This window comes from Canis lupus, chromosome 38 (genome assembly GCF_048164855.1).
Source record: "Canis lupus baileyi chromosome 38, mCanLup2.hap1, whole genome shotgun sequence".
Lineage (NCBI taxonomy): Eukaryota > Metazoa > Chordata > Mammalia > Carnivora > Canidae > Canis > Canis lupus.
The window spans coordinates 21,627,680-21,688,627 of NC_132875.1; the positions used below are offsets into that span (position 1 = coordinate 21,627,680).

Genomic DNA, 60,948 nt, shown 5'->3' on the forward strand with positions numbered 1-60,948 from the left:
AGTGAGGATGGGGCTGGGCCCCCAGAGCCCCTGCCTGAACCCAGAGTGTCACAGCCGAATCTTGGCCCTGGAGGAGTCACAGTCCCCTCACTGGCTCCAGCCTTCCTGCTCCCCCCGCCCCCAAACACACTCCTGCTCCAGAATGCACATCTCACAGGCGGACAGGCCGGAGTCTGGACTCTGGAGTCCTACTGTCCTCTCCTGTGTACAGGTGGGCCTTCCTTGCCCATGCCACCACACACCTGCAAAGCCACAGCACAGCTGGGACAAGGGCACAGCTCAGGCTATCTTGGTGACTAGGCCAGGAAGTGAGGGCCTAGGTCTCATGTGAGGGCCTGCCTCAACCCCTGGTGGCCACTCTTCAGGCCTGGAACACTGCTCTGCTCCCTCCAGGACATAGGAAAATGCCCAGGAAAAGGCACCAAGGACCGGTTCATTCATCTCTGCTAGACACTCAGACAACTCCTCTAAATCTCTCTGAGCCTTGGCTTGCTCGTCTGTCAAATGGGGGTGGTGCGTGCCCTGCCCACATCAGACTCTATGATTCTGAGGACCAGAAGCTCCGCTTAAATCTCAGTTGCTCTTGTTGATACGCATTTATTTATTCCTTCAGCAAGTATGGTTGAGGATCTACTCTGTACCATGCATTGAGGTCCGGGGACAAATGAAACCAACAAGGACCTGCTCTCCTGGACCTGACATTCTGATAAGGTAGAGAAGCAGTACACACAGAATTTAAACAGATATTTTCCAAGAGTAGATAAGTGCTTGAACAAAGCAAGCAAGGTATTGGAATAGAAAAGGACAGGAACTGAGGTTGGTGCTATTTCAGACAAAATGGTCCTGGAGGGCTTCCCTGAGGAGGTATCCTTCGGCCCAGGACTAGAGAATGAACAGCTGACTGCCACTGGAGACAGAGCATTCCAGGGAGACGGCACAGCAGGAGCCAAGGCCCTGAGGTGAGGACAAGCTTGATGTGTTCCAAGAGCAGCGAAAGGACATTCACTGACCTGAAGACTCAAAGCTGGTGTCCCCAAGACGAGCAAAGGAGACTCCGCCCCCGGGTGGCTCCTTGATCTTCTGGTGATTGGCCTCCAGAGGGCAGCAGTGTCCTTCCCTTGCAGGCTGAGTGGCCAGTGGCCGCTGCAGGACACCTGAAAGGGAGGCTTTTCTCTCTGTGCTCATCCTCAAAGCTTGTTCTCAGGCTGTGGGATTGCTTAAGCCGGTGAGATTCGTGGGGCAGGAGAATACCAATTTCTTAAACCTAGTAAGAAATGGGCAAAAAACTGAAACATTAATGATTCAGGCAAGAAATCCTTATCAGTGACAAATACTAGAATGAGAGACCTGGGAAACTCATGGGCTCCCTGTCCATGCAGACTCTTCTGGCATAGACAGCATGGACAGGGCCCAGCCTGAAGGGGGTGGACGAGATGACCACTCAGAGGCTACCAGGCCGCATCATGCCCACCATGGAAGTCTCCTGTCTACACAGAGGTATCCTGCCCTGAGCTCCAAGCAGAGCTGGAATGTTAGGGTAGGACTTCTGATGTCATCTGACTCTGAAGATCCTCCCAGAGGTAGGGAATCCTGGGAGGGGAGGGGTCAGCAGGAGAGTTTGGGGAGCCTCATCTCCCCCACCCAGCTGTGGAGGAAGGACAGGCTTGTCCTGGGCAGCGGCATGGATCTGGCATATGAGCAGGTGGCGGGGAGCAAGCCACTGTCTCTGTGTCCATGGAGTGGCATTCTGCATGTCACACAGGCTCTCCTGGGAGTTCGTCAGACTGTGGATGGGATGTGTGGTGTCAGGTGTGTATCCACAGCAGCTCGTGCACCGCAGTGGACATATGAATGTTTCTAAGTGCATGCAACAAATAATAAATGTGTCCTTCTTTATTTTTTTCCTTTTTGGTATTTTGTTATTAGGTTTAAAAAGCAAACAGAGGCACCTGGGTGGCTCAGTCAGTGAACTGTCAGCCTTTAGCTCAGGTCATAATCCTGGGGTCCTGGGATGGAGCCCCACGTTATGCTCCTGGCTTAGCAGGCAACCTGCTTCTCCTTCTCCCTCTGCCTGCAGCTCCTCCTGGCTTGTACACTCTCTCTCTCTCTCAAATAAATAAATGAAATCTTTAAAAAAAAACAATAAAATAAAGCAAAAAACAGACATGTTTCCGTAGTTCGGAATTCAAAAGATACTAAAGAGAAGACAACAAAAAAGTAAAATAGGACTGGCTTACATAACTGACGGGGCCCAGGGCAAAAATGAAAATGTCCCGTCACTTGTTAAAAAATGATTAAAAACGTCAAGACAGTGACAAAGGATCTTTAAACCGAGCACGCGGTCCTTGGAGAGTAGGTTACACACACCCGAAGCTGTCTCTGAGGAGGCAACTATGTTGTCAGGATCCTCCAGAACGACAGAGTCCCTGGCTGGGCCCACCCGGGCGGCTTGAGGATGAAGGGTCCTGTCTTTGCGACAGCCACGTGGAGATTGGACCCCAAGCCTAAACTGAGCATTTTGAGCTCCATCCAGAGTCAGGAGCAGAACAGAACTTTCCACGTGGGAGGGCAGAGCACCCCCACTCCTGAGACTGAGACTGGCCCTCGGTACAAACCCAGTCAGACCCAGTCAGGGCGGGTGTTGGCAGTGGGAAGCCACATGTGGGGGCTGTGACCTGGGCTAAGTGCAACCACCGGAGCGCAGAGGGTGGTGGGCAGCAGTTCCTGGGACCCTCGGTCACCATCCCTTCAGAGAAGAGGACTCCAATTCCTAAGACTGCTCTGACCCAGGCCACCCTGTACCACCACAGCCCTGCTCCAAGGGGCAACTCCAGGCTGCTAATGATCCAGGTCAGAGCTCTGGGTGGCACATGCCCCTGGGGCTCGCGGGGGGCGTGGGTGGGGGTAGCAAATCTTATCACCAAATAATCCTGGGCTGGGCCTGCCTGGCGGCCACACTGCCCAAAAAGATTTAGTGAAATGCTGATTTTTCGTTTGCTCCCACTCGTCAGAGTCCCCCTCACTGCCCTGCCACCAGCCACAGGCAACTCCCAGCAAGGTCAGATGTGTGGCCAGCACCCACAATGCTGTCTTGTGGCAACACAAAGGCCAGTGGCAGCCACGGAATAGCCGTGCCAGCAGGGACACCCAAAACTAGCAGCCATGCATGGCTGGCCCAGCCCTGACAGTGGGCTGAGGACATGAGGACTTGCCTGCGGTGTGCACACCTGGAGGCTGCCTCTAGGACGTGTGCTGGTGGGGAGAAACGTGTGTATGTATCTGCGTGGTGTGTATGGTGTGTGTGTGGCGTGTGCATGGAGCAGCGTGTACATCCATGTCTGTGGGGGGGGTGCTAAAGGCTGTTTTGATTCATCATTTGAACCCCAGCACTGAGCATAGAGATTGGCCACAGTAGATGACACATAAATATTGTGCAATGCAACAATGTACCACAGTCATTAAAAAGAACCATGGAACGTTCTGTATAATGACATGGAATACAACATCCAAGCAGCATCGTTACATGAAAAGACAATGGTGGAATCACATGTATAAAATGCTACCTTTTTGGTAAAAAGAGGCCTCAATAAGACTTTATATTCATTTTTTGCTTGTACAGAGAGAAAACTCTAGAAGGATGCATAAGAAACTAATAAAAGTGACTACCTTTCAGAGGGGGAACTGGGCAAGTTGGAGTCGGATATAGGAGTAAGACTCTGCTTATATAATCTTATACTTTGAATTTTTAACTCTTTGTATTACATAATTAAACATTTTTAAAAAGGAAGGGGGGCACCTGGGTGGCTCAGTCGGTTAAGCATCTGCCTTCTGCTCAGGTCATGATCCCAGGGTCCTGGGATGAAGCCCCACATTGTGCTCCCTGCTCAGCAGAGAGCCTGCTCTCCCTCTCTCTCCGTACCCCACCCCCAGTTTGTGCTCTCTCTCTCTCTCTCTCTCTAAAATAAATAAATAAAATCCCTTAAAAGGGAGGAGGGATGAATACTGGTAGGAGAAAGAAGGTGCAGAAGAACGAGCCGGGAGAGAGGTGGAACTCCAACCAGGACCTAGCTGCCTTCCGCCAGTTACAACACACAGCCTTGAATCCGAGGCTGACATAACTGGACTCTGTCATAAAAGAAGGACACACGTCTAAGAAATTCCCCAAGCCCACATGCTCTGGCCAACATGCCAAGTGTCCCATGTGAGACAAGATCAGCTGGGACTTTTCGGTTGCCTGGGATGTTGGTCAATAACTGAACAGGTGTTTCCAACCCCAGAGGCTCAGCCCTAGAGATAAAGTATCCAGTTTGCTCACTGCTCTGTGCATTACCTTGTGAATGACTACATTCAGGGGTAGGTATTCCCCAAGGTTAGAATCAAGACTTACCAGATAGTCAACCCTCTGGAGCCCACTTTCCTAAGCCAGACAGTGACCCGAGAAATGATCCTCTTCCAAGGATGGGCTCCAAGATAAACTGGTACAGCTACTTTGGGGCTTTATTGAATAAAAGCACCACATCCAGACTCTACGATCCTGTAATTCCATCCCTGCACATATATAACCCTTGCAGGTGGACACTAGAGACAAAAATTTTCTTTGTAGCATTGTTTGTAATAGAAAAAAGAAAAAGGCAAGGAAAAGCAAGAAAACAAAACAAAACTGGAAACGACCCAGATGTTCTTCAACAGAAAAGTAGATGAATAAAATGTGATATATTCAAATAATGGAATTTCACAGTAGTGGAAATGAATAAACTAAAGCCACATACATCAACTGGGTGAATCTCAAAAGCATAGGGAAGATAACAAGGCACAGAAGGAGACGTAAGTTACCATTTACGTAAAGTTCAAAAGCAAGCAACACTATACGGTTTATCTTCACACATGTTTATCACCAACACATCTGGTAAAATAACATAGAACAAAAAACAAAAACAAAAAACATGCAAACAAAGAGATGAGGAGCCCAAAACTTGGGAAGCAGTTACCTTGCATGGAGGTCAAGGTTGTGGAGAAGCAAGGGAACGCAGTTGACACCAGACACACAAGGTGACTGAACAATGTTTGGACTATCCAGTCCTCCAGTTGAGTGGTGGGGCCACAGGCAATCATTTTATCATTACACTTTGCATCTTAGATGGTTGTTACACATATTTTTTAAAAAATTTTAAGGGATCCCTGGGTGGCGCAGCGGTTTGGCGCCTGCCTTTGGCCCAGGGCGTGATCCTGGAGACCCGGGATCGAATCCCACGTCGGGCTCCCAGTGCATGGAGCCTGCTTCTCCCTCTGCCTGTGTCTCTGCCTCTCTCTCTCTCTCTGTGACTATCATAAAAAAAAAAAAAATTTTTTTTTTAAATTTAAAACAACCACAGCCTGGGCTTTGGAGTCAAACTCACTTGAGTTTGAACCCTATTTTTCCCATAGCTGTTTGACCTTAGGTGTATTACCTGACCTCTCAGAGCTTCCCTTGTCTCACCTGTACAGTGAGAATAATGATGCTTACCTCAAGGGTTAGAGTTAGGTACAGTAGTCCCCCCTTTGTCCACAAGGAACATATTCCAGGACCCCTGGTGGATGTCTGAAATCACAGTACTGAACCCTATGTATTATGCCATTTCTTGCTATACATATCTACCTATGATAAAGCTCAGTATACATATTTATAAATGAGGCACAGCAAGAGATTAACAGCAATAAAAAATAATGAAATGGAACAATTGTAACAATACTCTATAATAAATGTTATGTGAATGTGGTCTCTCTCTCTCTCTCTCTCTCTCTCTCGGAATATCTTTTTTTTTTTTTTTTCTCTCGGAATATCTTATTGTACCTACTTACTCTTCTTGTGATGATGTGATACGATAAAATGTCAACGTGATGAGACAAAGCGAGGGGAGTGACATAGACCTTGTAATGTAGCATTGGGCTACTGACCTTCTGAGATTTGTCAGGAAGATCATCTGCTTCCGGCCACAGTTGACCATGAGTAACTGAAACCACGGATAAGAAGAGACTGCTGTATGTCCCATGCCTAACTCGTGGTCAATACTCAATACATGGTGGTTTGCTTTGGGTCGGGAACAGTCGCAGGGGAATTTGTTTCAAATCTACTTGTGAACATAGACCTAGGTTCTGGCATCCCCATTGCAGGCTCAGGGTGAAATAAATGGGAACTAAATGAATGAATGAGCAAACAAATGAGCTCCTCCATTCGATCCCAATCTCTATGTGTCCTCCCCTGAGTGAGCTCTGGGACCCAAATGGTCTGGTTAGCCTTGTGGTCACTTCAAACAAAATCCAAAATACGATTCTCACACCCACCCAGAGTCTCTAGAAGCAGGCAGCTGCCAGGCCCAGCCCCAGGAAGATCCGGCCTCCGCTCTGCAAACTGAACCAAAGATCCCTGCGGGAGAACCTCATTATGTCCTCCCTGCCCCCACATCTCCTGGCACAGGTCTTGGCCCACGCAGCTGCTCGGCCAAGACAACTGCTCTGAGGGAAGACAGGCCCTTGGTCTGCAGGGAGATTTCCCAGACCTTCTTCACAGCCTTGGACTGTCACTCTTAAATCCCTAAGTTCCCCCAGAACTTTAAGCCTCAGCAACATTTGTCTTACAATGACAGCCCAAGATTAGAGGAAATGTAAGCGGATTTCCAAACCCTGACAATAGGAGACTGATATGTGTAGGCCTCCTGAGAATACCTGCCAGTCTCTGATTTGATTCCCCCCTCCCCCAATTTCAGTACATCTGGGGGAGGGAATTACCTGTGAGATCATGGCCAGAGTTGTATATTTGAAGTCCGGTCATCTTAAGCCTTTGTGTGATCTGGAGCCAGTATCCTTTCTGATATCATCTTAGTTTGCTCCTCTGTAAAATGGGACAATAATTATTTCTTGCCAACTAAAAGAAAACTATGACTATAATTGGTGATTTGGAAACTATACAGCTCTATATTATATGTTGTAGAGGAAGAACACCGCATTTGGGGTCAAGATACCTTGGTTGGTTGGTTGTTTTTAAGCTGCCAATTATGTATTGAGGCTTATTATGTATCGTGCCTGTTCCGCACTTTACAAATATCAACTCATGGAGTCCTCACCAAGGTCCTACCAACTAGGGGGTGTATTACCACCCCCATCAGACAGCTTGGGGGGGGGGGCGGGGAGGTGGTGTGGGGAAGGAGCACAGGGAAGGGTAAGTAACTTGCACACTAGTTAGTATGTTGCAAAGCCGAGATCCGAACCCAGGCAGTCAGGCTCCAGAAGCTGGCCCTGCACCAGCTCTTCTGCCTCCTGCTTGAGAGTTTCAAATCCTACCTCTGCCATTTACTAACTCTCCTATCCTCCATTCCCTCATTCCACATATATTTACTGAGCCCTTACTCTGTGCCAGGAGCTGCTCCAGGAACTGAGACTTGCATGCAATGCGGGGCTTGCATTCCAGTGTGACAAATGGATCACACACCGGGAATCCCATAAGGTGTCCAGAGGGATAAGTGCAGTGGAAGAAAAACAAAACAGGTGTCTTAGTCTGTTCGAGTTGCTATAACAAAATACCACAGACTGGGTATGGATAATCACAAGAAACAACAGACATTCACTTCTCGCAGCTTTGGAGGCTGGAAGTCTGAGATCAGGGCACCAGCACGGTCAGGTTCTGGTAAGAACTCTCTTCCGTGGTGCAGACTGTCGACTTCTTGCTATGTCTCCATGTGGTAGAAGAAGTGAGCTGACTCCCTGAGATCTCTTTTATTAGGGCACTAATGCGGGAGACCTGGGTGGTTCAGTTGGTTAAGCATCTGCCTTTGGCTCAGGTCATGACCCCAGGGTCCTAGGATGAGGCCCCTACTCAGCTTCTTCCTGGGTTTGTGCACACTCTTGCCTGCTCTGTCACTCACTCTCTCAAATAGATAAATAAAATCCTTTAAAAAGGAACATCTTGGGGATCCCTGGGTGGCTCAGTGGTTTACCACCTGCCTTCGGCCCAGGGCGTGACCCTGGAGACCCGGGATCGAACCCCACATCGGGCTCCCTGCATGAAGCCTGCTTCTCCCTCTGCTGGTGTCTCTGCCTCTCTCTGTCTCTTTCATGAATAAATAAAAATCTTTAAAAAAAAGAAACTTCTTAAAAATATAGATATAGATAGATATAGATATAGATATAGATATAGATATAGATATAGATATAGATATAGATATATTAGAGCACTCCACTCATGAAGGTTTCACTCTCATGACTTATGGCACCACCTCCTAACATCATCACTTTGGGGATTAGAATTCAACATACGGGGACACCTGGCTAACTCAGCTAGGAGAGTGTGTGACTCTTGATCTTGGGGTCATGAGTTTGAGCCACTCGATGGGTGTAAGATTATCTTTTCAAAAAATAAGCTTTAGGGGCACCTGGGTGGCTCAGTAGTTGAGCGTCTGCCTTTGGCTCAGGACATGATCCTGGGGTCCTGGGATCGAGTCCCATATTGAATTCCCTGCAGGGAGCCTGCTTCTCCCTCTGCCTATGTCTCTACCTCTCTCTGTGTGTCTCTCATGAATAAATAAATAATATCTTTAAAAATTATAAAAAAATAAAAATAATAAGCTTTAGAATTGAACGTATCAATTTTGGGGTACACACAGCAGGGCAAGGGGACTTCGGGTGACCAGAGGCCAATGTTGTCATCTATTCAGGCCTCTATTCTCTTACTGTAAAGTGGGCATTCTGAGACCTGCTTTGCCTTGTCTACCTGGTATACAAACCGTGAAATGCTATTCCAGCACAGGGATTATAGCATTTGTTGTTTTTGCCTCTTTGTTTCTGTACCACTTGATGCATGTCTCTACTTAGTACGTTCCCCATTGTTTCATAGTCGGCCATCCAGCCTTCTGGGTCTCTTGGCAAACTGAATTTTTGAGGGCAGGACCAGATCCTGGTACATAATGAGTATGAAACAGAGGTATAATTATTCATGCTAGTAATCACTCTTTAGTAAGCTCCTACTAGTAGCGGTAGACACTGCTGAATTTAACCTTCAGTGTAGAAGTTACTATGATCCCTATTCCCAGAGGAGGAACAGAGGCTCAGAGGGGTGAGCAGCTTGCCCATGGCCAAATATTCACCAGGGGGTGACAGAACCAGGTAGGAACTTGCATCTCTCTGACTCCAAAATCCACGTTCCGTCACCAACCCCAAGCCGTTGTTGAGTATCATTATTCACACTTACTCATTCACGCAACAAATATTTCATGAGCACGTTCCAGGAGCTTTAACATGGAAACGGATGAGGCAGATGAGGCCTCTCCATACAGAGGACAAAATGAATAATTTAACAAATGAATTAGCTTGGTGCTGCTGTGATACATCCAGGAATCCTGTCCAGGTGGGGAGGCGAAGGAGGGTCTGTCTGAGAAGGAGCCCTGAATGATGAGAAGAAACTGTCTCCAGCAGACCTTGGAGCAAGAGCCAGCAAGACAAAGAAGCTGAGGTAGGAATGAAGTGGGAATGTTCTCCAAGCCACAGGGCGGCCTGTGAGCCTAAAGAGTGGTGAGAGGTGTGCCTGGGTGGCTCAGTTGGTTAAGCATCCAACTCTGGACTACAGCTCAGGTCATGATCTCAACATTGTGAGATTGAGCCCCCATGTTGGGCTCCGAACTCAGCATAGAGTCTGCTGGGGCTTCTTCCTCCGTCTCCCTCCCCCTCTACTCCTCCCCCTCCCCCAAACCTCTCTCTCTCTCTCTCAAATAAATGAATGACATCTTTTAAAAAATTAAAAATAAATAGTCATAAGAAAGACATACAGCAGTAAGGAGTAAAGTAAGAAAAGCTGGACCCACACCATGCAGGTCCTTAGAGACTGCAAAAAGGAGGGCCAGGGAAGCATCCAAGGTTTCCAGGCAGAAAGAGATGTGATCTGATCTGTGTTTTAAAAGACATATTGTTATTGTTTAAGTAGTATTGGAGGGGTGCCTGGCTGGCTCAATTGGAAGAGCGTGCAGCTCTTGATCTCGGGGTCGTGGTTTGAGCCCCATATTGGGTGTAAATAAATAAACTTTCAAAAAATATAAATGAATAGCATTAGGATTTGCTAGTAGTAATTATAACAATATATTTTTAATGTGTTTAGAAGAGAGAAAGTGAACAAAAGAGGGCAGAAAAGGTGGAGGTAGAATGGGAGTGGAGAAAGTCATTCAGCTAACAAAGGACTTTTGCAGGTGTTTTCCTTTGGCTCAGCTTCAACTGAATTAAGCCTCATTCATCTTATATATAATAATAATAGGCTGCAGATGGAAATAACTAAATCAATGTCCAGGGTTCCATTACAAGAGGGATCAGATTTCTTCTCCCTTCTCTTTTTTTTTTTTAAGATTTTTTTTATTTATTCATGAGAGACACAGAGAGAGAGGCAGAGACACAGGCAGAGGGAGATGCAGATTCCCTGCGGGGAGCCCGATGCAGAACTCGGTCCCAGGACCCCGGGATCACGACCTGAGCCAAAGGCAGATGCTCAACCACTGAGCCACCCAGGCATCCCCCCTCCCCTTTTTTTTTAAGATTTTATTTATTCATGAGAGACAGAGAGAGGCAGAGACACAGGCAGAGGGAGAAGCAGGCTCCCTTATCTTTTACTCCAAGGAAAGAAGTGGCTCATAACCCATCTCCTGCTGCCTGGAAGAGGTATCTCTTGAGCCATTTGGAAGATGCTTCTTCTTAAGACCCCCAGGAGCAAGGCTCTCGATTTCTCCATCAGTTCAGTCTCTGTGCAAGATGGCCTGAGAGTCAGGCTTTCTCGTGGCTCCTCTCCTGTACCCTTGGCTGCCCAGTGGGAAGTGGACAGACAAACCCAGCCTCATCTCAGCTCCACTTCCACGAATTTATGAGTGGAAACAAGATCCCACAGAGCCATGGCAAAGGGAGGGCATTCCACACACCTCAGGATCCTTGAGTGTCCCGGGTCCTGGCAGGACCCTGCCTCTCCTCTCCAAGTTGGGTGTCTAACTGCTTGGCTTCTCTTCCCTGTCCCCTTCACCATGCTCCTGTCCAGTCCTTTTCTCCCTCCTAGAGAGGAAGCACAGCTGAATCACAGGAAGCTGACAAGAAGCAAAGGAAAAAAAAAAAAAACCCAAGAAAGAAACTTCTAAGAAGCCAAAAAGATTGTCTTTCAAAATTTCTAGAAAACAGAATAATCCCACCCACGCAAATTACAAAGAATTATGCAAATTGTAATGCCAATCAGTGCACAGTCACATTTCCTCCTCATTATTCCCAGCCCTAGCTTTTTGTACCTCTGACGTTGTTGGAGGTGAGGGGACTCTGGCAGCACCCCCTGTGCTAACAATGCCAGGCTTGCAGAGTTGAATTTTCCAACCTCTCGCTCCCAGGACTGCAGATTTCTTGCTGGGGCTATTTCGCTCCCCTCTGGCCACAGCGCAAAACCCCTTTCCGAACACCACCCCCAAGATTTCCCTTTGTCCTAGCGACTGGATAGGACATTTATGTACCAAACTTAGAGAGGATGAGGCAGGTTTGGAGGAGGGAGGAGCTGAAAATACACTCATGCTAATACAGTTTCTTTATGCTAATAATATGCAAATACAGCTGTTGGGGTTTTTTTTTTTTTCATTCCTTGGCCCCCTGGAGCCAAGAAATGACTTGTCTATGTGCAGTGGACCGAAAAGAGGCCCCAGAGAGAGAGAGCTAGAGAGAGGGAACGGGAAGAAAGAGAGGCCAAGAGCCCTGGCGGACTCCCCACCCCCAGACTCAACTGACCCCCCCGGGGGCAAAGGACAGCTGACAGGGCAGTCCAGGCCGCCTGGAGGGAGCTGCAGATTCCAGGCACCGAGCTGGAGCCAGAGTGGGCCCTGAGTGGGGATGAGTGGGGGTGGGGAGTCGCCCGTTCCTGGGCTTTCAGGACAGGTGCTCTCCCCCTTCCCCCGCCCTCCCCTGTGTAGAGCTTGTCCAGTCTGTGCTATTATCTCCCACAATTGCTCATAAATGACAACAGCCCCCAGCGGCCCGCCCAGCACTTGAACCCCTCCTGGCCGAGGTGGCTTGCCTGAGGATTAGCTCCTCTTTGGAGAGCCCACAATAGCCCTCCACATCTTTTGTGCCTCTGTTTGCTGCAAATATTAAAGCTCTCTCCTGAAACCCATTACAGGCAGTGGGGACAAAGGCTTTCCACAGGTCTCCAGGACAGAGCCAGCGCAGGATGTTCCGGGCTACTGTACCTGCCGCCTCACCTGCCGCTGCCTGTCCAGTTACCCCCTGAGGGAAATAATCCACTTTCATGCCAGACAGCTCTATGCCAGGGCAGTGGACAGCCGGATGCAATGGTGCCCACACCCTACTTGCCCATCAGAGAGAGGAAGTGGGGGGCTGGGCACCCAGGGGTGGGTGATGGTAGGGGGAGAGGGAAAGATCTGGGCTGAGGGAGCTTCAGGCGGAGCTGAGGACACAACAGCAGGTGCACCACATGCTCCTTTGCCATCAGGCCTTCGCAAATGCTGCTACTTCTGCCTGGAACATTCCTGCCTTCCACTTATCAACCTAATTTTCCCAGGCTAGTTTTATCCATCCCTCCAGGCTCAGCTTAGACTTTGCCTCATCACTTCCTCCAGGAAGTCATCTTTGCTTCTCAAATTTAGGTGTCCCTCCTCAGTACTCGAACCTGGTAGTATACCTGTCTGCTCAGAGTCTGCTTCCCTGTCCCTCTGACACCCCAGCCTCTGAGCAACCTGGCTGGGGGCAATTCCCAATGGCACCCATGTGTGGCACAACTCCTAGAGCATGACAGAGAAGGTCCCTGCAGATGAATATGGTTGAGTAAATGAATGGTTGAATGAATTCAGCAGGTGTGGGCCATTCCTGGGTCTTGAGTCCTCAGAATTCTGACCAAAGAGATGTTGAGTCATGAAGAGATCTGGGGAAAGAAGAACCAGGAATCTCTCACAGCCTTCTCTGGAGACTCCTGTCTAATGAATATAACTGGGCTTAGAGTCTACCAACCATAGGATGTTGGGCAAGTCTTTGATCCCCACACTCCAAACCTCAGTCCCCTCTTCTGGCAAATGGGAAGAATAATATTGGGAAGATGGAAAGAATGCTCTGGAAATGGCCAAGAAGTTAATGCATGAGCTATTATGTGGGGAGATGTGAAGGAGCCTGGCTCGAGGAAAACGGACCACGTTAGGAGAGGAGATGTAGTTCTTCAGGCAGGGTGCAGAGGCCCCCGCGGGCACCCAGCTGCCACCTTGCCACAGGAGCTGGGTGGAGACCTGGGGTTCCTGCTTCCAGGTCTGAAGGCCAAGTCTGCGAGTCTGTGTCCCCAGGACTGGGAACCCCAGGAGACAACCCTCAAGCCTGAAACTAGACGGCCTGTTTCTTCTGTCCTTGCGCTCTCCTGGTTACTGGAGGCAATAAAGCCTGGGCAGATCGAATCCCATCACTCAGTGTGCAAGTTACTCATTTCTCTCTGCCTCGACTTCTTCTCCTATAAAACAGAAACAGTGGCAGTCCTGCTTCCTAGGGCTGCCAAGAAGCTTAAATGAGATGATTAAAAGATTTAGCAGGGCTGCCGGCACCCAAGTGCTCCACAAGCACAAGCCATAGTGCCAGTCTGTCCCAGGACTGAACCTCGCCTTGGTTTGGGGAAACACACAGATCATCCTCCCATTTTACAAAAGGAGGACCCAGAGAGGTACCGGAACTTACCACAGGTTACCAATGACTCAAGAAGGGGAGTTGGACAGATCCAGGGTGCCCCAGTTTCTACTCTCATTTCCTTGTGGTTTTGAACTTGAATCATTCTCTCATTACTTCATGCGTGCAAGTCCCAGCCACCCTAGCAGGCAGTGACAGAGGTTTCTCCTGTGTCCCTCTTAACCCCTTGGCAGTGCTGGGCTGTAGAAACCCTCAAAAACTAAATAGTGGAAAGGCGGACAAGCAGATGGCAAGGCAGAAGTAGTTCCCTGATTGCTCCAGGCTCCCAGAGAAACCTGAACTGAACTGAGGACGCCAGCACGGAACAGGGCTGCCCGGGTGGTCCAGATATCCAGCAGCGGGGAGCAGCACCCAGATGACGCCATGGGGGCTCGGGAAGCTACCTGGCAGGCCTGGCAAGTCAAGCTGGGGGCACTGGTTCGGAGGCAGGAGCCCAGGGAACAGTCAGAGGCCAGGACAGCCTGGGCTGCTCAGCTGGCCCACAGGCCTTGGAGTCAAATGGAAGGAAGCTCCTGTGGACATGCAGCCCCATGCTTGAAAGCTGGCAGCCAGTCCGACCCTCTAGATGTTTCCCTGAAGAATCATGATGCCAATGGTGGGAGAATGGGTATTTTGGTAGGGAGGAAAGAGACTCCACAGAAGGGCATTTCAGCTTTCTGGGCATCACTTTCCAGACCCACCCAGGATCCCCGCACATCCTCCCCTCTGCTCCGCTCCACTCCCACTTTGGGGATTCATACCATGCCAGTCTTTCTGGGCAGAAACCAGAGCCACCCAGGTGTCTGCCCTGGGCAGACGTAAGGACAAAGCCTTTCCAGGCAGAAGAGACTGTCCACCTGAACTTCAGCTGAAGAAGTCAGGAATCATGCCCTTGTCTGTAGTTCTCTTCCCTGTACTGAGCAAGTAGTGGGCACAGAGTGGACATTAAACCATGTCTCAGGGACCCCTGAATGAACCGTACTCAAGAAGCACTAGGCTAGGGACGCCTGGGTGGCTCAGCAGCTGAGCGTCTGTCCTCAGCTCAGGTCATGATCCTGGGGTCCTGGGAAAGAGTCCCGCATTGGGCTCCCTGTGAGGAGCCTGCTTCTCCCTCTGCCTGTGTCTCTGCCTCTCTCTGTGTCTCTCGTGAATAAATAAATAAAATCTTAAATTTAAAAAAAAAAAGCAACAGACTAGAAGCTCCCGTAGCCTTGATCCTGGACCCATGTCAGCACCTCACAGGTCCCTTCCTGCCATCTCACTTCGGTCCTTTCTTGTTTAATCTCTGATTGTTAGGTCAAGAGTCTAGTAAATAAGCCTCTCCAAGTTCTTGGATGGTGATAAGGTGCCCCCTCAGCCTTTGCTGGAAGAAGTAATCCCAAAAATATCTTTCATCACTTCCTCAGCTCTCCTCTTGGCCCATCTCCAAGCCCGTCCTCACATTTCCTCTTTGGACTGAAGCTGAGCATTCCTGGCCTGCTCTGCTGGGGAAGAGAGCTCTCCTCTGAAGAAGCCCTGGTGGGGTGGGGTGGGGGTGGGGACTGGGAGGTGAGAGCAATTTTCCACTTCAAGGGCCTCCAGCCAGGGGACTGCCTTCCTGCCTGGGTTTCTGAAACTCTGCTCATTCAACCAGTCTTATCTTACTGCCACCAACCCAGACTCCTTCCTGGCATCCTGGGAGATTAGTCCCTCCAGCAGGGTATGGGTGATGATCTCATGCCGGAGCTCTTGGCTCCTGACCTTCAGTTCCTCAGAACTCTTCGAGGGAGCCTGTCGGAATGCAGATTCCTGAGCCTTATCCTCAAAAACTCCAATCCCAAGGTTCTGGGGTAGGGCCCAACCAGCTTGGTCTCACAAGCTCCCCAGGTGCTGCGGGTCCCAAACGCTGTCCCCAGGCCACCTCTCCAGGAGACTGGAGGATGGGATGGGAGGTGGGCAGCTCCTTCAAGGAAGCAGAGACCTTGCTGCCCACAGCAGACAGGAGGCAGATGAAGAGGTGCAGCAGGGATCTAGCTGGGATCTGGGATCTAGCCACCATGGGAAAGTGAAACCCTCTCCCACCAGCCTGTGACTCAGGGCCCAGAGTAACAAGAAGCTAGAGAGGGAGAAACAGACGAGCCCCAGAGAGGAGAAGAAATGACATGGCCTGGCCAGGCAGCTTCTGTAGCAACAAACATTTCACTGGGTCCCGGGGCACCAAACAGGCACAGACTGGCTGTCCGATTGACGGGGACATCTGATTGCTGGGTGAGGGGGCAAGGGCAGGGCAATGGCCCACCTCCACCTGGGGTGATTGGTCCCTCAGTGACCTGTAAGGCTGTTCAGTTGTCCCTCTAGTCTGTGCCTCTGTCCTGAGTGTCCCCCAGCCTAAAGACGAACAGAAAACACTCCCCCATTGCCCCTTCACTCCATCCAGCCCTGGGAGCCCTTCAGTGCAGTCCCGCACTCCAACCCCCAGATTGCATGGGGCTCTGTGCAAACCTGCTGCTCCCCAGACACACATCGGCAGCTCCAGGGAGTCCCGGGCAGACTGGTTGGTGTTCAGGGCTTGGAGCCAAGAGGCCTGGCCCAGGAACTCCAGCTCTGCCGCTAACAAGCAGTGTGAGTTGGGGCACAGTCCTGGTATTCCTGAGCCCTGGTTTCTTCGTCTGTAAATGGGGCCCAGAGTGCCCTTGAGGATCAGACCATGAGATAAACTGTCCCGAGGAGCTTAGTGTGAAGCACTCACTTAGAATGTTCTCCGTGTTCTTACCATAGGCCTGCCTGGGGAAACAACGAAAGGAGACATCTATTCAGCTTCTCTGATGCTCAAGGAGGTGACTTCTAAATAAAACTGTCCAAGTAGCCACTACTCCTTCTGGGCAGGGGGGTGTAGGGGACTCTCTGGAAAGAGGGTGCTTGATCAATCAAATAAATGCATGCTCTATTGCCTAGACATTGCCCGCTCAGCCTCAGCTGGCCTGGCCTCGTCACTGGCCTCCCTGACACCTTCCCTCTGTAAACCCAAATCCTAAGCAACTCCAAAGCCTGCAGACACCATCCCATACTGAGTTCTCCCATCACTCCCCAAACCAGGTCATCTGTCAGCCTTCTATCTCCGCAGAGACTCCACCCTCCCCAGGAGCAAACTCTAGGACTTGCCTCTTTAATCCCAACCTCAAATGATCAGGTTCGAAAGAATTCAAATGCCATGAAAGACACATCACACAAACCATCCCCAAGCCCGTCCCTCTCTGGGGACGTGGAAGCTAGTTGAGGACTCTGCAGCATCAGGTGAAGTCACAGTGACCCAGCACAGAAATTCAGGGGGACGGGTGGGTTCTAGTTGGTGGCCCGCCAGTGGCAGTGTTCACTGCTCCTAGTCAGGGGCTTTGGTGAAAAAGAGACCCTCCCTGGCAGTGCTGGCCACTAGCAAAGACCTTTCTGTTCACAGCCAAATGGTAGTTCGAGGAACTGGGATGTTTTGCAATATTTTTTACTTCCCAGAGCATGTTGAATGTTAGAGCTGGAAGGAGACTTAGGGACCATTTCATCCCACATAGCCCTCCTATCTCCACTTTACAGATGAGGAAAGAGGAAGTGACCTGCCCAAAGTCCCCTTGGGAGGAGGGGCAGAGCTGGAGTCCAGAGTTCCTGGCACTCTGCTCTTACTCTGAACCCCACTGGGAGGGACAGGATGAGGGGCTAGGGAATTTACAAAGAGCTCAGCAATCATCTTTCACTGAGTCTTCTCTAACCTGTGAGGCAGGTGTTCTTTGCAGCATTTGACTTTTATTCTTGCGCAAAGGGCGCTCAGAAGGGTTAGGGCACCTGCCTGCAGTCGCACAGCTGGCGTATCTGGAGCTCTGTTCCTGGGAAGCCAATTATGACAAGCTCTGTTAGAGACCTGAGCTCTTTGTGTTTATCTGGGCTTAAGGGTAAAGGGCCCTTTGCCTCCTAGGTGGGAGTAGCAGAGCCATCGTGGTGGGAGATGGCAGGAAACCACATCTCATAAACTCACCCTCACAACACCCTGAGAGGACTGTTCCCAAGATTACACAACTACTGTAAGCTAGTGGCAGCTCCTGAGACCAGGCGACATGGAGATCTTCCGTTCTTGGGTGGTTGCCTCTCTCTGTAACCCTCTACCTTCATATAAGAGTCCCATGGTAGGGCCAGCTGCCATGATCCAGAACTTACTCTTTCCCACTCATTCAACAAACACATATTGAGTGCCCATCATGTGCCAGGCAGTGTGCTAGACACTGAGGATGCCAAAGTGAATAGGACAGCCCGGCAGAGCCAGAGGGGCTGGGGCCCACCCTGGCCCTCATCTCTTGAACACTAACCTACATTCTTTTTTTCTTTCTTTCTTTCTTTCTTTCTTTCTTTCTTTCTTTCTTTCTTTCTTTCTTTCTTTCTTATTATTATTTTTTAACCTGTATTCTAACTGGAGAGACAAACACATTAACAAGGAATTGATTGTTCATCGTGCTAGGTGCCATGATAAGGCTGTGCAGAGGCTCCGGGAGCCCAGGGAGGGGCACCTGGTCCTGGCTGGAGGATGACAGAAGCGGGCTGAGCTCAGAAGAATGTGTAGATGTAAGCCCAGCAAAAGAGAAGCAAGTGCATTCAAAGAAGCAAAAATAGACAGCATGAGCAAAGGAATGGGGAAACAAGTTAGTTGAGCTCGAATAAACTGCACCTGCTTAGAGAAAAATCTGGAAGGGTGTATGCTCAGCTGCTAAGGCTGGTTATCACAGGAAAATTAGGTTGTGGAGGTTTTGGCTTTCTTACTTGCACATCACTATTTTGTATGAAATCTTTGCAATGAGCAAGAATTACTTTCACAGACAGAAAAAAAGAATACACAAGGAAAGAGTGTTCTCTGTATGATGGAACTTTAAGAAGCATGGTGTTGGGGGAGCATGAAATTGGAGGGGGAATTGCAGGGAGTCCCCGGGGCCTGGAGAAGCAGTAAGTCTGACTCAGCCCCCTGGCAGTGGCTGGAGTGCTCGTTAATTGGGCCAGTCCTTTCCCTGGGATGCCGCAGGGCAGCCCGGGGGGATGTCCATCAGCTTGAGCTGATGTATTCCAGGGAGCAAGCAGACCCTACGGTGAGACTGGGACCAGGCCAAGAGGAGGTTGCAGGCTCCTAACTGGGGTGTTTCTCTTGAGCCCTGTCTCTGGTCTATCACCTCACTCCCCAGCCTGAACCTGGGCTAGACCAGTGAAGGGCAAAATGCCTGAAGCTCTTTGAAGGTCGTTTATAAAAAAAAAAAAAAAATTTTTTTTGATCTTATTGACCTTTCAAAGGAATTTTCAACAGATATCACTTTTTTTTTAACACCCTCAGTATTAGTGGGAGCTTCCCTCTATTTGTCCTTTGCCAGAGAAGGAGGAAGCAACTTGCAAGCTATGATTCAGGTGAATCAATCAAACACACACACATTTACGGTTTCTCCATCCCTTCACCAGGGACTGTAGCAAGTAGTTGTGATTTGAGGGACCTCAACAATGTCCCAATCTAGAAGGACTTCTTCACTGGTGTTCGGAATTTTATTTTAGGGCTAGGCATTTCTCACCCTCTTCCTACAGAATTTTTTCTTCCCCCTCCCCCCACCAGCCCTAACTACAAATGCCCTGGAAAGGAAAGGTTAGGAGGGGTTAGATCTCCATAACTTAATGCAAGTTTGTTGGTGCATATTTTCCTCTGTGGGGATCACGGACCAAGATGGTATTATCCCCAGGTATTACCTGTTCCCCTGCTGAAAGAGCTCCAAGAGGGCAGGAGGCCACCTGGGGACAGGGGGTGGTGTGGAGGGGCCCAGTCCCCTTAACACCCCCTCCAACAACCAACTCCTGAAAAAAGGACCCACTTGGGCTTCCCTTCAGGTCTAACAGGATGGACTTAGAGTGATTTTCTAGGTCCTGTGGACTTCGGACCCATTTCCCATCTCCCACCAACAAGGAAGTATGTGCCTCTCAGCCCAGGGTGTGCTGCGGGGCGAGAGGAGTCAGAGGACCCCCAGCCAAGGGAAATCTTGGTACAACCCTGGAGCCTGCTTCTACTCAGAGATTTGGCAGGGTTTTGGGGGTGGGTGCTCTCCTACTATGAATAAACCTGAACGTAGTATATAGTGGGATGGCTCACTCACATGCACTTTTGAGGAAATACACCATTCTTCAATGACACTTTTGAAACTATTACCATCTAGTCTATTCACTTCCCAAATTTTTGGTTTTTGGGGTTTTCTGGCAGCTGCCTTTGGGTCTTTCAGAAACATGTCATTCCACCCTTCCTCCCAGTTTCTGCCAGCACAGTTTCTGCTCAAACTTTTATATCATCAAAGTTTTAAGCCTTCAGTGCTCTATCTCTGGGGTGATCCTAATCATGACTAAAAATTTATGATATCTTTTTCAAGGAACATGGCACTGCTGGAACCCCCTGAGCACTGCTGGGTTAGGCCTTCGAGCCCCTGTGGGGACATGGTCAGGGTTCCCTGTCCTAGGGAGCCTCCGTGGAAGTCGGAGAGGCACAGGGTTGGGAAGCCTATCGGGGCCCCGTTGGGAGATAAAAGTGGGAACAAGTCAATACCCAGTGGAAGCAATGGTTAGGTGGAAGGCGGCCCAGTTACAGTGTAACCGGCTATCAGTTATCAAGTGTAAATGACCGGTTATCAGATCCTTCTGGTTGGGGGAGAAGACAGGGGGAAAGGGCGAAGAAGGCAGAGGGTAAGTGCACTGAGTGGGAAGAAGATAGGAAACGGGGCCAGGGGTGCCTGAAAGGGCAGTTCACAACAGAGAGGAGGGGGTGCTAAGAAACCTCGAACACCCCACAGATCTCCCTGGGGCCTGAGCCCTGTTTACCTTTAGCTAGTCAAGGACAAACAGAAAGGGTGTGCTGAGGTGTTGACCATGCCCTTGTAAACACAGCTTCCCTGCATTTAATAAAGATTAGATCTGGGGACATGGCTTTTGATGGTTAAAAAAAAAAATTCCTGACTTTGTATAAAGTATACTCTTTCCCAAAAAATGTGGACTTATTATGCTGAGGGAGAGAAACCTTCCCAAGTGTACTTATTGTATAATTTCAATTATACAAATGAACTTAGAGAACAGACAAAACGAATCTGGGCAGAAATATATCAGGACAGTTGTTGGACAGGGGTGGGGTGAGGATTATAGGGAAGGGGCATGAGGAAACTTTCTGGAGTCATCACCAAGTTCTGTGTCTTGATAGGGGTTTGAACTTTATGGCTGTAGGTGTTTGTCAGAACTCATACATGTTGCTCTTGAGATCCATGTATGGTCACCTGTAAAACTTAAATAACTGCAAAGAATATCGAACTCCTATTAATGCTATGATGCTGAAGCATTGGCCGAATGGGTTCTAATGTCGGCACCTTACTTTAAAATGCATCCCCAGGGGCGTCTGGGTGGCTCAGAGGTTGAGCATCTGCCTTTGGCCCAGGGTGTGATCCTGGGGTCCCGGGATCTAGTGCCACATCAGGCTCCCTGCACAGAGCCTGCTTCTCCCTCTGCCTGTGTCTCTGCCTCTCTCTCTCTCTCTCTGTGAGACTATCATAAATAAATAAAAATTAAAAAAATTAAAAAAATAAATATAAAAAGAATCCAGTCATGAGGGAATCATCCTAGTTCCCAAGGACCTTCTCAGCCCCTCTGCCAAGGCCTAGTTCACTCCACTTTGTGGATTCCAGCTGAGTGGAGAGGCGAGTCACCCTCCTTGACACTCTTCACCAAGTTCCCTCATGCTCTAGTGCCTGAGTTCACATTGGGGGGCAGACCCGATGACCTGATGACCAGCCCAGATGTTGCTGGCCCACTGGACACAGGGAAATGCTGCATCTCACAGACTCCTTACCATCTACCTGTTCTAAGAACTGAAGAATCCTCCTTCCTTGATAACTTTTTGGCCAGTGGGCAAGTAGCCCCTCACTGCTGTACCCCAAGCCCAGAATCCCTCTTTCTCTGCCATGCCCAGGCACAGAAAAAAGTAAGGGATGTAATTCCTCTGCATCTCTGACTTTGCTCTTTTACTGCTTTTCATTCTGCCTGGGCTTGAAGAGGCTCACTAATGGGGACTGCAGTGCCTTATTTAGCCAGCTGCCTCTGGGCAAGTCCAGTTTAAGCGTCTTCCCCAACCCCACCCTCACCACCATGACCAGAGGGACAAGCATTTCGTCCACATTTATAAAGACTATTATACTTTTTTTGGAAGATTTCCCACTGTTCAGTCTCTGATCTAATATTCTCACCCCCAAAATTTCTCTTCTGTGTCTAACTTAAATCCTGCATGCTGCTTTCCTATAGAAGCTCAAGGGTCGTGGTGCCAAGGGTCTGTGGCTCTCAGCATATGGGTGTTCTCATGTCGGGTGCACAGGGCTGTGTTTGTATAATTGGTGGAGCAGCAAAATCAGGGGCACAGAGGTTAAACCAACCTTTCTTCCCCACTGGCTCTTTATCCTGCACTCCACCCAAGCACCAGGTCTGGTTGAGCCACTCAAGGTGAAAGAGCAAGTCTCCTTCCCCCTCTCCCTCCCCCCAAGTCTCCCTAGACTGAGGACTTCTTTCAAATGTTGCTTCTCAGGGGCAGCCTAGTCTGTCCTAGGCGGGCCCATCTGGGGACAGCAGCCCTAGGATGCCTCTTCTTCCCTTAACCCCAACTTCCTCGGACAAGACTGGGCCCACAGACCAATCCACTTTGCAGTCCTGGAGTCAGGGCAGGAATCAGATGAGGAAAGGCATGTGGGAAGAACAACAAACCCTCTGCTTGGTCTGGGAATGACAGGGACCTCCCTCCCATTTGCAGAAGAAGAAACTAAGGCCTGGGTTGGTGAAGGGGCTCACCCAAGTCTACACAATGCCTTCTTTCCAACATCACCTTCAGTGGCCAACGCTTCCTGAGCATAAGTCAAAACACACTGGTTTTTGGCCTGGCAGGGTCTAGAAGGGAGAACATGAGGCTAGAAAGCAGGAACCTTGAGGTCTAGTGCCAGCCTGGGCATTTCCTAGCTGTGAATGGGAATGTGAGACCCTCAGTTTCCCCAAGTGTAAGATACGAATGAGTAGCGTCCACATCACAGGATGTGGCCAGCAATTAGAAAACCCATGTGAAAGTATCCCATAAACATAAGTATTCTGCAAATGCAAGGAGCCATTAAAGCACTATGTTTTCTTCACCTCTGTTAGTAGCACAACTTTCTGCATCACCTGCTTGCTCTTCCCAGGAAGACTATCAAGGACAGCCTAGCAGTTATCATCCCACAGGGTGCTTTCCTGACCCTAAAGCCCCCTAAGCCTTGCCTCGTCTTCTCGAGCAGGAGGGCTGAGCCCTCACCCAGGGAGGCTCACCTTCAATGGGGCATCCATCCCGAAGATTCTGCTGTGAGAGGCACACAGAGCTGGGCACCCAGCTGACGCAGAATGAGGATCGAGTCTGGATGTGTCTGATGAACCAGTGAGTAAGAGGCCCTCCAGACCTCAATTTAAAGGAGAGGAAGAAGCCCTGTGGTCAAGTCTTTGGGACAGAGAAGGAGAACCCAAGAAATGGGTCTCTATTGCCCCTTTGCAAAGCTAAGTCCTGGGAATGGGTCCAGCCCTTAGAGTGCTAGGTGCAGGACTACAAACAGAGGCTGGAGGGGCTGTGTTCTCATCACACTCAGGCCCATGTTGTGTTAAAGATGAAACTCCAACATAGGGCAGACCATCCCAATACCACGGGTAGCAGAGTATAGGACTCTTCCTCTCACGGCAGTCTCAAGGTGAGTTGTCCAGACTGGGGGAGCCCTCAGTTTTCTGAGGTCATTCATGGGCTCCGATCCCTTCCACCTATTGCTTTCCGTCTGCCAGGCCATTGTCATCATGCACAGTGGAAGCTGGGTCGCCAGCTTGGCTAGAGGAAGAAAGATCATGGCAGAGACAAGCCCAACACTTTAAGGCCGGGTCTGGAAGTGGCTCGCCTCATTCTGCATTCCACCAGTGAGCGCTTGGGCATATGGCCACACCTCATGGTGAGGAGAGCTGGGAAACAGAGTCCAGCTTGCCTCCATGCGCCTCACGGTAATACTGTCCCCGATGGTAGAGAGCTGGCCACCTACCACAGCCCCCCTGGGCTGGGCCAACACAGTGTGACACAGATTGGAGAGAAGCCACCCCCCACACTTCTGTGTGACACATGATGAGGATGCCGGCGACAGTATGCCCAGAGACACTGGGCTCTCAAGGATTGGAGCCTCAAGAGGGAGCCATGTGGAATTCTCCAAGAGGGACCCTCTCTCCATGGCTGCTGGACAATGGGTAGGAAGAATGTGTTCGGAGCAGAAAAACCTTCCCAGTGACCCCCGGAGCTTCCCAAGCCCAACGGGGGAAAGTACAGCCAAGGGGAATGCTCAGGCTGTGAGTCAGAGGGAGGGGGCACACACCAGCAGGTTGCAGGTAAATCATAAGAAGAGCTCAGCAGCTGATGGGCTGGCCCCCCCTGAAGCCCTCTTTGGAACCCTTGGACCTCCCCAGAGCATGGCTGAAACCACAATAAATGACGGCTCTTCTAATTGGGACGGGACCCAGGGAGGGTGCATTCAGTCGTGGCAGGCACCTGTTAGTATGCAGAGTACATTTTGGTCTAAGAAGGACACAACAGAAGCAAAACACCCAAATCCTCTGCTGCAGGAAGGAAGCTTTTTATAAACCGTTACAGCCAAATCCCTAACAGCACACGGTCGAGCGCCTAGCTTGGTACCACCTGAGAGTACTGCAGGGGTGTAGGTACAATCAGAGCAAACAAGGTGGGCTTCATGGAGGAGGTGTGGCTTGAACTGAAGGACTGGGACAGCTGAGAAAGGAAAGAACATTTCAAGCTGGATGGGGAGAGGGCAGAGGAGGAAGGACAGTGTTGGGGGGACTCTGGAACGTGTGGGTGCTTTTCACATTTTACCTTGTTGGGTCTGTCCTGTGTCACTCTGAGGTGGGTGCTGTTATTATCCACGTTTTGCAGATGAGGAGAGTGAGAGCTCAGAAAAGTTCAGAAACTTGCCCATGAACCCACAGCTGGTCCCTGGGGAGTCTGAGCCAACCCCCTGTCGCTCTGGGGGATGAGTCTGCTCTGAGCCCCCTGGCCCGGGACCAGCAGCGGCGTCACAAGTCCCAGGCCAGCTTGCCGTGGCCCTTGGCCAAGGGCCCTGATGGTCACACCCCAGACCGGTGAGCCCCTGCTGCTCCTGAGCTCCCTGCTCAGTGGAACAGTCTGAGTCCTGCCCACAGGCCTGGCGCCCTGCCCGCCCCCTGAAGATGTCTTCAGTGGGAATCACAGCCAACGAATGTACCAGCAGGACGAGACAAGCTAAATGCTCAAGAGGCTCCTGGGGAACAATGCAGCTCTGTGAGCAGCCCGGGCTGGAGCACAGCCCTGGAGGGCTGACAGGAACTGGCCCCAGCCAACCCAAGGCGTCCCCAGGACTCCCAGAACCTACTCACACTGTGGCCTGTTCCCTGCACTCTGGGAGAGGGGGCGCAGTTAGGAAACGCACTTCTCGGACCTCGGCCCCCAGAGCCACCCGGCCAGCCCCTTGGCCTGCTGTGCTGGGAAACCCAGAAAAGTGGCCCCAGCTGAAGTCCCAGCAGGCCACCCCCCAACTCCCTCCTGGACCCTCACACTGGGGCCACCTGCTCAGGGAATTCCACGCACATCCTATATGCCCTGACCCCTAGGCGGACAGTCGGGCTCAGCCTAAGGAACTCTGAGCGTGTCCCAGGCTGCAGCCCTGGCTCCATCCCAGTCCCCACCAGAGTGGACAAGCCCCTGCTGGGGGCTGAAAATCTATCCCTGACCGTGTTCCCACCTCTGCCTTAGAGGGGAAGGAAGGAGAGGGAGGAAGCAGGGTGCTAAGGGCCCTGGCCTTGGAAGGTTAAAAAACAACAAAAAAACAGCAATAGGAGGTTTATTTGGGGGAGGAGACTGGAGCTCCAAAACCTGGGCAGAGGTGATGCTCTGATGGTTTTGCTCTACCGTGGCAGATTGGGAGAAGAGCCTTCCCGAATCCATTCTGCCATTGGGCTGCATCCTCAGAGGCTGAGGGCAAGACCTGGGAGCAGAGCTCAATACTCCTGGTTCCCTGGTTCCCCGGGACGAGGGTGCAAAGGGGCATTCACTGTGCAGAGTGACGAAGTGTGTCCACTGGCTGGGGTGTGGCTGAAGCCGTGAGGTATCAGAGCTGATGGAGAGAAACACGGGTCGTGCAAGTACACAGTCGTGGGGGGGGCGGTGCTCAATGAAATGGACCTTGCCTCGTGAAAGCACTTCATTTCTGCAGGATGACCCCTTCTACAGATGGACAAACTGAGCCTCCGAGAGGTTCATACGTGGCCCAAGGTCACATGAGTAGCAAACCCAGCATCAGGATTTCACCGTGACGTCTTCGTCCTTCTCAATGTGTCTCGATGCCTCCCAAGGGCATGCGATATAGTCCCTGACACAGAGCTATGAGGGACACCCGCCCAGCAAGACCTAGAACACCCCCTCTTCTGCCAGCAGCGGGGTTCAGAGAGCACAGCTGTGACCCTCGGGGAAGAGAAGCCAGTGTGCTCAGGGTTATTTGGGAGGAAGAGTGGAATGCACTGGGCTGGGTGGTGGGGGACAGGTCCCTTCCCTTCTTAACTCTTCCCTGGAGAATGTCAACTAGGAAAGGGGACATGGGAAGGCTTCGTGTTCTTACGACTCTCCCAAGGTCACAAAGCAACACCTTCGGACCCAGTTCTCTCGCTGCCCAAGCGAGGCCCCAGAGGTAGACGCTTAGCAATGCCATGCTGCTCCAGCTCCCTCAGTGCTCCCTGAACTGGGGGGCCTTGGCCCTCTGCGCCCACCCTTAGAGGCAGCCCCTACCCGCAGGCTAATGTGTGCCTGGCTGAAGGCACCAAAGCAGAATTACAGCCAGGAGCTGTGAGTCACCGTGGACAGCTGGAACTCACCCCCTCCCCACCTTCAGCCCTCTTCTCCCTACGCTCAGGGCTCAGGGCGGCGCGAACTGCCTCCAACACCCTCGCGCAGCTGCCACTTTCTGGTTCTGAGCAGAACCTTTCCCTCTGTCTGGAAGCTGCAGGACTGGCCCACCCAGGAACCGCATCCCCTGGGCTCTCTGGCCCCAACACACAGCCCTGCTTCCCCCAAGCCCCTCCTGTAACACCTGCGCCTCCCAAACTCCAACCTTAACCAAACTGACCGGCACTCAGTGAGCAGGATAAGAACCTCAAAAGAATAGCACGTCCCTGGGTAACAAGTGAGTGACCCTGAGCACGGGGACTGGGAGGGGGTCCCCAAGTAATCCCCACTCCCTCCGCGGGCAGAGAGACTGGTTTGTGCCTCAGGGCCAGGCCGGGGTCCTGGGGTGAGCACTGACCTCAGCTCTGCCACTGCCTCTCTGGGTGACCTTGGGCAGGTCCCTCCCCCATCTGGGGCCTCGAGCTTCTCATCTGTGACACAGGGAGATGACTCAGATGAACCCTAAGGCCTGTTCTCTCCTCCCCATTCTATGGGTCTATGATATTGCCTTTCTTCTGACCTCAGATGCCTGGGGGTCTTGGCAACTGCAATCGCACTCTCCCCAGAGAGCCCATACCCTCCACACTCCAGAGCCCCCAGCTAGGTTCCTCCGGACATACTGTCCCCCAGCTGCCACTAGATGTACCCTGAGAAGCCCTCTGTCTGCTCCCTTCAGACTCTTGACCTCCCAAGGCCTGGCTCTCCTGGGTCCCATGTCCCCAGCCCCCAGCACAGGACTAGGCACGGGGGCAGGAGCTCAGGTTCCCTGGGCTGAGAGACCAGACACAGACTGGCTTCACCCCACTCACCCTACTTCGCCATCTCCTAACCAGCCTGAGATGCTCACAGCTGGGGTCCTAAGCCCCTGGCTTCCCTGGGGGGAGACGTGAGAAGTAGCTTTCTGTTGGGGTTTCTCCGCAGCCTGACCAGTTCCCATGCACTCATGAAACTGGCCAAGTCAGACCTCGCCACTGCAGGGCAGGGTGGTAAAGACTTTTCTATCCCCGGCCTTGAGGTGTTTGCTTAAGTCACTGCCCAAAACACGATCCTGCCCACATCTTTGGCACGGGTCCTGCACAGAGCACACATGCATGAAGCCAGCAGGTGCAGCTAAGGCCAGAGGCCCAGGGATGGACAGAGGTAGCAGAATTAGCCTCTTTCTTGAGGGTTAGCCTCAGTGTGCTCATCGGAAAACTTAACTAGACCAGCTCAAAAGCGAGGTGTGCCAAGAGGGTAATTTGTGAATACTTTGGCTTTATCTGTATAACTCAGTAAATCTCCAAAACCTGTTTGGTGTGAGTGTGTGCGTGCATGCATGTGTTGAGAGGTGTTGAACAATAGGGGGTTGGAGGGGGATGACCAAGTTCTGGGTCAGAAGGAAACACAGGCATGGGCCTATAGCAGAGAACCTTTTTTTTTAAGATTTGATTTATTTATGAGAGACGGGTGGGGGTGCGGGTAGAGACATAAGCAGAGAGAGAAGCAGGCTCCCTGAGGGGAGCCTGATGTGGCATTCGATCCCAGGACCCCGGGATCACGACCTAAGCCAAACGCAGACGCTCAACCATTGAGCCACCCAGGTGTTCCTATAGCAGAGACCTTGAATGGGCTCAGAAGTCAGAGGGCTTGGAGACAAGCTGGAAACCTCTTCTAAAAGCAGTGCTTCCGGGGGCAGCCCCCATCCTACCTCCTCATGGAAGTAGCCACCCTGGGTTTAGAGCTCAGGTGTCCAGGCTCCAGCCACCGCAGGCCCTCTGTGCCCCCTCCCACCTCCTCCAGCAAAAGACGTCCGCCCCGACCTCTTTTCCTCCTCCCTTCAAGGGCTGAGCCTGGTGCCTCTGCCCTGCTCTCCCATAGCACTCCATGTTCTCCTCGTCTCCTTGTCTTCCCCCCAACAGTGAGACATTTTCAGGGAAGAGATTGTGTCTTCCTTATCTCAGTATTCCCAGAACAGGATCTGGGCACTGGATAAGGGTCATAAGTGAATGAATGAATGAATGAATGAATGAATGAATGAATATATGAACTAGCACAGCTTTCAATCCTAGAGGTGGAGGTAAAGGAGCTTGCTAGCCAAGGACAATTTATTCTGCTCCAGAGAAAAGTATAGGGTAGATGCTCACCTACTTTTACTGTGAAAACGATGATTCAACAAACCTCAAGACTGAGCTGCTTTGGGAGCAAAATGGTAGGTGTTTTTTTGCTCCTCTCTCTGTTTCTGAGTCTGTCTCTTTGTCTCTGTACCTGTGCTGCTGCCATCTGCCTGTCTCTGCATGCCTTTGTTCTCTCCCCACCAGCCCTAACTCTGTCCCATGGTTCAACTCTACCCAAGATACCCCTACCATGCCCTTCTGAGCCATCGGGGCTGCTCCCCCTCCTGCCCTCTGGTCTTCTGACCTCTAGTCTGGCTTCTGCCTTCCTGGATCTCCACCCACGACCAGTCCCCAGATTCTGAGGCCTCTAGCCAGCTCTCTTGGTGACTTTGTAGAAACCTTTGGGTTCATCTATCCTTCCTGTCCTAATTATGCAAGATCTCCCTACCCTAAATCATGCTAAAACAGCAGGAGAAGTGTTGGAGAGGAAAGCCAACAAGTTCTCAGCCCCAGAACCTGGCCCCAGAGGCACCAGCCATCTTTATCCACGTTACATTCAGAGATGGACCTGAAAGGGAGACTGAATGTGTCTAAAAGGTGAGGTCTTACATAAGGTTATTCCTAGCTTTGCAGGTTCAAACATAAAAGTGATATAGTGGACTCAGTATAAGATTTGAAACTATAATATCCAGGTTTGATTCCTTCTCTTCCTTCTAGATCTTTGTGACCTAATGGCAAGTTATTTCACTTGAGTCATTATTTCACTTAGATTCCTCATTTGAAAAATGAGAGCAACATGCCTACATTACATGAGAATTAAACCAGATCACCTGTGTGAAAGCCGAGTGTTACAATGGAAAGTCAATCAGACTCAGGGGAGACTGACTCACATTAACAAAACTCACACTAGACCAGCTGATAGACCAGAACGAGCAGGGATCATTTAAAAGAAACAAATGTACCTGCAGGCTGCCCCAGAAGCTCCAGTCAGTTGGGCAATGCATGCTCTGCTCTGAAGGAACCAAATTATAACCAGGAGTTGCCCTGTCGGGCATGGTATCCCAGGAAGGGGACTTAGTTGTTTAATCTTGATAGCCACTGTCACTCACCCTGGCTATAGGAAGAGCCTGATGACTCACTGTTTTCTAGGAATTGCCTGCCCAAAATTTAGAACACGTCAAGCTACTCATGCCACTGGACAATGCTGGAGGTGCACGGACAAATCCCTGCCCTCTGGCTCCATGACCAAGTCTTTCACTTATTCTGTAAATCTACTCTGACCTCTTAGTGCAGGCACTGGGCGAGGGGGTAGGGATACCAAAGTGAACAAAACAGGCACTGCCTCGCCCTTCTTATAGAGTTCCAAATCTTTGGAGAAACACTGATGGTTGAGTGCATAATTACCATCCGTTGTGATCAGTGTATTGCTACCACGGTGAAGCAAAGGGAATCACGGGAACCCAGCAGTCACCAATGGGGGGCCCAGGAAAGGCTTCTGGAGGAAGCGTCCACACACACATCCTGCCTTCTGCCGGTGGTGGGGCATGTGCCCTGCCGGGTGCTAGGGTGGCTTGCGTTCTAGCTCCCTGCAGCCCTGTTCAGGCCCCCGGCGACACCCTGACAACTCCCTGCAGCCTCTGGTGTCTCTCTAGTCCCCACAGGCAATGCATCTATAAAGCCTCTTTTGGGTTGGGCTTGCACACGATTCATGCTTTGCTTCATTCAACAAATACTCATCGGTCCCTATTATGTGCTGAAACGAGCTCATTTTGCCTTTCCAGGGGCTGACTTTCACCCTGACTTCCAGGGAGGCCTTACTGAAGCTGCTGTACTGGCTCCAGCCCACCTGAGACCTCTTGTTTTCTTCTGGGGGGATGAGAGGACAATCCAGGACCAGAGCTGCCCCGGCTGTCCCAAGGAAAGGAGCTCTTGGCCTCAGGTGGGGACTCTCCCTCCCAGGAGATACGGGAAGAAATCCCCCCAACCCTCCTATCTACCCTCTCTGAGGCTCTCCCACAGTGCTCGTGGGCAGGGGATGGGCAGGCAGCTCTAGTCCAGAAGGCAGGCGGCAGCCTGAGCGGAGCCATGACCAGGCAGACATTAATTCCTGGAAGGGACAGAGGCCCGTGATATGGACACACACCAGCCTCCCAGTCACCTTACGTGTAATTGTGGTCAATCTTGTTTCTTGAGCTCCTTTACCTGATCCCAAACCCCGATGCTCCCCTGCACTCCCCCTGGGAAGTTAGGAGGGTGAGGAATACTTGCCGCCGTGGCATGGGCGGATGCAGAGCAAGGTGCAGAGCTTACGGGTAGCTTCAGGTTGGAGACAGAACTGGGAACCAGGTCTCCTCTGCAGCCCCAAACGTCCCAAGGGCCCTCAGGGCCTCCCAGCCAGGGCTGGATCCCTCACTCAGGGGTGCTCCAAGGTCCGCTGTCCCCCCCAACACACGCCCAGCTCTCCATTCTTCAAAGCAAGCGGCCCCAGGACCCCACCCTTCGGGTGGCCTCAATGGGTTCCATTGTCCAAGAGGCTCTTTGGCTTGACCCCAGCCCTACAAGCAGCAGGACAGCAAGCTCTGAGAGGGGTCTCCCTTGTCCCCTCCTCAGCTCGGCTGGCTGCCTTGGGGGAGCCTGTGGGGCAGGGGCCCGCTCAATGTGACCTATTGTCTTCAGGGTGGATTTAGGAAGTGCCAAGCTCCCATCAAACAGTTCTGCTCCTCAGGTAAAACAAAAAAAGGGCTGTTCATTTAGGAACTTTTTCCCCTTATCTCCTTTTCCTATCTCCCCAGGCTTAGCTATGGTGTAGTGTTCAGAACCACTTCCCCTCAGAGCCAATCAGAAGCCGGGGCTCACCCCGTGGCCCTGAGGTAAAGTTATTTATAAACGCCTCCCTGGATTATTTGAGCAGAGCCCTTTTGCACACCTCGGAACACCTTTCGGCTACCTGCTCCCCAGACACACCTGCAGCCCTGCCCAGCCGGCTCCGCTCACCCACTGGTAAGCCCCACCCGGCCCACCCCACCGGGCTGGGGGTCACCCCTTGAAGAGGGTGGGCGCTGGGGACACTCAGAGGAGGGGTGACAGGGGCCAACCGGTCACGGGGGTGGGCAGCTTACCAACCTGAGCCCAAGTGGGAAAGGTGCCGTGGCCCTAAGGCTGAGGGCAGCCCCCACCCTCCACCTCTGAGGAGTCCACTGGGTCCTTGCTTTCATGGAAGGATCTGGACTCCAAGGCGAGAGGCTGGGCGCAACTTGTGGGATGGAAGCTCCAGTGGAGGAGGTCTCCCAGACCCCCAGACACAGTGAGGGGCAACAGCTAGCTCCTTTGCAAGGGCTGCTTTCCTTGGAAAGGAAAGGACAGAAAAACTGGACGTTCCTCGGGCACCAGCCTTTGAAGCTGCTGGCTGCACCTCTGCCCCCTGTTCAAGTCTTGGAAGCAAAAGGCTTTTCATGCTTTCTCATGCTGGATCACCAGCCTGCTCTGTGTGGCTGTCTCCCCCTCCTTGAGCCCCCCAGATGCTCTCTTTCACCTGTTCACCTCCCCACCAGCCCAGGGCACCCGCTTGGAATCCCATTTGTCCACATTAACCCTGAGAGGTTGACGGAAGTAGAAGGAAGCGAGGGCACAGCTCCATCAGTCTGAGGAACAGGACCCGGGGGACCTGGTCCCCCAGGCGAATGCTTCAACAAAGAGGGTTGGGTCAGGACAGTGGTTTGGGCCGGCTCCACCAGCCCCAGCTTCCTAACTTCTCATCCTGAGGCTGAGGGGTCCCAAGTCACCCTGAGACAGTACCCCCATTCCTCAAAATCAGCCGGTGAGGTCCCCAGCCTAGGTCAAACAAATCTTTTCCCTTTCTTTTTTTAAAAATAATTTTATTTATTTATTTGACAGAAAGAGAGAGAGAGAGCAGGAGCAGGGGGACAGGCAGAGGGAGAGGGAGAAGAAGTCTCCCTGCTCAGCAGGGACTCGACCCCAGGACCCTGGGATCATAACCTGAGTGGAAGACAGATGCTTAGCCAACTAAGCCACCCAGGTGCCCCATCTTTTCTCTTTCTAGCATAAACTCCGTGCTTATACTTGGCCCCATTGGATCTGAGCCACCAGGAGAAAAAGCCACCTTAAGAGTGAGCCCCTTTGTGGTGGCAGAGTGCCCCAGGCAGGGCCCACTAGGAGAGGGCCAACCCCCCGTGCCCCAGATGGCTCCACTCACTTAGACAACTGTCTCCGGAGCCTCACAGCCTCCTACCCCCTCCACACACACACACACACACACACACACACACACACACCCCTCCAGAGGCCCACAGTCCTCCTCGGGCAGCATGGAGACCAACACACACTCCTTCTCCGTCACCACGATGGCCTTCCCGGGCCCTTCCCAGGCCTGGACGACGGTCCTAAATGCTCATCTGTGTAAACCCCTGGGGGCAGAAATAGACTCTTTTTATCTTTTAATGTCCAGAGTCTTCCCAGAGATCGGTACACAGCAGGCGCTTAGAGAGTGTGTATTGAACTGAACCAAACAACCAGCGTCTGATGCCCGCGGGCCCCCGTGGGAAGGAGGCCAGTCGAGCGCCGACCAATCTCTGGATTCCTTGAGCCGGACCAGCAGGGTCCTTCACTAGTCTCCTGGTCCACTTGCCCGCTTCCAAGGAACACTAACCCCAGTCTCCTTGCAGACGTCGCAGAGTCTATTTTAAGTGACTGTTTCAGGGATCCCGTGACCTTGGTCAGGTCTCCCTGCTGGAAAGTGCTTTTCAAAGCCTGACTTCAATCCTTTTTGCTGGAGCTTATTTCCTCTGCCCTGTCCCCATCCCCGTCCCCAGCAGGGAGAGCAGAGAAGGAGGGGAGAGAAGAGGAGGGGGGTTTAGGGGTGGCGGCAGCAAATCTCTCCCCTGCAAGGGCAGCAGTCCTGGACTAGCCAGAGAGCAGGAGGGCAACTCAGAGATACCCCATTGTCCCCGTCACGTGGCTGATGAGGACCTAAATGCCGGGGTGTCAGGGAGGTGAGAAATGTGCCCAAGAAACATGGGGCCATGGGAATGAAGGGGTATTAGTAAAACGCCTTGGAGACCTCTAGCCTGCGTACCCTCACTCCTCGGCCAGGGCCGCGTCCCAGCTGAGAGCCAACCCTTCCAGCCCCTCCCCAGCCCCCACCCCAGCCCCTTTCCGGGGCTCCCACCCTGGCTGAGGCGGGAAGGAGCCAGCAGCCTGAGCAGAGGGGAACCCTCCAAGTGACCTTTCCTTCTCCCAGAACACAGCGACCGCCCAGGTGGGGACAAGTGATAAGAACGCCAGGGTGAGCTGGCCACGCGGGGCTGCTCCCGTGCCTGGCACATGTGCCCGTCAGAGAACCACCGCCACTCCCTCCCCCACCACACGCGCACACGCACACGCACACGCACACGCACACAGCCTGGCTCCCCGTGACAGGATGGCCTCCCTGCTCCCTAGATGTTCTCCCCTCATCTAAAGAGATGCTCTGCTCTTCTTCTCGCCAGTTCTGGGAGTTTCTGGAGGGACCAGGGCATGAAGAGGGGAAGGGTGCACTGGGTGGGCGTGCAGGGCCAGGAGGGGGAGAAAGGGCAAGAGAGGCAGTGCCGTGCCCCAGGCTGCAGGGAAAGGAAGGGAATCCTCCAGAGTAATCAAAGTAATAAGAATAATAACACGGTCAGAATCTGCTGCACGCTCCCCACGGCCAGGCATCGTTCCAAGCCTTTCTATGCATTAAGTCGGGCACCATGCCCAAGCCCATCTCTGCCCACAGTTTTCTGCTGATGTAGACAGACCTAGCCAGAAATTCGCCAGGGAGGAGATACCTGTGGGCTTTCTTTTGTATGAATTCACCGCCGGGGTGGGGGTGGGAATTAGGATCTTGATGAGGGCCCCCCCCCCCGGAGGAACCAGGGGGAGGTCTGTTCAGCCCATACCCCCCCAGACAGAGTCTCTTTCCCCTTTGTTCCCCACCAGCTCCTTAGCTCCTGAATCCCCCTTGCCCCAGATGTGACCCCATTTCCCTGCCAAGCCTTGGAAATTGTCCACACACCCACCTCTCCTACCCTCTGCACGCTCTTTCCTTCTGGCCCTCTATTTCCCTTAAGCCCCACAGCCACACACACCCTCACCAGGTCTCTCCAGTAAATCGGGACCGCCCCTCCTTCCCTCCACAGAGGGGAGGTGGCAGGGCACCCTTTTGTTCCTCAATATTGTCACATGGCACCTGCTATTTATCCCTGATCCGGTGGGGGATGGGAGGCGGAGGGGGCTGACACTGTTTGATGAGAGGCAGGGCTCCTTGATACACACCTTTGGCAATAGAGCACTCGACTTTTTTTCAGCGATGCTGACATCACTCAGCAGGGCTGTGTGTGTTTAACTAGGGATCAAATCTTCACGTCCCCTACACCTCTCCCTTTCTTGCTCCCTCTTTCACCTTCCCACCCAGAACCTAGCATTGTAAGAGCCCTCTCGGGGGTCCTTGGGAGCCCTTAACCCTCTGAGAACCCCAGAGTCTTCTAGAAGAGGTGATGCCTCCTGCCACCTGGCCTCTCCCATCCCCCTCTCCTCCTCAGCCTATGCAACTGGCCCAGGATGAAGTAACCCCCCTCCTAAGCCCCACCCCACCTCAACCCTATTCTTGGAATTAGGAAGTGTGACCAGGGCACCTCCTCACCAGAAGCTGGGGCAGCTCCCATGGCTGCAGGTTTGCCGCTCTGTCTGTCATTGTCCTGGGAAAGTCAAGGCCAGAAGAGGAGTCAGAGCCACTGCAGAGATCTAGAGAGGAGATGCAGCACCCAGAAGTCCTGTCTCATCAGTTGGGGCAGAAGGTCACCAGGGTGATCCAAAAGATCACCAGAGAGCAAGAGCAAGATGATCCCTAGAAGGTCTGGGACCCAACAGGAGCATTTAAAGTGGAGTCAAAGGCCCCGTTCGAATCCCCATACCACCTCTCTCTAAGACTCAGTTTCCTTATCCACAAAATAAGAGGATTAGACCAGCCCAGTATGTGAGTTCCCTCCTACACAAAACTTCCTGAGTCTAGCTGGCTGCTGGATTCACCTTCTTTTGTGTAGTCCAAGTGCAGGATTGGGAAAGTTCTTAGAGTCTTCTCTCCTTCAACACCCTATTTCTAGAATGAAACGGGCAGGGCATATGGGAATGGATAGATTTTGCATTCCAGGAAAGCAAGGGAGCCTTTTCTCCTCAGTTAGTCTGTGTAAGCAGGAACTTCCCTAGCACCTGGTCCCCATCTGTAGGAAGCCTGCCACCAGGCAGAAAGAGTCCTGAGTCATCCCCCCTCCCAGAAGGATTTCCACCACCACCACCCCCTTGCCTCCCTCCCTTCCCTGGAAGTGACATCCGGGAATAACCAAAGCCACCACTGGTGTGCAGGCTGGAGAGGCCCAAATAAAGGGAGGTCAGAGGAGAAAAAGAGATCCTAGGTCAGGGTGGTCAGGAAAGGCTTCATAGTAGAGGGAGAGGAGGAGGAGGAGGAGGAGGAGGAGGAGGAGGAGGAGGAGGATGGGAAGGAGGAGGAAGAGGGCAAGACAAAGAGGAAGGGAGAGGAGGGAAGGAGGAGGAACTTAAGCCGGTCTTATGGATGGGCAGGTCTAGGAAGGCAGAATGAGTCAGGGCATCGCAGGTAAGGGAGGAAAGTGGAGAGAGCCCAGGGGTAACACTGCGCCCAGCCTGTCTGGCGGTGCTGGATGGTGCCAGGGGCCCCAGCCAATGATTTTCCCAAGTTTACCCAAACAGGGCCCGATGGTGAAAGGACACACATGCCGAAATAAGGGGTTGGGGTTCGATCCTCCTGGAAATGAGGAGGCTGAAGGTTTCTGGTCAGGGGGTGTAGGCTGGAGACAGCATATCAACCAGAAGACTAATGCAATAGTCCAGGTGTGAGATAAGAGCTGAGGGGGTGAGGGACAGGAGGGACACTGGAAAGAAATAGCAATGAGACTTGATGAACAGCTGAAGGTGGAGGCCAGGGTGGGGAGAGAAAGGGCAGGGACAAATGTGGGGGTGGGTGGCCTGGGTGATGGAGAGGAAGATCCCACTGAGGAAATGGGGAGATGAGGGGGAGTCAGGTTAGCAGGCTTCTGTGGAACCAGACATTTACCCCGTCCCCACAGACACACAATTAGAAACTTAGAGTCTTTGAAAGCAGCCTGGGAACAGGATTTCAGGGGCCATCTGCCACCTGCCAGGGCACAGAAGCAAGATTTCCATCGCCCCATCTTCCAAGGGGCTCTTCCAAGGGGCTCCCTTTTCAGGCTCAGCTTCCCTGGAACATCTTGGCTATTCCTTTGCAGGTATTCTGTTCGGTAGCCAGGGACAGATCCCTTCCTCCAAACCACAAATCTTTCTCTGAAGCTAGGCCAGAGCTCTGGTCCCTCTGGATTGTCATGCTCCCCACTTGTTGCTCCCAAAGGGCCATCCAGGGAAGCCACCTGGAAAGCTAGACCCTTGTAGCCCCTGGAGAGGGTGGGGAGGAGAAGAAAACGCAAGGGCACCCACCTCACAAGAGGATGAAGGGCTACAAGCCTCTGAATAGCCTCTCCTAAGAGGAAGGAAGCACCCACCCATCTTAATAATAGTAATCATCACCGTTACCATTTACTGGGTGCCTGGGGAGCCCAGCCACTTCACACATACACATAGTCTAGTTTCATCCTCATGGCAACCATCCAGGACTGTCACTATCCCCATTCACAGATGAAGAAACTGAAATCTTTTTTTTTTTTTTTTAAGATTTTATTCATTTATTCATGGGAGACACACAGAGAGGCAGAGACACAGGCAGAGGGAGAAGCAGGCTCCCTGTGGGGAGCCCGATGCAGGACTCGATCCCAGGATCCCGGGATCACACCCTGAGCCAAAGGCAGATGCTTAACCACTGAGCCACCTCGGCGCCCCCCAAGAAACTGAAATCTTTGAACCCAGGTCACTCTGGGTCTAAAGCGTGTGCTGGTTTTCCTTACGCCGCTCTGTCTCTCACTTCTCCCACTGAAATGGCTCCCATGCCGTTGCTCTTACTCACTTCTGCCCGTGTCTTCTCTGAAACACCATTTATCGATTCATTCCGCAAGCGCTTGTTGAGTATGTACTAAGCACCAGGCAAGGGGCTGGGCGCAGGCACTGAGGGCAGGTTCATCCCCCCACTCAGTTGGATATCACACTGGGGGTTAGCTAGGCATCCAGCCGTTGCTTATAGGTTCTTCTTCTTCTTCTTTTTTTTGTAAGATCTTATTTATTTATTTATTTATTTATTTATTTATTTATTTATTTGAGAAAGAGAGAGAGGGTGCGGGCACAAGCAAGGAGGAAGGGCAGAGGGAGAAGGAGAAGCAGGCTCCCCGAGAGCTGGGAGCTCCACATGGGGCTTCATCTCAGGACCCCAGGATCCTGACCTGAGCTGAAGGCAGATGCTTAACCAAGTGAGCCCCCCAGTTGTCCCTGCTTACAGGTTCTGAGGGACCTTGGGTTCCCGCGACCAAATGAATGGAATGCACCAGCCCAACCTTCATCAGCTTGGGTACCATCTTACTGATAATAGCAACTCACACTTGCCTCACTTTTTGTACATTTTCAATGTCCCTTTCTTGCTCATAACTCCTCTGATGCTCACAACAACCCTGTGAGATAGATACGTTATTCCCATTTTACTGACGAGGAATCTGAGACTCAGACAGGTGATGCTGTCGTTCCGTCTCACCAGTCAAGCCAGGACTGGCAGCCAGGCTTCTGGTCCCTTAGTTAATGTACTTTCCATCTCCCTGCCATGTTCTCTTCCACAAAAGGCATCGACCAGCCTGCTTCCCCCTGATCACCCCTAACACCCAAGTTCTCCCACAGGAAGCCAAGGGACATCCCTAGCCCCCTGAGTGGTTTCTCACTTCCTACCCCATCTCAAATCTCTTGCCAGACTGGCCATAGCCGCCCCACACTCCTCATCTGCGTCCTTCAAACTCACTCCACCTCTTCCCTCTCCTAGCGTTCCCCAAGGTCCTCCTTGGGGGTCCTCCCAGCTGCCAGGGGCAGGGGATAGGGGGAGGGGCTGGTAGCTTAGGAGGGAGGGGGAATGGTTCTCCCAGGGAGCTCCTCTGGGCCTCAGGGGACCTGGCGCTCACTCAGCTCTGCCCTGCTCAGCTCCTGGAACATCAGCGAGGTTGCGCAAAGAGCAAGGAGGAGAGAAACGCCAGTACACAAGGGTGGGGGAAAGGTTAGGCACAGGAAGCCGTGGGAGAGCCAGCCGGTGCAGACCATCCTCATTTCCCCAAATGCACCATTATCCCCCTGGGAAAACCTGTTGGTGAAGTCCTAGGTGGCTCTTTCAACAGGGGTCCTCCTGAGGTCACCTCAGCCATCCCCCTGCCTCCGGGCAGACAGTTTTCTCTATTCCTTCCAAGCTGGCTGGCTGAATGGTATGAGCCTTCCTGCCAGGGAAACCGAGGTCTGGGGAGGGCGAGCGGCTTGTGGGGGCAACAGGGGCCAGGGCAGAGGGGCAGGGGACAGAACCAACGTGCTGATCCCCAGCTGTGACTCCAGCCCTTGCACTCCCACCTCCTTTTTGCCTGGTGTTCGGCGGGGGTGACAGTGATGTCACAGGTATGGCGTGTCAGCCACGTGCTGGGCGCCAAGCAAAACAGCCAGGGCAAGTGTGTGCATCATCAGACCCTGGGAAGGAAGGCCACCAGAAGAAGTGAGTCTGGTGGAAAGACCTGCAAGCGGGAAGGGAGGCACCTTGCTGGGTGGGGGCGGGGAAGACCAGAATAAAACCCTGCTGTGGCCAGAGCTAGAGAGAGAAGGCCCGAGCTGGCGCTGGCGAGAGATGCCCCTCATCTTCCCCTCCTCTGCCTCTCCCAAAGCTTGTCAATGCCCCAGACATGAGCCAGCCCAGGCCCCGCTACGTGGTAGACAGAGCTGCATACTCTCTCACCCTCTTTGATGATGAGTTTGAGAAGAAGGAGCGGACGTACCCACTGGGAGAGAAACTTCGCAATGCCTTCAGGTAACATGGCCCAGAGCCCAGACATCTCTTTCCTCTGCTTCCCACCAAAATCCTTTCTGCACCAGGGTATGGTTCCTGTACTAGTACCACTAAGGCAGGGCTGGGGGAAGCCCTGGGGAGGGGAGGCTCAGAACCCCCTGACTTTAAGATCCTACAACCTCTCCTGCACTGACAAGTACCCCATGGAGTGTGGGGAGAGGCAGCAGGGACCAGCCACAGCTTCACAAGAGTTGTAGGGCATCCCCAATCCCCTGCAGGAGGTCTTGCCATAGTCTCGGTCCACTCAAGTCTCTCTTAGGTTCTTAAGCGAACGCTAGATGGGCATGCCACCACATGGGCAGGTGGGAACGTCAGAGCTCCTACTGTAATGCCCTGTTCCCTCTTGATCAAGAAAAATCTGAAGCCACCACCGCTCCATGTACTTTGTCCTCTTTCCCTCCTAGATGTTCCTTTCTTCTCCTGATCCAGAGACTGATCAAAGGCAGCCCCTAAATTCCTGGGCTCTCCTAAAGGGTACCTACCAAGATATGGTCCTGTCAGGCCCCCGGGATCTTTCCACTCTCAGATCTCTGGGACTGTGCTGGTGGCTAGTGAAGCCTCAGCTCCAACGAGGGGGCTTCATGAGGTGATCTGTATCCATACTCCAGAAACCTGAGGCTATGAGCTTCCCCTTGCCCCTTCCTACACTTCTGGCAGACCTTGCTCAGTCCTGGCTGTGGGCTGGCCTGCTCTTCCTCACTCCCCTGGGGAAACAGCTGATTCAGTTACCTGGATTGAGGTCACTGGCAATGGTTGAAGTGGAGCTGCAGGTGGAACTGGTTTAGGCTGGGGGAATCACCCACTTGAGTCTTCACCAAAAGCCCTGGTCCAACCCTACTCCTCCTGGGAGGCTCCATTTCTGCCAGGTTACAGCAAAGCCTTGGGTACTTGGTGTCCAGATGCTGTACCCACAGCTGTGCTCCCTGGACCGTGAGCCCTGCCAGCCTTAGTTTTCAAGCAGTTTAAGTTTGGATTGTTTCTGTACTGGAGGGATGAGGGTATCTGCTATCATCCTAAAAGATTACAGATTAAAACTGTAAAGAGATGGAGGGACCTAACAATTCCCATGAGGCTGGCATTGAGCCTTAAACGGTGCCTGACACACAGAAGGTGCCTCAATAAATATTTGTTCAACAAATGAATGAATGGCTAGAAAGCTAATCCCTCTGTCCACTTCCCTCTTGGGTTCTGGAGCCTCTGTATAGGTGTCTGGCATCTGTTTCCAGCTCTTCTCTCAGGCTTCAGATTGCCTTGCCCAACACAGGGCAGGCTTGCAGGTAAGGCTGGTATGAGCCCTCGGGAGGATTGTTAGTCTTCCCCTAGTCAGCTCTCTGTTCTCGAGCCCCTGACACAGACAAACCTGAGCAAGTTCCTGCAGGGCTGGCTCTCCCTTAGGACAAAGCTTTTGAGATGCTTTAAGCTTTTTCTCACCAGTCCAATGCCCTGTCCACCATCCCAAGGATGGGAGAGGCACCCCTCCACCCCCAAGAATGGTGATGATAATACCCTTCCCCAGAGTGGTGGTTAGGACAGAAAAATCTGTCCAGGCTCTACAGGGTACAAAGCATTGTCTGTGTTAGTTTTACTCTTGGGTGACATCCAGGGGACCCAGTATCAGGGAAACTATTGTTGAACAACAGCAAAGAGCAGGAATTGGTGCCGGCAAGGAAAGGAGGCCTAATCAGAACAGGCCAGTGAGTCACCAAATGGGCCCCAGAGTATTTGAATTCCCTCAACTGGGAGAAGAAAAGCAAATGCCCCCCACCCCCTCCCAGTCATTAATCCATGAGCTGTCACCCTAGAGTTTGTAGGCCCTTGTTCCTACCACTCCTGAGTTTCTATGAAAAGACCTCCAGGTGTTCAACAATCAGAGAAGGAACCAACTTTCCCCACCCTACATTGACAAACAAACAGCTCCCCCATTCTTTCCATCCTGATGAATTAACAGTAGGAAGAACTCCAGCATTGGAGTCATCACACATGAAGGCCAGTGGGTCATCAGAGGCAGGGACAATCGAGCCTTCTTTGGGGGTAAGTGCTAAGAAAGATGGCAGCAGCCTCTACTCTGACTGGGTTTCAATACCAGCCCACTCTTGCACTCATTCATTCATTCGTTTATTCAGCAAATATTTACTAAGCACCCCAGTGCAATGTACAAGGTATACAAGATGAACAGGAGAGCCAGACTTTTGGCCATGGTGGGGTTTGCTGTGCAGTGAGAGCAATAAAGAGCAACTAATTGCAACCCAGTGTGCACACCAAGCTGCAGGAGCCCAGACCTGGGTTCCCAGGCCTGCTTGCCATCAGACGGGAGGAAGGTCATCTGAGATGGGGGATGGACCTGGCAGCTTGGAAGGCTAAGCCACCACAAAATCCATGCCTTTATGCCAGGTCCTGTGGACATCCCAGATGAGCAACCAACTCCAGAAGACCCCAGTTAAAGCCCAGAGCATGAGGAAGGCTCTCTAAAGAAAGCCCTTGCCTTTTCTTCTGTGTCCCCCACATACTGCACCATGTGGGAGCTCACTGAATTCTGAATGAATGAGTGAGTGAGTGAATGAATAAGTGAATGAATGAATGACCAAGAACAAGATATTATAATTCCTCCCCAACTCGGAGTCTCCAAGTCATGTAGTGCCAGCTGGAAGCCTGTCCTCTTCCCCTCCAGATGTTCTTCAGCCAAGATCAAAGCTGCAGTGTTTGGGCTGCTTCCCGTGCTCTCCTGGCTCCCCAAGTATAAGATCAAAAACTACATTATCCCCGATCTGCTGGGTGGACTCAGTGGTGGATCCATCCAGGTCCCACAAGGTGAGGGGGTCAGTGTCCTCGGTCGGCTTGGCCTTCTGCTCTCCCCGCTTCCTCTCCTGGTCCCCTATGACCTCCGTAACCCAGCCAGGCCCCTGAGCCTACAATCCCTTTGTCATCTGCAGGCATGGCATTTGCTCTGCTGGCCAACCTTCCTGCCGTCAACGGTCTCTACTCCTCTTTCTTCCCCCTCCTCACCTACTTCTTCCTGGGGGGTATCCACCAGATGGTGCCAGGTAAGGCCTCTCCCTTCTCAGCAGGCAAGGTGACCTGCACCACAGGGACAGGTGGTGTGGCAAGAGGGGATTCGGGTGTTTTCCATCTACATTCTCCTGGAGTTGGTGCCAGTTGGTCCCAGAGGGACTGTCACCATGAGTATCTGCCCCAGGTCCTCTGCGGCCTTAGAGAAACCACTTAGCAGCCGTGAGCCGGGTTAGCCTTTCCCGATCTGCCTCCCTCCTTGGAATGTGGGGAGGATCCTGTGGAATGGAATGTGCTATGTGCCAGAAAGTGCTGAACAGATGTGAGGAATTACCGAGTCACTCTCAGGCTGGTCCCTGCAGGGACACTTGGAGCTCTCTGGTGCTAAGTGATGTGGAGAGAAGGGGCCTGGTCACAAGGCCTGTTTCTGGGCCTGGCACTGCTTGCATTTCCAAGCTCATTTCCTGATGTGTCCAATGAAATAATATTAACAGCTGATATGAAAACACCTCGAGAGGCCAGGTCATAGTTACACATGAGTGGTTGTTGTTTTGCAGAAGAAGAACGTTGGGGGTGTGGGGACCCATCCCTCTGGGGGCAGGGAGGCTCTCCTGGGCCCCTCTCTGTTGTCCATAGGTGTGGTCCAAACCTCTGACTCTTGCTGACTGGGTGGGCACCACAGGTACCTTTGCCGTTATCAGCATCCTGGTGGGTAACATCTGTCTGCAGCTGGCCCCAGAGTCCAAATTCTCGATCTTCAACAATGCCACCAACGAGAGCTACGTGGACACAGCGGCCATGGAGGCCGAAAGGCTGCATGTGTCAGCAACACTGGCCTGCCTGACCGCCATCATCCAGGTGAGGGAGGGCTGCGTCCCTGTCAAGGGCCCCGCCTCGGGAGAGCATCTTTCCATCCTGCCCCCACGTCAAAACCCCAGTTCTGACATAAAAGCTGATGGAAACCTCTACCTCCTCCCACTTCCCCACTTTCGGGGCCACAAAAGACCTGATTTTTCAAAATCAGCATCTCTCCTCACCTACTTCCAGCAGGGTCATTAGACCTGGTAAACTGTCCTGAGTTCAAGACTGTCTGGAAGGCTCACGGTGTCTGTCTACCACCCTCTCCAATGCCCATCCCTCTGTCGGCACAGTCCTCCTATTTCTCCAACATCCCTTTTCCCCTCCAGCCTCCTCTGCTCCAAGCCACAGCATTGCATCACTTGCACAAATTGCAAAGGACTCTGCTGGCGTTTTTTTTGGGGGGGTTGATTTTTGTTTTAAGATTTTATTTATTTGAGAAAGAGAGAGAGCACGAGCAGAAGGTAGGAGCAGAGGGAGAGGGAAGAGCAGACTCCGCGCTGAGCAGAGACCCTGATGCAGAACTTGATCCCAGGACCCTGGGATCATGACCCGAGCTGAAGGCAGACGCTCAACCATTGAGCCACCCAGGTCCTCCTCCACTAGGTTGATGAAGGAAAACACTGCATAGGGGAACACAAGAGAGGGATTTCTTTTTTTAAGATTTTATTTATTTATTCATGAGAGACATGGGGGGAGCGGGGGGAAGAGATAGAGGCACAGGCAGAGGGAGAGGCAGGCTCCACGCAGGGAGCCCAATGTGGGGGACTCGATCCTGGGACTCCAGGATCTCTCCCCAGGCCGCCTGGGGCGGAAGGCAGGCGCTAAACTGCTGAGCCACCCAGGGATCCCCCAGAGGACACCTTTAATTCGTTCATTCATTCAGTTAATGTTTTTCATTGCTTCACTATGCCAGGAACTGGGGTAGGCCTTAGGGGAAAGATAAGTAGAGAAGAGGCCTAGTTCCCGGGAGCTCCCAGCCCAGCAGAGGAAGTAACCATGTCAACAGATAAACTTGTAGGCTCTGAGATAAGCAGCATAATAGAGCTATGTTCACCTGGCTGTGGGAACACCAGAGAGTCAGGGAAGGCCTCGCCTCACAGAGGAGGTGACATTTGACCTGAGTCTTAAAGGATGAGTAGAGGTTGGCCAGGAACCAAACAAATGAGGCACAGAAGGACAGTCCAGGTGAAGGGGATGAGCCCCCAAAGCACTGAGGCCCAAGAGTGGGACTTCACCAGGGAATGATAAGACAAGAAGTTTGGTGTGGCTGGATAGCAGGAGGCTTTGGGGGGAATGAGCCACAGAAGGGGCTGGAAAGGCAGGCAGAGGCTAGACAATGAAGTCTCAGGTCTGTCCCATATACAGCAGCTTTGGGTGTGATTGGAAGTTTATAAGGACCACTCAGTCCAGAGAGAAGAGAGGTGGGAGGCAGATTGGAATCAAAGCAGGGGGTCTGTCAGGAGACTATGCAGAGGCCCAGGCAAGACTCACGAGGGCCGCCACCAGGGTGGTGCACCGAGATGGGGTAGACTGACGGAACATTGGTCAGGAGCTCAAAGCGTTGGTGGTAGACTGGATGTATGGGTGAGGGAGGGTGACTCCCAAGTTTTTGGTTAGGCAGTTGGGTGGACGGTGGTGTCATCTGCTGAGAGAGGAAAGACTGGGGGAGAGGACCAGGTTTATTTTTCAGATAAGAAAACTGAAGCCAAGAGAGGAAGTGACAAAGAGGCCCATGCCCCAAAGTCAGCCCAGTAGAGGGCCAGACAAGGTCACACAGGGCTCCCCTCCCCAGGGAGCCAAACTGCATGAAGCTCCAGCCCATTGTAGGTCAGGCAGATGGGGAAGCCGCTGACCCTTCTTGGTCCCCCTCCCACCTCTCTCCTTTCAGATGGGCCTGGGCTTCATGCAGTTTGGCTTTGTGGCCATCTACCTCTCGGAGTCCTTCATCCGGGGCTTCATGACAGCAGCCGGCCTGCAGATCCTGATCTCAGTGCTCAAGTACATCTTTGGTCTGACCATCCCTTCCTACGCAGGCCCGGGGTCCATCGTCTTTGTGAGTCTAGGAACACACCCCTGCAAATGGGGAGGGGCTCAGGCAGACAGCCAGTGGGGTTACTGTAGTAAGAAGTCATGAGCTCCTCCTTCCAAGATGCTCATAAACAAGGGCTGCTTGACCTTTTGTTCAGAGAGGATTCCCAGGAGCTCCCCACTCTGGGAGGGAGGGTGAAACACATGGCCCTGAGGCCTCACTGAGGTTCTCTACGCTTAATCCCTGCAGGAAAGGAGATGTACAGTCTCCATCAGTTTCCTGATGTAGAGCCTCAACCCCTCCCTGCCTGGGAAGTCCTTTCTTATGTCCAATCTCCCTCCCTCCTCCTGGAACTTAAATTCTTTCTAGAGCAAGAGAAAGAGAATCAGCATTTCTATCCGGGCACGAGCTCTCAGCATGCCCTTTGGGAGAGGGAGGTGGAAGAAGGGGTGCTGTTCGTGACCAGGGCCTGAATTCTGCTTTGGTGTCCCTCCATTCCCATTGATGACATCCTTCCACTGTGTTAGACAACCAAGGGTGGGGAGAGTATGGGAAGAAGAGGTGGGAGCCACAAGCATGATGCTCTCTCCCCCAGACCTTCATTGACATTTGCAAAAACCTTCCCCAAACCAACATCGCCTCGCTCATCTTTGCCATCATCAGTGGCATCTTACTGGTGCTGGTGAAGGAACTCAACGCTCGCTACATGCACAAGATCCGCTTTCCCATCCCTACAGAGATGATTGTGGTAAGGACCCTGCCCGGGGCTGGGGTGTTGGGGGCCAGGATGGAGAGATCATGAGAAATAGAATTCGGCTCCAGCCAAAGCCAAGGGAACCCCTACCTACCTTCACCTCCCCCTCCACTGGCAGCCAGTAGAACAAGAAGTTGGGTGAATCCATTCCATCTCCCTGTACATGGCTCCTAGTCTTCTTGCTCCTTGGGTTGCTCCCCTTCAAGGAGGCAGGGGAGTGGGATTTGGGATCCCCAGAGAAAAGGGAGTCTTGGGAGAGACTGCTGCCCTGCTGATCCACATTCTCCATTTGGGGATTTGCAGGTGGTGGTGGCAACAGCTATCTCTGGGGGCTGTAAGATGCCTCAAAAGTATCACATGCAGATCGTGGGAGAGATCCAACATGGGTGAGTCCAGGTGGTCAAGAAACCTGCCGCCCCTACTACCATCCCCCCATGAAGGCCTGGGCTCAGAGACCCAGATAAGCCAACCTCTATGAAAGAGCATTGTAGACTCTGTGACACTGACTGAATGTGAATGATTCCTATTACTCATTATGGAAGAGAGCCATGCAATCAGCCAATGCTAGCTGTGTCAGGAACAGTGAGTCTGAAGTGCCACACGCGCCCCCCAAAGTCTCATTTACTGGATGCTGCTAAAGCAAACCCTCTCTGACCAGCCTCTTTCCAGCTCTTTGCCTTGCTCTGATGTGTTGGCTCTTTTCATCCCTGTGGAAAGGAAGCTATTAGCATCCACAACATGTATGGAGCATCCGCTCTGTACCAGGCACCACACTGGGCCCTGGGAGGGGTTGGGCGGTGCAGGGTTGGAGTGGAGTGGCGGGGGGGAGGTCAGGGAGCAGTGGTGGCTGTGGATCTGTAGTGACCACAGAGTCCAGAACCTGAACCTGAACAAACGAGGCCCTACCACTTACCCTGTGACCCCGGACAGTGAGATTCTATATCTTGGCTTCTGCTTTGTCAATGGGAGTGACAGCAGCTGCCCCACAGTGCTGTACCAAGGGCTCAGATGATGAGGGGTAGTTCCTGTAGACCCTGGCACACAGTGGGGCCTTGTTGGTCCCTGCGCATTGAGGAAGGACTTGCCCTGCCTCTTCTCACACTTTTGGGCCCTGCCTCCTCCCTGGCTCCCTGGCAGGTTCCCCACTCCGGTGTCGCCTGTGGTTTCACAGTGGAAGGACATGATAGGCACTGCCTTCTCACTGGCCATCGTGGGCTATGTCATCAACCTGGCTGTAGGCCGGACCCTGGCCAGCAAGCACGGCTATGATGTGGATTCTAACCAGGTAGGTCCAGCCACGGCTGGTAGGGCCAAGCAGAATGGGCCAGGTCCCACAGAGGCCTGGCAAGAACTATCGTGGGGCACTTCAGGCTGTGGTGAGGAAGGTGCCTGCCAGTGAAGAGGAGGGGCTCTGACCACAGAAGGGTGAATTCTGCTGGGTTGGGAGTGTTTGGCTTGCTAGCAAACACTAGGGTCATTCTCAAGTCCTAGGCCCAATCAAGATCCAGTTTGCATGGAGGACGAGGTTTGATCTATACCTGCTGCCCTTCCCCCAGTGCTCCAGCCTCCCATCCCACCCCTGTCCCCACAGGAGATGATTGCCCTGGGCTGCAGCAACTTCTTTGGCTCCTTCTTTAAAATCCACGTCATTTGCTGTGCTCTCTCTGTCACTCTGGCTGTAGATGGAGCTGGAGGCAAGTCCCAGGTAAGTGCTATACCAGGGGGATGGGGGAGGAGGGCAGAGGGTGCCCAGCGAAGCCCGGGCACCTACAAGCCAGGCCAGCTGCTTCTCCAACCTTCCTCTCCCCTCATCAGTCTCCATTCCACCAAAGGCATCTATTGGAAACCAATCAAGAGCGAGAATTTCTTACCTGTGCCCTGTTCCCAATTCTTTCTCTGAATAGGTGGCAAGCCTGTGTGTGTCGCTGGTAGTGATGATCACCATGCTGGTCCTGGGGTCCTATCTGTACCCTCTCCCCAAGGTAAGATTGCAGTGGCAGACTCTAGTAAGAAAAGTCCCTAAGGGATGCCTGGTAGCTCAGTGGTCCAGCATCTGCCTTTGGCTCCGGTTGTGATCCTGGGGTCCTGCAGGGAACCTGCTTCTCCCTCTACCTATGTCTGTGCCTCTCTCTGTGTGTCTCATGAATAAATGATTGAAATCATAAAAAAAAAAAAAGACAAGAAAATCCCTCACTGCTGTGTAACCCTCTACAGATAACAAAGCACTGACATTGTCGCACTTTGTCCTAATCACAACCTGTGAAGTAGACAACACAGGTTTTACTTTCCTCAGTTTACAGGTGAGGGAAACTGAGGCTGAGAACTTCTGAGTGATCTGTGGCAATACAGCTCATCAGTGCAGGGCTGGTCACAGACTCCAGCCTTCTGACCTCAGGGTCAATCCCCCCATCATCAGCATTGACAAGTGCTTGTGAGGGCCTGACTTGGAAGGCTCTGGGCACCGTGGTTTGAGGGAAGAGGGGAGGGCCAGAGAAGGGCCAGGAGGGGCATCATGGCCTCGTGCCTGCACTCTCCAGCCCTAAGATGGAGTGCTGAGATCTGGGGACTCTGCCAGCAGAGATGTTCTGGAACTGCAGCTCTGTCCTGCTGGACACCAGGGTCAGGGGTGTGTAGGAAGGGGAGGGAGAAAGAGACACTGCAGGTGAGAAAGAACAATGTTCTGCTTCCCCAGTCTGTGCTAGGAGCCCTGATAGCCGTCAACCTCAAGAACTCTCTCAAGCAACTCGCTGACCCCTACTACCTGTGGAAGAAGAGCAAGCTGGACTGTGTAGGTATTGAGTGGCCTCTGGGGACCCCTTCCTGCCCCTGCCCTGTCCTCCAACCCCACAGCCCTGTCAGTTCTTCTGTTGGTGATGCCTCTGCTCTGCGGCTCCCCAATTAGCACAAGCAGCTGTTAAGAGCCCAGGTTTTAGAGAGAGACATCCTATGTTCACATCCTAAGCCAACTGCTCACTGGCTGTGTGGCTTGGCCCCCAACTAGCAAGTCCCTTAACTTCTCTGGGTCTCGGCTTTCTCCGCTGAGAGCTAGGTCTCTTATACTCCTTACCCCCCTAGGGTTGTTTATGAGGAAGACATGGGATAGATAATACAAGGAAGGAGCGTGTTGTCTGAATTGTATCCTAGGTTCAGTAAAACTTAGTGATGATTGTTTTCATGATTTATAGTTCCAAAAAAAAAGCAAAAAGAAATCACTTTAAAAACAACAACAACAAACCCTTAACACATAAAGCCAGCGTACCAGGATTTTGAGTAAGTTACCAGATTTCTCTGGAGTTCTATTTCCTCCTCTGTAATGGGGATGACAGTCATGGCTTCATCACACACTGGTTCTGAGGATTAAATGAGATCATTTGGGAAAGCACCGTGCAACCATACAACACTCAGCAACATGACTGATTGTTATGATTAGTCACAGTCCCAACACATCTTGCATCGGACAATAGTATTAAGGCTACCAGGCACTGATGACTCTGACAACAATGCCCATTTAAGCTCCACCGTGACCTATGAGAGAGGATTTACTGATCTTCTTTCAAGGTGTTGAAACCAAGGAGCTCTGGGCTTGGGAAGAGCAAGCAACTCTTGATCTCTGGGTCGTGAGTTCAAGCCGCACGTTGGGTATAGAGATGACTTGGATAAATAAAACTTAAAAAAAAAAAAAGATAATGAAATCAAGGATCAGAGAGGTTAAGTAACTTGTCAAAGGCCACAAAGGTAGCAAGTGATTAGAGCCGGGATTAGAACCCAAACCCTAGACTGCAAACCTCTGGGTGGTACTGTCTCCTGGGGCTGCCTGCATGGTACACGAGTGAAATCCTTAGAGCCAGAGATCTGGGGTCCCCCCAGTGAGTGATGAGGATAGGGAAAAATAACAATGTTCCAATTCCCACCCCAATGATCTGCTTTTACCACATCCCAATAATCCCCCCACCATGACAATAGTTCCTGATATTTACTTCGTGCTTTGGGCTCCCATCTGATCTTCACAGTTCTCTACGGGAACGTGGGCAGATTTGCTTCCTTTAAAGGAAGTGGGGGGGACTGTAAAGGACAATCAAGGGGGAAACTATGAAAACTGCATCCAGTCCTGCCTCGACCCACACAACCAGACCCTAGGCTGTCAGGCTGGGAAGACCACTGAGCATGCATCTGGAACACACAGCCTCCCATTAGGTGGAGAAGGGAGCTCATGTTTGTTGAGTGACCACTGGATGCCCATCAGTAGGCTAAGTAGGACCTTTAGGTGCCTTAGCTCTTTAATCCTTTCATGAAACAGGTGTCATTCCTCCCCTTTTATGGATCAGGCAACCTGGCTCACTTAACTAGTAAGTGGAAGAATGAAAGTCTGAACCTGGGCATATCCGACCCCTCATGCTCTCAGCGTGCGCCATGCTGTCTCCCTGTGTGGGTTGGGTTGCCTACTAAAAACCAAGCACGATCACTACCCACACTCAATCTAAGGGAAATATGCAAGCATAACCAGAGCATCAATATGTAAGACAGTGCAAAAATGCCACGGAAAGGGGGAGGGGGAGTCTGAGGTTGTGGAAACAGAGAATGGCCTTGGCTATTCCAGGAAGTCCTCCCCAAAGAGGCAGCCTTCTCCCCAGGCCTGCCCTGACATCTCTTTCTCCTCACAGTGTGTCTGGGTGGTGAGCTTCCTCTCCTCGTTCTTCCTGAGCCTGCCATATGGGGTGGCCGTGGGCGTTGCCTTCTCCGCCTTGGTTGTGGTCTTCCAGACTCAGTTGTAAGTAGCAGTCTCCCACAAGGCACAGCAGTGGGGCCCCTCACCCAGGCTGGGCCGACAGACCGCCATATCCTGAAGTCCCCAGAAGAAGCCCTCATGGGCTCAGAGGGCTGGGGGCCAAAGTAGGAGGAAAAGAGGAGGGTAAGACCCCGAGTCTGTCCAAAGGCATTGCCAGTCCCCAGACCAAGGGGGACCCTCCCAGGGGAATACCAAACCAGAGACAGATGCCACGTCCTTCCTATAAGGTTAAGGAATACAGGCCAGGGGCACCAGAGGAAGAGGGTTCAGCCCAGGGCAGGGAGGATGATCTATGTTAGGGAAGCCCTGTCTTCTCTTCTTGAGAATTCATAACCAGGAAGTGGTGACTTCAGGGCTACCTAAGCTTGCTGCCTTGTGTATCGCACCTCTTCTCTGTGCTGAGGCCCAGGCTGGGAGCTATGTCAAGGGCCTGCCTGTCATCCTTCTAGTTCGAGCCCAGCCACAGGCCACCAGACATGTGTGTCCAGTGCAGAACGACCAACACAACATGAAGAGACCCCATTCCACTCTGCTTCTGCCCCAGCTCCCACCCTGTCATCCTCCTAGGCCCATTTGCTATTAGCATGCTCTTATTTTTTTTCTTTTCTTTTTTCATCCAGTCGAAATGGCTATGCTTTGGCCCAGGTCATGGACACTGACATTTATGTTAACCCCAAGACCTATAATATGGTAAGTAATCCAAACTTACAATCACTCTCTTTTGCCCTGTTCCCACCCCCAAATAAAAGAAGGTTGAAAAAGGACAAGGCCATTGGGGCACCTGGGTGGCTCAGCGGTTGAGCATCTGCCTTTGGCTCAGGGCATGATCCTGGGGTCCCAGGATCGAGTCCCGCATCAGGTTCCCCGTAGGGAGCCTGCTTCTCCCTCTGCCTGTGTCTCTGTCTCTCTCTGTGTCTCTCATGAATAAATAAATAAATAAATAAGATCTTTTTTAAAAATAAAGACATTGCTGCCACCTGAGTTCTGTCTCCCTGCCACAGGTCCGGGAAATCGAGGGGGTTAAGATTGTCACTTACTGCTCCCCTCTCTACTTTGCCAACTCAGAGATCTTCAGGCAAAAGATCATTGCCAAGGTAGGGTTCAGATCTTTGGTGACCAGAGGGGCTGAGCAGAGAGTCACCAGAAGATGGGAGAAAGGGGGCTGGGAGGCAGGCCACCTCCAAAGAGTATGGAGGTCCGAACTGCTATTGGTTCTCTCCCTACAGACAGGTGTAGACCCTCAGAAAGTACTGCTGGCCAAGCAAAAATACCTCAGGAAGCAGGAGAAGGGGAAGCTGCCCACACAACAGAGGAAGTCTCTGTTTATGAAAACCAAGGTGAAGTGATGCTAGGAACAGCCTACCCTCTCGGTTCCTGCCCCCTGGTGCCCCACTTTCCAGCACCCTTTGAGGCAAAGACATAAAGTCTCTGCAGCCCTTGCCTGGTGGCCACTGGGCGTTCTTCTCCTTGGGTGAGGGGATGCCAGCTGCTGCGGGTAACCAATGAGCCCCCATGGCCCCCTCTCATTTTCTGGCTAATATAGGTTATGGCCCATTTCCACCTGCACATTCCCTGCACCTGCCTCAACTATAGCAAAGTTTGATTCAGCCTGACAATTCCCTGCCACCCCCCTCCAGACTGTCTCCCTCCAGGAGCTCCAGCAGGACTTTGAGAACGCCTCCCCGACTGACCCCAACAACAACCAGACTCCTGCTAATGGCGCCAGCGTGTCCTACATCACCTTCAGCCCTGACAGCTCCCCAGCTGCGCATTGTGAGGCACCAGCCTCTGCGGAGACCCCCAATGAGCCCAGTGAGATGCTGGCCAGCGTCCCACCCTTTGTCACCTTCCACACCATCATCCTTGATATGAGTGGGGTCAGTTTTGTGGACTTGATGGGCATCAAAGCCCTAGGCAAGGTGAGGCCCCAGGCAGAGGGAGTGGTGGCCCGCCCTCCACCCCAACACCCTCACCCCTGCTCTCCCACACTCCCTTTCCTTGGAGCCCTCGTTTTGACAAGATGAGGGAGAAAGCTCACCAAGGAGCATTCCCCAAGATGTGACCAGGATAGGCTACTCTCTGCAAAGCAGGCCCAGACAGCCCAAGATGATGGGTGGCCAGACAGGGATACCAGAGGGATAGTCGCTGTCCCACCCTCCCTTAGTACCCCTCTCTGGCGGAGGCCATCCCAAGTTCCCTCTCAGGCCACCAGGAACCCATCCAGGGTCCTCTGAGTAGAGTCCAGCTTGGCCCTGGTTCGTGCTCCTTCCCACACTCACCCAGACACTCCACCATCAGCCAATACCAGCCAAGTGAGAAGAGAAGAAGAAATAATATCAAGGCAGTCCACTTATACCTTGAATAAAGGTATCCGCCCATCTGAGAACTTTTCAGCACCGCCTCCACTGGTAGGGAGTCAGCAAACTTCAGAGCTGGCTCAGATAGAGGCAGTCCAGGAAAACCGAGAGGTACAGAGAGCATATAGGCTGGGTATCATCCAGGGAGCATCAGCCAGGTACCCGGAGGCCGCATCCCCAGCCCCGGGCTCAGCCTGCTTCCCTGGCCTCGACCCCGAGTCCATGTGGGCCTCTATCCCCCCCTACTGCTTCGGCCTGACGCCACAAAGTCAGGAAGGAGGTGGAATCTGGGAATCTAAGCTACTGAGAGGAAAGATCTGACCCCATAAGAAGGGGCCACAGTGTCTTTAAGTGCCCGTCTCACTGGCATAGCCCCATTTCTGTCCCGCTTTCCAGAAAAGCCAACAGCCAACACTCCAGGGAGAAGTGGTGTGCTTTGCTGCTATTTTTATCTTTGGCTGCCAGGGCTCTTGGGGTTGCTTATTTGTTTGGCTTCCCCTCTGAAGTGCGTTTTGTGAATCACTTTTGAGACCCAGTCAGAACATTCCTTTCCTTTTGTCTCCCTGTCCCAATACCCTTCCCTCCACACTTCCAGCTGAGCTCCACCTACGGGAAGATCGGTGTGAACGTCTTCTTGGTGAACATCCACGGTGAGAGGAGGACCTGTAGGGGACCATAAGACTGGGGCGGGGGGAGGGGAGGAACAGGTTGGCAGAATGGGAAGGTGGAAACGAGGGCACCCATAACTGCCCCTGCCGCTGCCTGCTCATAAGTGCTTCAAGCACAAGTCAGAGGAGACCATGGCCAGATTGTGTAACCGCCCTAGCGGCCTCGGTAACAGGGTGGGGTGAGGGGCTGGCATCTAAAAAGGCCAGTGGGATTCCACTTGCCCCACTACTGATTTGCCTGTATCCTTGGCCAAGTCACTTCATGTATAGGGGTCAAGTTGCACTTCTGTCAAATTAGGAGGTTGACTAGGTGAATTTGGGGATTTCCTCCAAATCCGCAAGCCCCCAAACGAGCATAAAGCACACACGCACTATAACCGTCTGGGGAACACACAGGCACCCAGTTTCATGTACACATGACCCCCACGGGGTGCACATACCCACCGTGCAGGCATGTCCACAGGGCACATCATGGACACATATGCAGAGTCCGGGGACACGGACACACAGACATATGACAGAATGTGAAGGCGTCCATATACCCCACTTCCCGCAGAAAGACAGGGCCCTCCCAGGGGCCTGCCCAGCTTCAGCATGAGCCTGAACAGGCCCCGAGCTCTGTAGAATCTGCAGGCAGAGGCGGTGGGCTCCTCCCGCTCCCGGACAGTCCTCAGGAAGTCACCTCTAGCATTTGGTAAAAGTAAGGCTGGAGGCTGAGGGAAAGGTCTAGAGAAACCAGAGGAAGAATGAACCATCGGGGATAGAACTGACAGCAGCCTCCTCGCGGATGGTTTAGCTTCACCCTCTCAATCCCCACAAGCTACCGCCCCGGAGTCGCGCTGCTTCCTTCTGCCCTGGGCTGGGGGTTTAGCATCCTCGAGCTCACGTCGCCCTCTGCTGCCCAGAATGGATATTGCAGGGCCCAAGGCTGGGTCTGCCCTGTGGATGCCCCAAGGGCCCACCCCTCAGGCTCTCCCTCCTTCCCTCCCTTCCCTCTCACCATCCCCTCTCCCCCAGCTCCAGGCCTCAGGGCTGTTGTCTTTCTGAAAGGCTTTTCTCCCTCCAGCCCAGGTGTACAACGACATCAGCCACGGTGGTGTCTTTGAAGAAGGGTGTCTAGAGCGCAATCACGTCTTTCCCAGCATACACGATGCTGTCCTCTTTGCCCAGGCAAATGCCAGAGAAGTGGCCCCAGGACGTGACTTCCAAGGGGTAAGTAAGGTCCCTGCACCTTAGGAATCCTAGGTCCCCGGGGCACTGAAATAGCAGGACCAGAGGCATTAGAAAGAACACTGGGGAAGGTGTAGGTTCTAAGACCAATTCTGTCACTTAATTTTTCTGAAACTGTCATTACAGAGTCCGTCGTCTGTAGAACGAGCACCCTAAGTTAACATCTCCTACTTCACGGCATTTTTCTTTTACTTCTGTTTTCAGAGTGACTGATAATTATGCCTTTTATGTCACTTGAAAGCTCTTTGCATACTGTAAAATCTTTAATCTTAATTTCCAAGTCATACCAGCCCTCAAAGCGTATTAGAGAATGCCCTGTACTCTGGCATGGTTTACCTGCCCTCCTCCTTCACACTTTCTACAAGAGGCTTGGAGCAAGGGAGAGGAGTAGGCCTGCCTGTTTTAATTTAGCAGATCTCAGAGATTTCAGACTGGTGATGGATGAAGAGGGCTGGATCCAAGTTTTGTCTCAGTTTCTTGACATTTAATTTGCTAGCGTTAAGTGTATGCAAATGAGCTACAAATAGAGAAAGCTGGAGAGGCAGAAAATCTACCCCCCACCAGGGTCCCCGCCTAGGCCTCTCCTGATGCCCCCCCTCCACTCCCAGGGCCCCTCTTAGCTCAGCCCCTGCCTTTGGCCTCCTGAGACTTTGTGCCCCAGCCCTCCTCATATATAAAACCTCCCCTGCCCTGGGTCATGAGAGAGGCTTCTCTGGCCCTGGAGCAACCATTTGCTCTTTGCTATAAGAGGCTGATGAAGGTGAAGCCATCTGTTCTAAGTGCTGAAAGACTGCCCAGGAAAACACAGGGCCCTGGCGCCTGCCCTTCACACTTAGAGAGAACAACTGTGCAGAAGCAACAGGCATTCTGGCTTTACAAGCCTTGTCCACAGAGCAAAAAGAAGGAGGTTCTGGAAGAATCCTTGCTATTTGTTATTGCACAAATAATGCCTAGGTATTATGGTTACATATTTAAAGTAATTTGTATACATAGAATATATTTATATTTACATATTACAAAATACATTCCTATATATAAAAGTACACACACACACACACACACACCCCTTTTCAACAGCATGGTGAGTTAGAAAACCTGCAAAGTGAGTTTGATTATCCTACTTTTACAGATGAGGACACAGATTCCCAGAGAAGGGAAGTGGATTCCCCAAGGTCAGGCAGCCAGTCAATCATCCTTGTTGGCTAGGCCGACCTCCCCTGCCTCTAAGATGCCCGCAAAGGAGGGCAGACCCTAAGGCACCCCTCTGCTGTAAGGGGCAGGCCACCCCATGCTACATTTTGTGAGGTAGACGAGGGAGGGGAGGGAAGAAGCAAGATGGTGAGTCACGCAGCAGAAAACACAGTGCCCACCCAGAGCTGCCAATAGCACCAGACTGAGTCACTCAGTTATGGAGCTCCTTCTGCACCCTTTCCAGGCTCCATCGGACCCCGAGCTGTCCTTATACGATTTGGAGGAGGACAGCCCCAGCTACTGGGACTTAGAGCAGGTGAGTTGAAGGGTGGGGGTACAGGTGGGGGGCCAGGAGCGGGAAGAGACCCTCCCAAACCCAAGGTGCTCCCTGGGCTCTCTCCCCACCAAGCCAGAGTCCTCACCTTGAAGGCAACAACGTTTCTCTCTCATCCCCTTGTAATAGCAGATCCTAATTCTTCTCACTCTCTGAAAGGCATCATGGGGGGACGACACTGGACGAGGTTCTTGAGAACTAACATTTATTCTTAACTCCGAGCCACATCCACACATGGTCTAGAACAGACACAGAACAGAACACATAGGGCCCCAGTCTCTCTCATTGTAAAATAGGGGACGTCTGGGTGATACCTGCCCCATCTACCTCGCAGGAGAGGTGAGGGATTCATTTGTTCCTTCATCAATTCAACAGATAGGTAATGATGGCTTACCTGGCACGGTTCCAGGTTGGGCATACAACATATTCCAGTACTACATATACTGCATATGAATACTACATATGAACACTACATATTCAGGCAGGGTCGGATGAATTCCAAGGGTACAAATATTATCGCACCGAGACAGCTCTTAAGCACTAATGGATGTGCTACTAACCCCATAGGGCCCTGTCGTCCTGAAAGGAAAACTCACACTACCCCAATGCCCTGAATTACAAGAAACCCAGATGACTAAGTGGAGGGGAGTCTGGCTTCGGGCCTAGAAATCACATCTCACTTTGTACCTCGTCTCATTCCTTCTGGGCTTGAGTTCCATGTCCTCTGAGCATGTCTCTGGGAGTGCTGATGGTGTGTGGGAGACATTAGGAAAGAGAGCTGGAGCTACGAAGATTTGGCAGATGGGTTTCTGTGCTCCTGTGGCATCTCCAGCACACTCCAAAAAACTGGGGTAGGCTCAGAATAGCTTATCAGAGCAAGCAAGGCCTTGTCCGATCTCTACCTTCATTTCACCTAACAAAGAGAATGAAGCCAAAAAGGAGGACGGACATGTGCTCACGTGCCTAGCAGAGGTGATTTGGAGTAGATTCCAAGCAACTTCTCTTGTCACCTCGGTACCAGTTCACCTCTTAGGCTGACCCCACCTCTCCCCTCTTCGTGCACACACTCCACTCACACACACTCTTAAAACTCCCTCTGGCCAGGGGCTCACAGGGTCACCTCATGGATACAGCCACCAGCAACTCGACAAGTCTAACTCTCTCCCTTAACCTCCCCTGTCCTCCCATGGCCCTGCAGGAGATGTTCGGGAGTATGTTTCACGCAGAGACCCTGACTGCCCTGTGAGGGCCCAGCCAGGCCCCACGCTGCCTTCAGAGTACATGGCCTCTGGGACTCCCAAGAAGAATGAGCCTGGGGTCATGAGGAGTGGCACGTAGAGGAGACCACATGTCCACCAAGACCTCAGCTCCTCCTTCCCCTCCCTTCCCTACCCTCCTCTCCTTCCTCTGCCTCCCTCCTGGCATCTCTAGAGCCAGCCAATCTCAGCAGCAAGGAAAGCCACCTCTTCACCCTCCTGCTGACCCTCAGGGCCCTGGCCAGAACGAGAAAGCCTACTGCTCACCCCACTGCTCCCACCCAGGCCCTGCCCAAGGCAGCTGATGGGACCCCACAGCCCCGACCACTGACTTGAAGAGCGAGCCAAGAACAGAAGGGAAAAGTATGCCCCTGCTGACCTAGCATGCCTAGGCCCTTGGGCCTGCACAGCTTGGTGTCAGATGGTGTCAAGCCATCACAGGACACAGGGATGAACTTGCTTAGGACTCTGTGGCTTGCCCCCTCCAGCTGTCCCAACTCTGTCCCTGGCAGCTGTGCACTCCTTGGACCATGTGCTCCTGACAACCCAGGAGTCTCGGTCTTGATGACTGTGACTCCTTCCTCCTCATCTCAAGGCTGCTGGGACCTCCACTGCTATTCGGCACTTGAGACTCTAGCCTAGGGGTGGCCAAGGCCCTCAAGGCCACCAGAGCTACCTCTCAGGGGCAGCCCACTAACGCAGCTGCCCCAGCCTCTGAAACATGATCTCTCCCCCTGCTTCAGGAGCTGCTCCCTCCTACTTGAGACCTGATAGGAATCCAAAAAGGACAGGGTGGGTAGGTACCAGAATCCTCTGGCAACCAAGTAACAGATGCCAGTTATTCTGCATAAAAGCTTTTGGGAATCCTTCCTTGTACTAGAGACTTGGAAGGGGAGGGGGTGCTAGTGCCAACCAAGGGCCAACAGGGGGGATCTGAGCCCTGCCGATCCCCTGACTTCAGAAATGCCTCCCCCACTTAGGAAGACTGCCTTGTGCTTTTTCACTTGGTAAAGAGCCAATGATTTTAACTCTCCCTCATCAGCTTGGGGCCTGAATCCCTCAGCCAGGCAGGGGAAGAAGCCCCCCGAGGGCCAGCCACATCTCCTGACTGGTTGCAGAACGTGGCAGAGGGCTGATTCAGACTGGGGCTTCCTCCATGAGCTTCCTTAACAACCTCAGGACCTGAAGTCATCTTCTCCTAGGACAGATGAGATGAGGGGTATATTCTTCATGTACATGAGGGGGTAATAGAGGAACTCTACTGTTGACTTGAAAATAAATAGGTTGTATGTGCAAGCATTTGGGGAAATTTCCATGGAAGTACACAGAAAACCTTTTGGTCTTCCCCCACTGCTCCTCCCAAGCTCCTTCAATTCAATGACCCTGCCCAACAGGTTGGGCTGGCCCAGCCTGAAGAAAAACCATTCCAAATCCTAACTTCAGCCTGACCTGTGTTGTGTGTCTGTGTGTTGAGTGAGCCCATCAGCTAGCAAGTCTTCTTAGAGTTAAAGGAGAGAGTGCTGGCAAAGAGCCAACAGATTCTTGGCCTACAAGCATTGCTTCTCTGTGATTTCATTATGCCATCTGGCTGCCAATGGAACTCAAAACTTGGAAGGCAGAAGACAATGTTATCTGGGATTCACTGTGCCCAGCACTCAAAGTGCCAAATTCCAGGAGGACAAGAACTTTAGCCAATGACAACTCATCCTCTCCTACTCCACCTCCTCCAAAGTCCAACTCAGGCCCAGGAGGTAGGGCAAGGTCACGGAGCCTCAGACATCCCAAGCAGAAGTGTCCTTTGAACCAAGTGTCCAGACAGTGGAGGTAAAATTGGAAACACACGGGGTAGAGGGAGACATTGAAGAAAACCTCGCTGTTGGAATATGTTGAAAAGAACACAAGCAAATTTAAACAGACCACTCTCTGGACATGACTGAGGCAGGAAAGGAAGGCAAGGTAGTGAAATAATCCAGAATTTCAATGCTTTTGAATGTTCTTAGTGATACTGACCTGTGACGATGGGATCCCCGGGGAAGCCCGGGACTTGAGATATTTGTGTAATTTATTTAATTTAAACAGCATTCTCCTTTTGTTCATTTTGGTAATAAAGTGATTTTGAAATGTGAACAAATGCATGTGTTTGGGTGGGTTTTTTTTTTTTTTTTAAGATTTCATTTATTTATTCATGAGAGACACAGAGAGAGAGAGGCAGAGACACAGGCAGAGGGAGAAGCAGGCTCCGTGCAGGGAGCCCGACATGGGACTTGATCCAGGCATTCCAGGATCATGCACTGAGCTGAAGGCAGTTGCCCAACCACTGAGCCACCCAGGCATCCCGTGTTTGGGTGGTTTTACAGCAAGGCAAAGCAAGTCACCTCCAGAGTAAGCTGGCCTTGCTATGCACTGTCCTAGAAGGAAACAACAGGCAGCTAAGACCAATTCACCGACACGGTGGAAGATTTCAGGACACTTCTCTCATGGTGGATAAATCATATGGATTAAAAAAAAATAGTATGGTATGAAAGAGTTAAATAACACAGCAAACAATCCTGATCTGGCAGACGTGTTAAACTGTGCACATGCCATTAAAATTTATATTTCT

At 52.1% G+C, this 60,948-nt stretch overlaps 2 protein-coding genes and 1 long non-coding RNA gene across 7 annotated transcripts in view; 2 read left to right on the top strand and 1 right to left on the bottom strand.

Moving 5' to 3' along the window:
* The window catches only part of RAB7B (RAB7B, member RAS oncogene family), a 25,806-nt gene extending 23,644 nt beyond the window's left edge, over positions 1 to 2,162 (top strand). For all 5 annotated transcript variants that reach the window (XM_072815109.1, XM_072815105.1, XM_072815104.1 and 2 more), the window contains one exon: positions 1 to 2,162. This exon is cut by the window's left edge and continues 265 nt beyond it. The gene's annotated coding sequence lies outside the window, so the exon portion shown is untranslated.
* Positions 2,163 to 5,932: 3,770 nt separating this feature from the next.
* On the bottom strand, positions 5,933 to 11,514 carry LOC140626937 (uncharacterized). Its single transcript, XR_012025897.1, has 4 exons — positions 11,280 to 11,514; positions 10,926 to 11,052; positions 6,766 to 6,868; positions 5,933 to 5,990 (listed from the first exon to the last, which is right to left on the bottom strand). It is a non-coding gene; the product is annotated as an uncharacterized lncRNA (long non-coding RNA).
* A 20,219-nt stretch (positions 11,515 to 31,733) lies between these two features.
* SLC26A9 (solute carrier family 26 member 9) lies at positions 31,734 to 60,477 on the top strand. The gene is made up of 21 exons (XM_072814441.1): positions 31,734 to 31,821; positions 39,693 to 39,835; positions 42,543 to 42,682; positions 42,805 to 42,915; positions 43,563 to 43,738; positions 45,630 to 45,794; positions 46,366 to 46,518; positions 46,828 to 46,910; positions 47,662 to 47,809; positions 48,116 to 48,229; positions 48,429 to 48,506; positions 49,217 to 49,312; positions 51,186 to 51,292; positions 51,931 to 52,000; positions 52,312 to 52,404; positions 52,537 to 52,647; positions 52,948 to 53,229; positions 54,263 to 54,317; positions 55,402 to 55,547; positions 57,001 to 57,072; positions 58,289 to 60,477. Exons 2-21 carry the CDS (start codon positions 39,711 to 39,713, stop codon positions 58,334 to 58,336), a joined length of 2,373 nt encoding a protein of 790 aa, XP_072670542.1. The 5' UTR covers positions 31,734 to 31,821; positions 39,693 to 39,710; the 3' UTR covers positions 58,337 to 60,477.
* Positions 60,478 to 60,948: the final 471 nt, after the last annotated feature.

Coding starts and splice junctions, on each gene's coding strand:
- SLC26A9 (XM_072814441.1), top strand. CDS start 39,711: ATGAGCCAGCCCAGGCCCCGCTACGTGGTAGACAGAGCTGCATACTCT. Junction 47,810..48,115: donor ATGATGTGGATTCTAACCAG/GTAGGTCCAGCC, acceptor CTGTCCCCACAG/GAGATGATTGCCCTGGGCTG. Junction 48,230..48,428: donor GAGCTGGAGGCAAGTCCCAG/GTAAGTGCTATA, acceptor TTCTCTGAATAG/GTGGCAAGCCTGTGTGTGTC.